This window comes from Nansenia antarctica (assembly GCF_963989245.1).
Source record: "Nansenia antarctica genome assembly, chromosome: 4".
Taxonomy (NCBI): Eukaryota; Metazoa; Chordata; class Actinopteri; order Argentiniformes; family Microstomatidae; genus Nansenia; species Nansenia antarctica.
The window spans coordinates 2,266,437-2,338,525 of NC_137689.1; the positions used below are offsets into that span (position 1 = coordinate 2,266,437).

Genomic DNA, 72,089 nt, shown 5'->3' on the forward strand with positions numbered 1-72,089 from the left:
CAGGCCCAAACCCTAAACCCAAGATGTAAATCTAAGCTAAAAAAAAAACTTCATGTTTTGCAGCAGTTATGATTAAACACAAACACTTCTATCTCTATGTTATCTCCGTTAACTATTGTCTTATTGAATGTTTTATCTATTTACTTTTTTTCCGTCATTTTTATTTTCTTACTATGTTCCTCTTGCTGTATTTTTATTAATGTATGTAAAGCACTTTGAATTGCCCCTGTTGTATGAAATGTGCTGTACAAATAAACTTGCCTTGCCTTGTGTTAAAACAGTTTGTTCAGTTTGAGGTGGTAATCCAGTAAACAAAGAGTCCAAAAGACGTCCTCAGGGAAGCCGGAATGTGGGTTCAGATGACGTCTTTCTAGGACATCCAGATGACGTCTTTAGGACGTCTTATGGACGACAGAAGACGATGCTGTCGTCCATAAGACGTCCTAGAAAGACGTCATCTGAACCCACATTCCGGCTTCCCTGAGGTCTTCTTTTGGACTGTTTGTTTACTGGGTTACATACTAAATAAGACTACTGAGGGATGTATGACATTGCTAGTTGTTAGTCCATCTTAAAGCCTTGTTGTTGTTGTTGCTGTTGTTGCTAACCCTAACCCTTGTTGTTGTTGTTGTTTGTAGAGGTTCAGCGCTGTCAGAAAGGAGGACCAGGGCGACTACTTCTGTCGAGCGAAGAATGACGCGGGCCACTCAGAATGCGGACCGCAGACCATGGAAGTCTGTAAGTCCGTCTGACCCATGATCAAGTTGTTGACGTACAAACGTTTACGACCAGATATGTATCAAATATGTCCTGAATGTAAATCAGCTTCACACTTCTTTTCCTCCACCGCCCCTATTACAACAATTTGTACTTTCCTGTACGATGTTACGACGAAGTATGCGATAAATAATTCTTAAATGACGACTGTTACCATTTAGCTGTTGGTAAATACCTCGTAATGAGGGGACAGTTTAGTGAAGTATTTCCAAATCATCTGTGAACGTTTGGCCTGAGGGTTTTAGAATGATTCATCAAAGTACTTTCATCAGATATTTAGTTTTTTTAAGAATGTGAGATGTGTCAACTTCCTGTGGTGTTTCCTCAGACGACATCAACATAGCGGGCATCATCCTGGGCGTGCTGGTGGTGGTGGTGGTGCTGCTCTGCATCACCGTGGGGATCTGCTGCGCCTACAAGCGGGGCTACTTCGCTAGCCAGAAACAGACGAGCAACAAGTGAGTGAGACTCTGACTGAGGTGGGGGGGGGGAGAGAGAGAGAGAGAGAGAGAGAGGGAGGAGGAGAGAGGGCGGAGGAGAGGGAGAGAGAGGGCGGAGGAGAGAGGGAGAGAGAGAGAGTAGACAGAGGGATGAGGAGAGGGAGAGAGAGAGTGATAGTAGACAGAGGGAGAGAGAGAGAGAAACAGGAATTATCAAAAGAGTAGACAGAGGGAGGAGGAGAGGGAGAGAGAGAGAGGGGAAAAACTGAGTCAGGGAAAAACTGAGTCCCCAGCACTGCGTCTCCTGAAGACACCCACTTTTCCCCTCTACTGTGTCCCTAAAATCTTCTATTGCCCCCTCTTGTACTGTTTCTGTTTCTCCAGTGTCTATATATATATTAAAAAAAACAAAAAAAAACTATGTTTAGAAGAAGGTGATAGAAAGAAAAACCTTCTTCTATCAATGGCCCCCGGGCCTGAGCTGGATTACTCTTCCTGCTACGACTGGTGGATTGATGATTCACTTGCTTAGTCAAATGTATTGATTGTAAGTCGCTTTGGAATAAGGCGTCTGCTAAATGCCAAAATGTAATGTAAATGTAAAAAAACAGGAATTAGACTGCTGAAAATACATATCGTTAGCCTCATAGCATAGTTACCTAAGTCATGCCTCACTTGTGGTCAGCCGAGCCATCTTTGTATGTAGTGTCAAACATGCCAATGTCAAAGAGATGACTTGGGCAGATAGTGATTTTGGAATGTAACTCAGCAAGCATTCTGATGGCATACTAGGCGTTAATGTGCAGTGAATCAGCAGTGTTAGGAGAGTAGAGTTAGGCAGATATCTCAATGTGGCCAAAATATGACAGGCAATTATGCTCTGAGGCTAACGATATGCAGTAATTATTGTAGTGCTCATTGAAAAGGGGATTTTGGATAGTCATGGAAATATAGAAATTAGTTTTTGCCACAGCACAAAGAGAGAGAGAGAGAGAGAGAGAGAGAGAGAGAGAGAGAGAGACAGAGAGAGAGAGACAGAGACACAGAGAGAGAGCGAGAGACAGAGGCAGAGACACAGAGAGAGAGACACAGAGAGAGAGACAGAAAGACACAGAGAGAGAGATACACAGAGACAGAGAGAGACAGAGACACAGAAAGCCCAGTAATCATGTTTCTACTGTCTGTCAGTTACTCTCTGTGTTACAAAGCCCAGTAATCATGTCAGTAATCATGTTTTCTACTCTGTCAGTAATCATGGTTCTTCTCTCTCTCTGTGTCAGTTACAAACCCCCGGCCAAAGGAGACGGAGTGGACTACGTCAGGACGGAGGACGAGGTTGGTAGACGACCAACAACACACTAGTGACAGAACCTCACAACTGAGTCATTCTGTCTGACAGGGCCTCCACTACCGCTGACATCATTCTGTCCTCTCTCTTCCAGGGGGACTTCCGACACAAATCATCGTTTGTCATCTGAAAGGGGAGGTGGAGGGATGTGACAAGGAGAGAAATCTGAAGGCACGGAGGTTTTAAAGGCATGATAACTTTGTACTGAACTCATGAGGCGTGTGAGCTGACCTGAGAGCTGCCGCTGGACTGCCTTGACCCCGCGGCACGTCTGAACTGAAACTATTCAAGTTTTGCCAAAGGTGACAAGTTGTTTTCACGAATCCTATATAGAACTATTATTAACCATTGTTACAGACACACAGACAGGTATTGAGATTCACATGTTCACCCTACCATCACCAAACCACTTATGTTTTTGCATAATTATGGATTTTTTTTACTTTACAGTTTATTGCATGTTTGAAAATGTCTTTTAAACACCATCCACTGGAAGAAAAAGAAAAAAAAACATGTAAGATGTTCTGACAGGATGGAAAGAAGTCTTTAGAAAGGTTAGGGAGTAAATCTGACATGACACGATTCTACAGTAAACATTTAGCTTCAAACCTCATCATTTATATAACATGTATTTTCTACCAGCAAAATGTCAGACTATTTTTGATGGAATATATTTTGAAATGCCTAAATAGATAAAAGGTTTACTTTTTTAAAATATTTGTAAAATACTAACACCTTTTTTTATTTGGTTGTGGGAAACATATTTAAAGTGTTTAACCTGCTCAGTATTCAGTTGTAAGCGTTCATACCTTTCCTGATCACGAAAGAAAAGAAAGAAAAAAAAGAGTTACACAAATGATAAATGACTTGTGATAAAGGATAGCATATCTAGGTTTGGTTCTTCGATCGACGGTCTTACACAATTTATTTTATTGCTGGGATTTCCATGTTAATATTACGAGAAAAGTTTCACGTTGATGTTTTGTAGATAGTCTTAGACAGTAAGAAGCTTCAGATCACCAGACACACGCTGGGGAACACCCAACACAATCAGCATCCTTGATTTAAGTGTCCTTCTCTGCTTGCTGTTTATCTTGTATATATTGAATATACTGTCCAGTTTGGGTTTTATTTTGCTGTATGTCAGGAATACGTTCAGTATTACTTTGTTATAATACAGGGTTTATGTTGGCTAACAATTGTACTGATTGTATATAGATAATTGTTTTCTCCATTCGATGCTACAAGTCATGTGACTTCCTATAAGAGGCGTATGAGTCATGTGACTTCCTATAAGAGGCCATATGAGTCATGTGACTTCCTATAAGAGGCGATGAGTCATGTGACTTCCTATAAGAGGCCATATGAGTCATGTGACTTCCTATTAGAGGCCATATGAGTCATGTGACTTCCTGTAAGAGGCGATATGGGTCATGTGACTTCCTGTAAGAGGCCATATGAGTCATGTGACTTCCTATAAGAGGCCATATGAGTCATGTGACTTCCTATAAGAGGCCATATGAGTCATGTGACTTCCTGTAAGAGGCGTTATGAGTCATGTGACTTCCTATAGAGGCCATATGGGTCATGTGACTTCCTATAAGAGACGTATGAGTCATGTGACTTCCTATAAGAGGCGATATGAGTCATGTGACTTCCTATAAGAGGCGATATGAGTCATGTGACTTCCTAGAGGCGTATGAGTCATGTGACTTCCTATAGAGGCGATATGAAACTCTGTCCGCGGTTTTAAAAAGACGAGACCGCTCCCGACAGAGACGATCTGCCTAGCGTTCTCAGAGTAAGTTGTCATGGTTTCATCTTTAATCTCCACTCCTCCAGGCTAAAACATTTCGTGACGTTAGAATTATAAGGTTCTATCTCAATTTTTGTCAAAATTTAGTTTTTTTACATAATCTGATCCATTAGGTGTTTATTAATGCCTGTGTGGTGTTATTTTTTAAATGTTGACATTTTTGAGTTAGTAATTAATAGTGTTGTTCCGATACCATTTTTTGATCCCGATACCGATACCTGACCGTGCAGTACTTGCCGATACCGAGTACCGATCCGATACCACGGCGTTTGAAAAAACAAAACAAAAAAACATGTTTTTTGAGCCGCATACTAACCTCGATGTAAAATTATTGCTAACACTTAGTCTGGCACTGCTCAAAACCTTTGTAAAACTCGTAAAGTTTTTGTAAAACTTAAGTAAAAAAAAAAAAAAAAAAAAAACGTTTTTGTAAAGTACTCGCCGATACTGATACCAGCATTTTTGTGCGTATCGGTGGCCATGCCGATACTAGTATCGGTATCGGAACAACACTAGTAATTAATAAAATACAAAGGTTCCATCTCACAAAACATAATGGAATGTAAAAACTTTGACGCTCAATATCTCTGAACTCCCCTAAACGGAGATAGAACCTTATCATTCTAAACGGAGATAGAACCTTATAATTCTAAGATCACGATTTAACACATTAAACCAATATGACAGAATAAGACAAAAAAAAAGCAAATTGTATATATCAGTTTTCACAACTGAACTTATTTCAGACATTTATTCCAGAGTTACAAAAAAATGTCCTGGAGACACATTGTGTACATAGCGATCGCCCGCAGTTTGAATCATTTCACGCAGATACGAAGTTATTATTCACCTAACAGGTACTGAAGGTTTTCATTTGTACATTGATAACGGAGCCCATTCCTCTAAGTGCCTTCTACCATCACCTCATCAGCTCACCAACAGTCACGTCATCAAACACATTTGTACAGTTCAAAGGGATTCTCTTCGATCTCAATTCCGCAAGATAACATAAAAACTTGAATTGCATTTCAAGAACAGCGTTAAAGAAACAAAAATGATGACTCTGTTGCCCGTTCTTAAGCCAAGAATAGTGTAACCTCCCCCCCCCACTCAAAACACTTAACATATCTGCTATTTTGTAAATATCTTTATTTTTTAATTCATTCGAAGCGTTCAACTTTTCTTTTCTTTTTTTTTTTCCATTGGAGTAGAAATAGAGATTTGTTATGTATTTAGTGCCTAATTATAGTGGGAATTATTTTTGGTAAAGACATAGCATTAAAATGCAAAGAGATGAAGATATACACGACGTTTGTTAACAGATTAAATAGATTGAGTAACACAACAGCATGGAGCCTTGAAGCTACACTGAAGCTGCACTGAAGCTACACTGAAGCTACACTGAAGCTGCACTGAAGCTACACTGAAGCTGCACTGAAGCTACACTGAAGCTACACTGAAGCTACACTGAAGCTACACTGAAGCTACACACACCACCAGGCCAGAGAGAGCCTCGCATTCTGGTGCAGGGCGTTGGAGACAGGTCCTATATTTACCGCCGTTAGAAACATCAGAGTCGTTTAAAATAAGCAGTGACCAACAGGATCATGTAAATGTTCATGTAACTTTATTTCCAAATATAGCAAATACATTGGCAACCCCCCCCCCCCCCCCCCCCCCCCACAACAACCATCCTAATAATAATTCAGAACTAAAGTAAACACACAGTAAGTATCTGGGCAAAATGTAAAAGTATAAGGTTGTCACTTTGTTTTGTTGAGAAGATGATCTCCTGATGTAACATCCGTTGGGGCTTGGTACAGGGATGACTGATGTACTGACAATTCCTGAACAACATGTTTGTGATTAATAAAACTCACTTCCAATATTCTAACGCGTGGTCTCCGTTTCTCTACAACACCAAACAAACACAACTGACTGCATCTTGTAGATACAGTAAGGCTTTGGAAACAGCCCCGTTTAAAACATCAGGAAGTTGTATACCGCCCTCGGGAGCGGCCGCCCAATATGCCGCTCCCCGTGTGTGCCCCAGCCATATCCGGATCTGGCGAGCTGGGATTCGATCCCAGTCCCCGGTGGGCAGCTTGCACTAGTGGCCAGTGCTTAGACCGCTACACCACCGCAGGGCACGTTCATGCAACTATTATACAAAAATACATAAATCTAGTACTCCTAGAACATCAGAAAGACAGACAGGAGAGACAGACAGGAGAGACAGACAGACAGACAGGAGAGACAGACAGACAGGAGAGACAGACAGGAGAGACAGACAGACAGGAGAGACAGACAGGAGAGACAGACAGACAGACAGACAGGAGAGACATCTACATCTGTCGACGTGTTCTCTTCTGGTTGAGAGGAGACTGCACGTTCCACTTTGGCACTGAAATCCTGAAACACAAGATGACCCCCGGATGAATGCTGTCCACCACCTCACCCTAACACTGACCCTAACCCTGGAGTCCTGCAACACAAGATGACCCTCAGAGGAGAGCTGCCCACCCACCAAGGCTGACATGGATGGTTCATCCACTATAGTCACAACTAGTAATACTGGGGAGTGATGAGCTCACAAAACAAGTTGGACTGAAGCATCTGTGAGGTGGTTTGGTATCCCTTCAAAAGCTAAAATTGATGCAATCGATACCAATGGACATCTGCCTAGCAAGCTTGTAAAGATATCAAGATCCGTTCACATGTAACTTAAATGTCCATATCATAGACCTTCTGCTAGCATATCAGCCCAATAGAGCTCTCAGGTCTTCTGACGCTGGTTTTATGCACAAAAGAAGAGATTTGGTGATTCATTTTATGTACTGGCAGTTTTCATTAGGGACGCAACCTCAGCACATACGTATGTTCAAGTCGAGACTAAAAACCCATCTTTTTAATATTGCCTTTAAATGTCTAAATTATTAAATGATGATTATAGAATGATTAAAGCACTTTGAGCTGCAACGTTTGCAGGAAAAGCGCTACACAAATAAAGTTATTATTATTTTCATCTGACCGTCCATAGACGTGTTTAACTCACTCCTTGTCAGGGGACACCAGGTGGAGGACGTGGCTGTGCTCTCTGCTCTCTGGGGACAGACACACAAACAGTAGTCATGACAACGTCTTCGTGTGATCTGAGGTAATGAATAAGAGGGAGAGGGTCTAGCTAGCATACCTGCCCTGCTGCGATCACCCATGATGCAGCTGATGCCTTCCCCGAATGTCACGTCATTTACTTTAGCTGTAAGATGAACAGAGATATGTTAGCTGAGTGGAAAGAGGGACAGAGATATTTAATCAGAACATGTCTATCAACCATGAGGAGGATGACAGAGAGACCCTGTTTGATGAGACTTCACTTCTCTCTCTGAGTGGATGCTACCTTCAGGTGCTTCAATTGTTGTCGGTCAGATAAGTGCAACCTAACTCTGTTTTTTATGCACAGTTTCTCCTGCCTCCCTAGTTCATGTAAGGTGGAATATGACTAGCGAACCTATAGACAAAGCAGCTCAATACTATATAGATACATCAACACAGACAGATATGTTCCCAGTCAGTGGTGGACTCAGGCTGTTTGAAGGGCAGGGGGGGCGAAAAGAAAAAAAGGGCACCTACTGGACAACATGGGACCCCATCAGTGCACATGGTCAAGTTTAGACCATTGGAAGGGCAGCCAATAGGGCACATCCTCTCATTTTGCCACTCAAAAGGGCACTTTAGTGCGACGTTTTTCAACTGTGGGGCACATGGTCCATTTTAGACCATTGGAGGGGCTCCAATAGGGCACATCCTCTCATTTTTGCCATTCAAAAGGGCACTTAAGAGAGACGTTTTTCAACTGTGGGGGCACCAGGAGGGGCGGTCGCCCCCCCCTACCCTTCCCCCCCCGAGTCCGCCAGTGTTCCCCGTCCTTCTCCCCAGCCACAGGCCAGCATACGCAGGGTGAACGGCAGGGACACAGTATCTCTGTAGCCTCTCTCAAGTTTCAGAGGAACATTACAACGTTGCATCATAAGGCAGCTCCCCGATATTGCAACATTCAACTGGAATGTGGTGAGGTGGAACCAGAGGAATAAGACTGTGATGTTTACAATATAATCACTTGTTTGGTTTAGGAAATAATGGCTTGTATATAAACTGACAGAAAATGTTTTAACTTGTGACTCATTATTGGATTTCAGCTTCACTGAATTTCACTGCAGATGATTGTCAACATAAACGGTGTCCAGCATGTTGAATTAAAAGTGCGTGTGCTTGAATGGTGAAGCTCACACTTTTGACTTGAAAATGTGCTTTACAAAACATCAGACATGTGTCGGCCTCTTAAACAACACAGAACATAAATGGTAAACGGACTGACTTATATAGCGCCTTATTCCAAAGCGCTTTACAACGGCCTCTCATTCACCCATTCACACGGCCTCTCATTCACCCATTCACACACACTCACACACCAAGGGCGGCCAAGCTACCATGCAAGGCGCCGGCCGGCCCGCTCACTGGGAGCAATTTGGGGTTCAGTGTCTTGCCCAAGGACACCTCGACATGTGGCCAGCCGGGGTTCGAACCGCCGATCGCTGACCTTGCGATCATTAGACGCCGGCTCTAGAACATATGGAAACTATCCACTACCTCCCAGATAGAGATAACCGGTTGCATAGTCAGAGTCAGGGCACCAACAACTGACATCTGAATAAACTGATCTTGACATAATACTGGGGTACGTTAGAATGTCAGTAAGTCACTGAATAATTGACATATAGCACATGAACACACACAACCCACGCTGAGGTTAACAGCCATCGTTCTCTAAGAACACGGCTGGTCTAGAACAACATGCACCCTAGTCTGGCTGGCCAGGGCCTGACCACCTTACCTTGGGGAGTGCTTATAGCCCGGTTGCCACCAGCTCCTTTGGGGATCACTGTGATAAGAGAAACATGAGGAGAACCCGGTCAAACAAATTGAGGAGTTTCAATTCCAGAGAGAGAGAGAGAGAGACAGAGAGAGAGAGCGAGACACAGAGAGAAAGAGAGAGAGAGACACAGAGAGAGAGAGAGAGAGACAGAGAGAGACACAGACAGACAGAGAGACAGAGAGAGAGAGACAGAGAGAGAGAGACAGACAGAGAGAGAGACAGAGAGACACAGACAGACAGAGAGAGAGAGAGACAGACAGACAGATAGAGAGACAGAGAGAGACAGAGAGAGAGAGAGACACAGACAGAGAGAGAGAGAGACACAGACAGACAGATAGAGAGACAGACAGAGAGAGAGACAGAGAGAGAGACAAAGAGAGAGAGACAGAGACAGAGAGACAGAGACAGAGACAGAGAGAGAGAGAGACAGAGAGAGAGAGAGAGAGAGAGAGAGAGAGAGAGACAGAGAGGAGAATCTAGTTAAACAAACTGAGGTGTTTCAATTCCAACATTAACTACCAGACCCAGGGCTAAAAAAACAAAAACGCCCTCAAATACTCAGTGCTCTTCATAGCATTACTAGTAATTAGACAACTAGAAATCCAGAACACTTCCAAGTAATTGAAAGAAGGCAAATCCAATACTACTTGGCCCCAGGTCTGTGGAACAGGGCCAGAGTCTGTGGTGACAGGAACCAGGACTGGGTCCAGCATGTATGGTGACAGGACCAGGGAGCGGGTCCAGAGTGTGTGTGTGTGTGTGTGTGGTACCTGAGTCTCTGAGCCGGGTCAGGTCTGTGTGTGTGTGTGGGTGTGTTGTGTGTGTGTGTGTGTGGGTGGTACCTGAGTCTCGGAGGCGGGTCAGGTCTGGGTTTCTGGCTGTCATGCGCCTGTTCCTCTGCTGCAGCACCAGGGAGGACAGAGGCCGCTGTCTGCAGACACACACACACACACACACACACACACACACACAACACCCTCTGTTAGACACAACGCCCCCGTTAGACCCCCTGGCTACACAGGCCCAATCTACACGCTGCATCACTGGTATGTTTACAGTAGAGGTGGTAGAAGTAGATGTTGTGTCTATAGTAGTGGTGGTAGTAGTTGTTGTGGTTGTCCTGAGCCACAGCCCCACTTGAGATTTGATTAGATTTGACCTGAGTGTTCTCTAGGTCTCTTCATTTATATCTTACACATTACACACTTACATTTCTGACTGTCAGAAGAATTGACAGAGAAGAGACGTACGCTAGCAGAAGCCCTGCGAGGAGGGCTGTAACTGACTGACTGGCTGACTGCGGGGATCTGTTACCTGACTGACTGGCTGACTGCGGGGGTCTTACCTGACTGACTGACTGAGGAGATCTTACCTGACTGACTCCTTGACTGCGGGGGTCTTACCTGAGTGACTGACTGACTGACTGCGGGGGTCTTACCTGACTGACTCCTGACTGACTGACTGAGGAGGTTGTACCTGACTGACTGACTGAGGAGGCTGTACCTGACTGACTGTAGGGCTGTCCCAAACGACAATTTTTCTAACGATTAATCTAGCGATTATTTTTTAGATTAGTCGGTTACTCTAACGACTAATTTAGCGATTAGTCTAACGATTATTTGTTTTACTGTTCGATTAATGTATCACTTAATTTTCCCCAAAATAATGGCTGTATTGTCTCTCTATTATTTTTTTTAATTTTGTCATTTAGCAGACGCTTTTATCCAAAGCGACTTACAATTACGAATTACAGGGACATTCCCCCTGGAGTAACTGAGGGCTAAGTGCCTTACCCAAGGGCACACTAGTAGTGGTGTGGCTTCAGGCGGGATTTGAACTCACAACCTTCCGATCCCAAGTCCAACTCACTATCCACTAGACCACCACTACCCCTCTCTCTCTGTTTAACAGTGTCTTTATAAAGCACTCTGGGTAATAGCTGCTGCTCTTATAAAACAAAGCAGCGTGTGACATGCACATTACTCAGACGGCCGCCCCTTTAAATGATCAGCTGATGTATGGGGGCTGTCTGTGGGCCCGCAATTAAACACAGACACCTTTAATTCGGCGACCTGCTACTACTACTACTACTACTACTACTACTACTACTACTGTAACTGCCTCTGTCAAACAGCCCCAGACACAGGCCCAATCACTGCTATGTTTAGCCAACTTGAATGCCAACATGGCCATCAGGGTTTTTCCTGGCTCAAAATGAGGCGGAGGCGGTACCAGTGGTGTTTGACATCGGGGGGGCCCATGAAGCAGGGCTGTCTGGGGGTCCTTAAACATCAAACACTTAATTTCTTGCATTCTGGTGAATTGATATGCACCAATTTGTGCCCTTTCTGCATCAATTTATGGTGGAAATGTCATTATTTATGTAAAGGAAAACACAATATTCAGGCACCAGATGACCATTCAAAATATAATATAATATAATGCAATATAAGGCTCTCAGGCATTCTGTACTTTCAAATATGTATTCTCCTTGAGTAGTCAACATACTATTATTTCACTAGCAAAAACGAAAGCTAACTTATTTGCAAAACAGCGCCCCCGCCACCACGTTGGCGCAGTGCCGCTATTGCAGTTAGAAATGCTGCTATGTTATGATTAGCTAAATTGATGCTAACGTAGCATGCGAGCTACGAGCTAGATAACGTAGGTGCGATCACCACAATGACAATAGGCTACCGTAGCTAGCCAGCTACATAGCTAACGTTACTAACACCAGAAGACAAGACATACAAACTGTGGTGAGCTACATTGCTTGTGTAACATTAGCTAGTAGCCTCCTCCATGTTTCCACTGGTCGCAGCCATGTTGTTTATTTGCGACGCACCGACGCACATTACGCAAGTCGACGTATTGACGAAGTCGATTACGTCGACTACGTCGACGCGTCGTTCCAGCCCTAACTGACTGACTGACTGAGGGTCTGTTACCTGACAGACTGGGAGACTCTGGGGGTCAGCAGGTTTTGGTGGGTGCGGAGGGGCTGGGGCGTGAAGAAAGCTCGGGCGATGTGGGCCGGAACAGGACTCTGGACTGAGACCTGGAGTGGGGGGGGGAGAGACAGAGAGAATTATGAGGAGAGTATATGGAGATGATGGTTATCAGGACTGGCTACAAGCCAGTAATACATTACATTACATTCCAATTCCAACAATTACTGTGGACCTAGGTGCACGCCAGAGAACGTTCGATTTCAAAGTATAAAGTTAAGGGTTCATGCCAGCATTAATGTTTTGATGAAAGGCACGATGCCAGATTCTCTAGCAGGCATGAAAATGGGTCGGGGTGAAAAAGGTGAGAAGGATACGAGACCTGGAACCTGCTAGGCGGTCCCGGCGGAAAGTTTTTTTTGTGGAAAAATTAGCTTCCATGTGCTCATATCTGATTTCTTTTAGATTTACTCTAGTGGTGGTCACATGCAGAATTACAAGATTGCACAAACCCAAAAAAAAAAAAATGAATGTAGGTCACCTATTTTGGATTCAAAACGGCGAATTTCGCCGAAAGGTGAGCGATTATCATGCCTGTCTAGGCATGACAACATACCCTGTGCTCCCCTACAGTGGACATAGATTGTTTGACAAGGCAGCTACATTGACAAGGCAGCAGACATTGACAAGGCAGCTACATTGACAAGGCAGCAACATTGACAAGGCAGCAGACATTGACAAGGCAGCTACATTGACACGGCAGCATACATTGATAAGGCAGCTACATTGACATGGCAGCAGACATTGACAAGGCAGCAACATTGACAAGGCAGCTACATTGACATGGCAGCAGACATTGACAAGGCAGCATACATTGACAAGGCAGCAGACATTGACATGGCAGCAGACATTGACAAGGCAGCATACATTGACAAGGCAGCTACATTGACAAGGCAGCTACATTGACAAGGCAGCTACATTGACAAGGCAGCTACATTGACAAGGCAGCTACATTGACAAGGCAGCTACATTGACAAGGCAGCATACATTGACAAGGCAGCTACATTGACAAGGCAGCTACATTGACAAGGCAGCTACATTGACAAGGCAGCTACATTGACAAGGCAGCTACATTGACAAGGCAGCATACATTGACAAGGCAGCTACATTGACAAGGCAGCTACATTGACAAGGCAGCATACATTGACAAGGCAGCAGACATTGACAAGGCAGCATACATTGACAAGGCAGCTACATTGACAAGGCAGCTACATTGACAAGGCAGCTACATTGACAAGGCAGCAGACATTGACAAGGCAGCAGACATTGACAAGGCAGCTACATTGACAAGGCGGCTACATTGACAAGGCGGCTACATTGACAAGGCGGCTACATTGACAAGGCGGCTACATTGACAAGGCGGCTACATTGACAAGGCAGCATACATTGACAAGGCAGCTACATTGACAAGGCAGCTACATTGACAAGGCAGCTACATTGACAAGGCAGCTACATTGACAAGGCAGCTACATTGACAAGGCAGCTACATTGACAAGGCAGCATACATTGACAAGGCAGCTACATTGACAAGGCAGCTACATTGACAAGGCAGCTACATTGACAAGGCAGCTACATTGACAAGGCAGCTACATTGACAAGGCAGCATACATTGACAAGGCAGCTACATTGACAAGGCAGCTACATTGACAAGGCAGCATACATTGACAAGGCAGCAGACATTGACAAGGCAGCATACATTGACAAGGCAGCTACATTGACAAGGCAGCTACATTGACAAGGCAGCTACATTGACAAGGCAGCAGACATTGACAAGGCAGCAGACATTGACAAGGCAGCTACATTGACAAGGCGGCTACATTGACAAGGCGGCTACATTGACAAGGCGGCTACATTGACAAGGCGGCTACATTGACAAGGCGGCTACATTGACAAGGCAGCAGACATTGACAAGGCAGCTACATTGACAAGGCAGCAGACATTGACAAGGCAGCAGACATTGACAAGGCAGCATACATTGACAAGGCAGCTACATTGACAAGGCAGCTACATTGACAAGGCAGCTACATTGACAAGGCAGCAGACATTGACAAGGCAACAGACATTGACAAGGCAGCTACATTGACAAGGCAGCTACATTGACACGGCAGCTACATTGACACGGCAGCTACATTGACAAGGCAGCAGACATTGACAAGGCAGCTACATTGACAAGGCAGCAGACATTGACAAGGCAACAGACATTGACAAGGCAGCTACATTGACAAGGCAGCATACATTGACAAGGCAGCTACATTGACAAGGCAGCTACATTGACAAGGCAGCAGACATTGACAAGGCAACAGACATTGACAAGGCAGCTACATTGACAAGGCAGCAGACATTGACAAGGCAGCTACATTGACAAGGCAGCAGACATTGACAAGGCAGCTACATTGACAAGGCAGCTACATTGACAAGGCAGCAGACATTGACAAGGCAGCTACATTGACAAGGCAGCAGACATTGACAAGGCAACAGACATTGACAAGGCAGCTACATTGACAAGGCAGCTACATTGACAAGGCAGCAGACATTGACAAGGCAGCTACATTGACAAGGCAGCTACATTGACATGGCAGCTACATTGACAAGGCAGCTACATTGACAAGGCAGCAGACACTGATTTTACTCCACCTCTCTCTCTTCTGTCTCTCTCTGTGTCTCTCTCTGTGTCTCTCTCTCCATCTCATACAGGGTCAGTAGAGGACAGTCTCTCTCTCTCTCTCATACATGGTCACATGTGGACAGTAGAGGCCAGTAGAGGCCAGCAGAGGCCAGTAGAAACCAGTGCTCACCTTAGCCCCAGCAGCCCCCATCTCCAGGGAGCAGCCCGCCAGCTGTTTCTCCATGTCCAGGCCCTCCTGCTCCTTGTCGTACAGCTGCAGGTTGTACTCCAGCTCTGATGCCAGCTGATCGTCTGCCGCGAATAACTCCTTCACCTCGCTACGGTAGTCCTGCATGGTCACCTGGGATAGGAGAGAGAGGTCACATGACTAGTCCTGCATGGTCACCTGGGATAGGGTAGAGAGAGGTCACATGACTAGTCCTGCATGGTCACCTGGGATTTAAAAAATTAAATAATGAAGGGGCGCTTAGGTGGCGTAACGGGTTAAGCATGACCACGTAACCGCAGGGTTCCCGGTTGGATTCCGGCCGTGGACATATCCTGCATGTCATCCCTTCTCTCTCTCTCACCCATCCTTCCTGTCTGATCTCTACTGTCTCTATCAATAAAAAGAAAACTCCCACTCTTAAGATTCATTGAAGAGGGAACAGAGCTACATGGAACAGGAACAGTGCACCTCATCACATCACATCGTCTTTCCCTACAAAATCTAGTGAGTTAATTAATTACTAGGACTTTTTTGTTGTTTAAAGGTTCCACTAGGGTTAGGGTTAGCCCTGGTGTGTGTGTGTGTGTGTGTGTGTGTGTGTTGTATTACCTGGAGGTATCCCATGAGCCCCTTCAGGACAGGTGTGTGTGTGTGTGTATGTGTGTGTGTTACCTGGAGGTATCCCATGAGCCCCTTCAGCACGGGCGAGCGCCTCTGCTCCAGCATGCTCTTCAGGGCGATGAAGATGGGGATGATGTTCTCTATGAACATCTTCTTCTGCAACTGTGGACGGACGGCGCGTTAGACCACAGCGCCCTCTAGTGGTGGGAACCGGTATCGACAAGCTAAGATCCATCAGCAAGTTTGGCAGTTAACCACACCAACACAGACCCAGGCCTTAAACGATGTGTGACACGTTCTAACGCTTTGGTCCGCTCACTCAGAGCAATTTGGGGTTCAGTGTCTTGCCCAAGGACACCTCGACATGTGGCCAGCCGGGGCTCGACCCGCCGATCTGCCGACCTTGCGATCATTAGACGCCGGCTCTACCTCCTGAGCCACAGCCGCCCCCCCAGTTCCCCCCCTCGTTCGCGGGGCGACTCACCTTCTTCTGGGCGGCCTGCATCACCACCTTGGTCATGGCCACCTGCTTCTCCTGCTCGTCCTCCGGCTCCTCGCCGCCCTCTGCTGGCCCGCTGGCAGACTGCAGCCGGATCTCCTTCAGACTGAGCACACCCAGGGTCTCCAGCAGGAGGTCCTGACCCTCCGAGTCCAGAGGCAGCTCCTCGTCCACGAAACAGGCTGGGGGGAGGGGGAGGGGAGGAGAGAGAGAGATAGAGAGAGACAGAGAGAGACAGAGAGAGACAAAGAGAGAGAGAGAGGGAGAGGGAGAGGCAGAGCGAGAGAGAGAGACAGAGAGAGAAAGAGAGAGACAGAGACACAGAGAGAGAGAGTCAGTATCTTGCCCAAGGACACCTCGACACGTGGCCAGCCAGGGTTCGAACCCGCCAATCTTGCAATCATTAAGACGCCGGCTCTACCTCCTACCGCCACAGCCGAGGCCAGAGAGAGAGAGACACTTAACAAGCCTGTGACCATGTGTGACACACACACACACACACACACACACACACACACACACACACACACACACACACACACACACACACACACACAGCCCTCACCCAGGACAGTCTGGCAGATCTTGATGGTGGTGTTGAAGCGTTCCACGTCAGTGAAGTTCTCCAGCAGGAAGCGGTAGATCTGGAACCTCCGGTCCTGGTTCCGGATCCCTCTGAGAGAGAACCTGGCCTTCTCACTGGAACACACACAACAACACATCATTTGGTCCGCATGTCGGCAACCAATCAAAATGGTCTGACTTTTTGAAACATGGGAACTACGTGGGTTCAAAGAATGAGAGAGAACGTGAGAATCAGAACACAAACTAGTCTCGCTAGTCAAGGACTGGAATGCAGGACTTTTATAGTACTTTTACTGTGCGATATTGATAGTTTTACTATTGCTAGGTTTACTTGAGAAAATTGTCTTTTACCACTGCCAATACCAACATACAGTTAGAGAAAGGGTGAAAATAAAGAAGAAAAAAGGCACATAGAAAACAAGAAACCTTGCAAACGACCCCAAATTACCCAGATGCCGATAATATTATCACACGACCTCTGTGTTTGGTGAAATACGGTAGGTAATTTGCAAAGGAATGTTTTACTTCACAAATTACGAACATGGCAGATTCACACAGGACTCAGACTGGACTGGCTCAAGATCGCAGACGACCTCCGCAATTATCACATGACCAGAGGTCCCCAGGTAACACTAGTCCTGTGTGAACAGGGCTTTAGAGAACACTGGTCATACAGAGGAGGGGTTTGCGACGGCCCAGGTGTGTCTTACCTGTCTGTCTGTGGGAACTTGTTGTAGGTCTTGTGCTGGTGGTAGGAGTTGAAGTGGAAGATGCACTCGATGAAGTGCTGAGAGAACATGACGGGGTTCTTCTTCAGCAGGAGATGGACCAGGCAGTACTCACAGTGTCTGCGACACAGAACAACATTACACTGCTGCTTCACCTACCCTCTTTATCTAACCTTCAAACTTTGGATGTTGCTTGTACGTAATAAATGCAATAAAGATGTTCTCATTTTATGCACCCAGATTGTGTCTTCACTGCCAGTTTACATTAGGGATGCAACCTCAGCACATGTGTTCAAGTCAAGACTAAAAACCCATCTTTTTAATATTGCCTTTAAATGACTAAATAATTAAAAGGATGATTACATGATTACAATGATTGGAGCACTTTGAGCTGCAACGTTTGCAAGAAAAACGCTATACAAATAAAAGTTAGTATTTATGATTATTATAGTCTACTCTATAGTATAGTATATCTAGGCGGCAGGGTGGTGGTAGTTACTTGGCGATGGCAGGGTCTTCATCCACCAACACGGCAACAAAACGGAAGAACAAGGAGCCCTTCCATTTGACGTAATCCTCCTTCAAACCAGGACAGAGAAAACACAACATTAATATCACACTGTAGGAACACAACAAGTGAATAAAAACATGCTAGGTGTATGACCTGAAAAGACATATCCATATTTACAGGAATATTTAGCACAAAGATACCACTGTACATGATTTTTTCAATAACACTCAATATTGTTCGACACTAGAACAGCCATGGGTGTTAACCATGCGAGTAAAAAAATGTTTTTGTGAGTAAAACATTTCAGGACCCTCCTTTCATGACTTGTCCTAGATATGTGCGTTCTACCACCCAGTATCCTTACATTTTCAAAATCACATCAGGATAAGCTAATATGAAGCTATTTTGCAGTTTTTCTGTGTAGGAGGCAGGCTAATTTACAAGACGACCAACTAGTGGTCGTTGTGTGTAAATAGCAGCTTCCCATTGTAAAGACTATGGTCATTAGGTAAAAAACGACTACGGCTGTTCTCGTGTTAACCAATCAATCACAGCAGTCTGGCTTTTATTTTATTTTTTTCCCCGCATTTCCACCACCAGTCCAGTAGATGGCGCTGTCCTGTACACGTACCTGCAGCAGGTTGGTGAGCATGGTGAGGGTCTGCTCCCGTATGAGGGGCTCTCTGTCCTGCAGGCAGGCGGAGATGTTGGGTACGTAGCGGTCCACCATGTTGGTGTAGCGGACGCACAGGTCACACATCACCACCACCACGTTGCCGCGGGCCGCCACCTCGCTGCCCAGCTCCAGCTCCCGGGCGAACGCCGGCAGGTACCTCTGGGTCAGGTCCTCGTGCTGGAGACACAGCTTACCTGGAGGACAGGAGGACAGGTAAGACACAGCTTACCTGGAGGACAACAGGTAAACAGACACACGCTCTAAACTACAGGGCTCCCACACCTTCTGAAACATCACATTCAAGCACCTTTCAAGAACTTTCAAGACTCAATTCCCTCAAATTCAAGGACCCAACACAGCATAGTTTGAGACAGAACTAGTCATCTAGATGAGAGTTTATACAATAGGAACTATCCGCTCACAGACAACAATTAAAAAGAGAGGCTTGAATGTGTAGAACACTAGATGGTCTCTTGCCTTCTCTACCACAGCACAGCAAAACAATATATTGTGAAATATGTGTAAAGTTAAGCAATACAGAGACTTATTTACTAGAGTAAAACAGTGAAACATTCAAGACCTTGATTTTTTTTGTCTCAAATTCACAAACTTTCAAGGATTCAAGGACATGTGAGAACCCTGACACTACCTCTTTACCGGGAGGTAACAGGCACACACTGAAGTCTAAACAGGCCTCAAGCCCCTACCACTCCTGTACATTTTAAGGGATTGGATCGGTTTTAGTTGCAATAAGGCGATAGTTCATTCTCACCCTCCTATGAGCTAGGAGGAAATGGTGCTATATTATTACTCGCGATTATCCAGTCCTTTCAGATCTAGGAAGTAGGGCCAAGAATTGATTTGGAATTCAGCGATTTGGTGGCCGGTTGCATGTTGAGGTCTGATGTTCCTGAGGTGAGAGGTCAGAGGTGAGAGGTGAGGTCAGAGGTCATACCCAGGGTGAGGACGGCGTGGGCTCGGACACCGCTGGGCATGGAGTTGGGCCTGAACTGGGACAGAGGCTGGGACGGGGGCTGGGAGGCAGGCAGCTCCCCCGGGCCTGCTGGAGGAACACACACACACACACAGGTCAAGACCTACACGCTGAAGACAGATGTTGTGGTGTAGCCTAACATCTGGCAAAGGGGCATTTAGATTCTCTAGATACAGGGTGGTACATACAGTATTTGGTACTACCTGTCTGTTGTTCTACAGGACAGACAGATGGACAAGGTACCTACCTGTCTGTTGTTCTACAGGACAGACAGACAGACAGGGTACCTACCTGTCTGCTGGTCGGCGGTGCAGGTGAGGACAGACAGACAGACAGGGTACCTACCTGTCTGCTGGTCGGCGGTGCAGGTGAGGACAGACAGACAGACAGACAGGGTACCTACCTGTCTGCTGGTCGGCGGTGCAGGTGAGGACAGACAGACAGACAGACAGGGTACCTACCTGTCTGCTGGTCGGCGGTGCAGGTGAGGACAGACTGGACCAGGAGGACGAGGCGGCGGCCCACCTTGGCAGGGCAGTGCAGCGACGCCACGCCCAGGGTGAACAGGTGCTTCATCTGACGGGGTCAAAGTTCAGAGTCGTTAGAAGAAAAAAAAATAAACTAAGAGAAACTGTCATTTATACGTTACTGTGATCGGGCAGCAAGTGTAGACAATACATTAACTTTAAGGACGACTCCTTAGCCAGAGACTAGAAGAATATATTTCTCTTTATTTCATCATGCTCTTAAAAAGTGCAAAGCGCTCTGGTGCTAAAAGTGCAAGGTGTAGGACAAACGTTTCTGTCATACGACCATCATCAGTCGACACTCATTCGTATGACCGAAACATTAGTCCAACACGTTGCACTTGTAAACTACCACACCTGCAACCAACTACGGGAAGAGAGGAAGGACAAAGGAAGGCGCCACAGTTTTCCCAGGACTCGACGTTACTGTGATATCAATGTTACTCTACGTTACTGTGATATCAATGTTACTGTGATATCAATGTTACTCTACGTTACTGTGATATCAATGTTACTGTGATATCAATGTTACTGTGATATCAATGTTACTCTACGTTACTGTGATATCAATGTTACTGTGATATCAATGTTACTGTGATATCAATGTTACTCTACGTTACTGTGATATCAATGTTACTCTACGTTACTGTGATATCAATGTTACCCAGAATTCACAGCCAGAAACCACAACATGCACTTCTAGCTTGGCCAAAAGGAAAAGTGAGTAAGTGCTTCCTCTCACCACCAGGTCTTCATTCAGGTTCTGAGCTCCGTTCTCGTTCAGGAGGACGTCAGACAGGTAGGCCTCGCACACCGCCACCAGCTCCCCACAGTACTGGTTCAGGAACTTCTACAGAGGAGAAGAAGTCAACTCTCTGTTAGAAAAGCTGATTTACCATTGATTTTACTCCATTTTTTTTACATTTACATTTTTGGCAATTTAGCAGACGTCTTATTCCAAAGCGACTTACAATCGATACATTTGACTAAGCAAGTGAATCATCAATCCAAACCTGTCGTAGCAGGAAGAGTAATCTAGCTCAGGCCATTGGCAGTCGTCGTGATAGAAGATAGATTTCTTTTTTTTTTACCTGTGTGTCGCTGACGGCCTCCTCCTGCCCCAGCCTGCACAGGGTCTCCACGCTGGCGCTGATCACCTCCAGGGGCATCTCCAGACTCTTCAGCCAGGTCATGAGGTCCTCTGTCACCAGAGAGACACTTCTGTCAACCACTCTTACCTATTGGTAACCTCTTACCTATTGGTAATATATATCAACCGATTTGGTGAAGCTGCATTCTCATTTTATGCACCCAAATTGTGGAATGCACTGCCAGTAATGTAAAACGGTCATTGATCCCCTTCAATCTGATTATAAAACGTTGCCATTTTCAGAAACCGCAGTTTACGGTAAAAAAAACAACAACATTTAACTCACCAACGATCCTGCTCTTGGTGTCGTCGTTGAGATGCTGAGCGATGTCCCCGATCACAGACAGGATGTTGCAGGAGGTCGTAACACTGACGCTCTTGGTCCTAAACAGACCCACGTCAAAAGGTATGCTTAAGTCATATTTTGGCCAAATTGAGATATCTGCCTAGCTCTACTCTCCTAACACTGCTGATTCACTGGGCATTATTGCCTACTATGCCATCAGCCTATCAGAATGCTTGTTGTTACATTCCAACATCACTATCTGCCCAAGTCATCTCTTTGACAGAGGCATGTTTGACACTACATACAAAGATGGCTCGGCTGACCACAAGTGAAGCGTGACTTAGGCAATTATGCTACGAGGCTAACGCTATGTTACTTGTTGTGGAAAGTCATACAGCTACATTAAAGACTGAACATCCTATCTAAAGGCCTCCCCCTCCTGCAGTCCCGGGGGGCGGGGGGGTTAGGGTTAGGGTGGGGGGGGGGGTCCTGATGCACTAACCTGACCATGTCATCCCAGGCCTCCAGGATCTTGGCGTAGTTGAGCTTGGGGGAGGAGCTAGCCACCTTGGCTAGCAGCAGCCAGGCGCCAGCAGCGTGCGGGGCCTCTGTGTGGGAGATCAGGCTGCTGATGAAGGCCGGGGTGAACCGGTTCTGTCTGGACCAGGCCGGGAACGCCTTGCTGAGGTAGCGGCTAGGGGGGCAGAGAGAGGATTAGATTTGAAATGTTTTTAACATTTTTAACCATTTAACAGACGCTTTTATCCAAAGCGACTTACAATGAGAGATTACAGGGACAGTCTCCCTGGAGAAACTGAGGGCTGAGTGCCACTACCCCCACTAGATTAGATTAGAAACGTAGTCATTTAGGCTAGGATCTAGACCCCCCCCTTCCATGGCTATGCCAATTGCAACAAAATAGATGTACATCCGTTCCATTTCCCAAATCCTAACTTAGAATCCACACAAAATACTCTTTAAATTACTCTTTTAAACTCTCAAAATTATCGATCAAATCCATCATCTGTTCACATCAACGCGTGACAGGCCTGTGCGTGTAGTGAGCTACATTATCACCAGTGAGTGTGGTCTTCACACACACACACACACACACTAGGGCTGCCACGATTAGTCGACTAGTCGCGACGACGTCGATTACCAAAATCGTCGCCGACATATTTGGTAATCGACGTCATCGCATGTTTTTTTGGAGCTGAAATAAGCGATAAGCATTCGTTTTTCTTCCCTGAAGCTGCCACTCTGAGATCTGATCTTTTTACCTAACACACGGTTCACCACGCATGCGCAGTCAACAGCGCCAACTACAAAATACAAAATACCGGCGAGAGCCGCGAGACTAATTAACTAGTTAGCCTTCCAATTTCTACTATTTACTATTTAGTACTAAAGAAAGGGTATACAAATGAGTGGGGAAGCTGGACCAAGTAAGAAACCAATAACGTACAACTTCCATCCAGAATGGGAGGAGGACTTTTTTTACACGATGTGATATTGGAAGTGCGTCTGTCTGATCTGCACTCTAGTGAGTGTGCAGCAGCAGCTGGGGAGTGGGCCGGTTGCCGCACAGCTCGTGAAAGTTGTTTGAGAGTTTTTCGACATCTAAACCTAAATAACTTTTTATTAACATCTACCCACACGCACACCCGTTGTAACTGCCATCGTTAATGTAGAAGATGCAACCAGTGCTGGGAAAACTCGCTTTGACATTAATGCTTTTTATCACCGTATTGAGGCTCGCGTTCAAGCGGGCGCTGCTCAGCGGGAGAGTCTATAGACTACCGGAGAATGCCGACCCTTCCCTGGCGCACCTGAACGGACTGTCAGTGGACACGGATCTCTATGCCATTGTACAGCTTGGGTACAAATGTAAATTATTAGTGTTTATATTTGGAAGCCTTGGTAATGTCCACAGACTAGTCGTCAGGCAGCCGCCACATATGGAGGAGACGCTGCTACCTGTACCCATAGACAGATTGTAAAGCTTGAATTATCAAGTGTCCTATGCTGGTGCAACTAATACTGTTTGTGTTCAAGAATTTTATTGTAAAATGTGAACGCAAATAAAGATATTAAATGTGTGTGTGTAAGAGAGAGAGAGAGAGAGAGAGAGAGAGAGAGAGAGAGAGAGAGAGAGAGAGAGAGAGAGAGGGAGAGAGAGGGAGGGAGAGAGAGGGGGGGAGGGAGAGGGGGGAGAGAGAGAGAGGGGGGGGGGAGAGAGGGAGGGAGAGAGAGTGAGATAGTGCAAAACAAAGGGTATAGTCAGTGAATCTTCTCAGGCATCAAACACATTTTTAAAATGTAGTAGAGTGCAAACTGCTGAGTACTACATTTTAAAAATGATGTACTGTGATAAAATTGATGCCTGAGAAGATGCACTATACCCTTTGTTTTGCACTATTACATTACATTACATCAGTGGCGGGCGGTGCATTTCACACCTAGGCCTTCAGTGATGTCCGACACATTCCTACCTGAATTATTCTACCTCTTAATACCATCGTTATGACGCCATGGCTCTAGAAACTAGACAGAAACACAGTATAACCGGGCGTTGCATCACCTTAACATAGTCAGACAAGTACAACAGAGTTATATTAATATTTCCGAAGCATTTTTAATCAATAAATCCGCATTTACAATGAAGAGTGTTAAACTAACATCTTTAAGATCGCTACATTACCCACGTCTGTCGTCTCGTCCACCATAATAGCGACAAAGGGTGCCTTTTTAATCTCCATTTTGATCTCTTCTCCCACTTCAGCAATAGCAAAAATCAGGTCGTTTTGTATTTTGCCTGACGTCCCAGTAAACACTTTGTTTGTGGACAGGTGGTAATGTAAATCTGGGTTGTTTTCAGCCAGAAAAGAAAGAAGCTCAACGTAGTTTCCTGTTTGTGGACTCGGCGCTTTTATCGTGTCCCCTAAATGAAAGTTATTGTTTACCCAAAAACAGGACACAATCGATCAGTATTATCGATCAGTCAACGAAAGCTTTCGTTGTGGCGCTCCGTTTCCCTGGCACTTTCAAAAGTTTCACATCTACCGGCATAGTTACGCATCTCAATAGTGAATATAAATAGTGCGTATCAATAGTGCGTATCAATAGTGCGTATCCAATCAAAAGACGTGCTGGGTGCTGACATCATTGAGCCTTACAGCAGGCGCCGTTGTTGCTTTTGCTCGCATCTACGTAGGTTTACTAGGAACGCCACAGTTTTTCTCGTTCCAACGTTAAGTTACAGGTCGTATCCGCGGCACCGTTTAGCGTGCAGGCTGGGCAGATTTTGGAGCCCCCTAGCAACACATTTTGATTGGATAAAAGCTCTAACATAAAGGCCAGCCCTCCAAATCTCAATTGGAGACTGGAAGCAGCGCAACCAAGAGGAAAGCTATGAAATGAAGAGAATAGACTATGGGGAATCATTAATACATATTTGTGGAAAAAATATATTAAAATAAAATGTATATTCTGATGATGTTTAGGCCAGCAGAGAAGGCCTTGCTGGCCCTGACGGCACACCACTGCATTACATGCAAGTGATGCCAGAAATAAATATGCTGCTTCATTAAAATATATATTTTTGAGTGAACAATCATTTTAATTGTCTTTATTTTTAGTTAGCACATGCCTACAACTAACAACTTCAAGCTAAATTTAGAAGATGATAAATAAGAGCGATTGAGTAATTGTGCGATAAGCTGTAATTTATGATCTGATTAGTCAACTAATCGTTAAAATAATCGGTGACTATGAAAATAATCGTTTGTGGCAGCCCTAACACACACACACACACCCGCACACACACCCGCACACACACACACACACACACACACACACACACACACACACACACAATCTACTGTCATGATAATACGCTGGCAGGCAGGTGTCTCCTCCCTACCTGAGGTCCTTGCAGTCTTCACACAGCAGGCCCAGCAGGGCCCAGGTGAGCCTCTCGGGGGCGGAGGTGTGGGAGGCGTGACGCTTCACCTGGCTGAGGATCACCTGGTCCAGACACTCCAGGGCCTTCTCGTGCACCGAGCTCTCTGTGTCCACCACGGCTGGCACCACCCCGCCCAGCCACGCCTTCTGGACCAGGGTGCTCTCTGGCTGGGCCTGGGGGGAGAGACACACGTTGGTTTGTTTTAAAGGTTGTGTTCCTCTGAGTGGGGCAGTCCCACTCATATTTATCTTTTTATTGGACAGAGACCGTTTAGATAGACAGGAACACAAGGAGAGAACAGCCGTGCCTTTTTTACCTACTATAAGAGCCGCACAATGGCTAGCTGCTACTTACACACAACGACCACTAGTACCACTAAATGAGGTAGGAGGGAGGTGAGGTAGAGAGGTGAGGTGAGGTGAGGTAGAGAGGTGACAGGTAGGTAGGAGGACAGGAAGGAGGACAGGGAGGAGGACAGGAAGTCAGAGGACTCAGACAGGAAACAGGAAGTCGTGTACTCACGATGAGCAGCTCCCCCAGGCTCTGCAGGGCCTTCTTCTTCACGGACACGGCCGGGTCGCGGCAGCGCTCAGACAGAACCGCCAGGTTCTCCTGACTCAGCGTGATCACCCCGTGCTTCAGCAGGCTGGACATGGCCTGGAGGGGAGGGGAGGAGGGTCAGTACAGGCCTGGATGAATGGACTGACTTATATGGCGCCTTTATCCAAACGGCCTCTCATTCACCCATTCACACACACATTCACACACCAATGGCGGCAAGCTGCTATGCAAGGCGCCGGCCCCGCTCACTGGGAGCAATTTGGGGTTCAGTGTCTTGCCCAAGACATGTGGGCTAGCCGGGGCTCGAACCGCCGATCTGCTAACCATGCGATCATTAGACGGCGGCTCTACCTCCTAATCTACCTCCTGCGCCACAGCCGTCCAATATTGCCTTCAAACATACAGTTACTCCTTCCTGTGGTGTTTAGTTGACATGTTCCAGAGGCGTTGTTGACTGACCTGCAGGGCAGACTTCCTCACGTTGGTCTTGGGGTCGCTGACCCGGCAGTGCAGCAGGTCCATGGTCTCCTTGGCTGGAGGAGAAACAGCAGAAAGAAACATCACGATGCGTTTCCCAACGCAATTATCGTTATTATTTGTTACATAAATGGTAAATGGACTGACCTTTATATAGCGCCTTATTCCAAAGCGCTTTACAATGGCCATCATTCACACACACATTCACACACACATGAAAGCTGCCATGCAAGGCGCCGGCCCGCTCACTGGGAGCAATTTTGGGTTTCAGTGTCTTGCCCAAGGACACCTCGACATGTGACCGGCCGGGGTTTGAACCGCCGATCTGCCAACCTTGTGATCATTAGACGCCGGCTCTACCTCCTGCACCACAGCTGGCCCGTTAGATCAAAACAGCTCTTCAGCAGGGTTGACTTAGACTCAAAGCCACTACCCCCCCCCCCACTACAACTCACACTCAAAGCTGGCGCTCACGTTGTTGGTGATCTCCACAGTCCTGAAGGGCATCGTCCTGAAGCCTTTGGGGGTCTGTGAGCCCGTACCTAAAACATGAGCAGGAGTTATTATCTTACTTTCTTTATTTGTACAGCACTTCTCAAGACAGCAGTCACAAAGTGCGTCACAGTACATTTGGTATGCTGCTGCCCGGCTGGTATTCAACCTCCCCAAATACTTGCATGTCACCCCTCTCCTTCGCAGGGATTAAAGCAAAAAAAAATCTCCTGACTGAAAAAAAAATTCAGGCCAAATCGGGGCCGGTGGCTTTCCGTGCGCAAAGCGCGCGTGCGATTTTCCGTTCTACGTTCTAATGCTTTGACTTTTCTTTCGGAAATACATTTCCGCGTTGTCGAAAATCAACGACACATCGCTAGTCAACTAACACGGCTTGTTTTGTGAGCCTGCTAACAATGTAAAGTAGTCTTCTAGTTAACTAGGTAACAATGTAAAGTAGTGTTCTAGTTAACTAGGTAGCAGTCCAATCCATTTCGCTGCAGTATTTTGGCTTGACTAGCGAGTTTGTGTTGTGATTCTCAACAACGTTGAAACGTAGTTTCACCCTTTTCCATAGTTTTGAATAATAAATGTGTGGACTGACGATGTAGCGCAGCCTAACGTATTCAAATAATTATTTAACAAAGTTTTATTCTGATAATTATTCCCCCTCCTCCCAGACTTACAAGGTCACACTATTATTGGATTGGTTGTTTGCGTGCCGGGTGAAGTTAGCTAAACATTTAACCTTCTAGCTAGCAAGAGAAACATAATGTCACTCTCCAAAGGTCTAAAGAGGAAAGTTGACGGTGAAAACAGGGCATTTAAAGAGGAATGGACAGCGAACTATGCGTTCATCCTACCTGGTTTCATCAATGCAAAGCCGTTGTGAGACTCACATTTTACGTGCTCACAATGTTCCCTTTCTATACATGCGAGTCGTCCTTTTCGTCAATGAATGTGATAAAGACGCACTAGAGGAATCAATTGATGCATAAAAACTAGGGGTGTAAATCACCAGCTTCATCACGATACGATATTATATCGATTTGTTTGTATGACGATACAATGTTTGACGATATCACAATGTCAGTCACGATACGATTTCGATTCGATTCGATTCAAGATCGATATGACGATATGATCGATATGACGCGATATCATATGCCAATCTAACACAATTATCAACTCACAAAAACAACTAGAATATTATTTGACCATTTTATTTGTGAGCTCTTCCAGGTATCCAGCATTTAAATCATATTGTATTATACAGTATTCTTCTGTTACAAAAAGAAAAATAGACCCGTTCACTAGTCTCACAAACAAGAGATATTCAGCTTTAAAACATTAATGTCCTATGAAACAAAACTGGAAGAACTTGTCCCCCCTTTTTTAAGGCAGGATTTTTGTAAACGTTCACTTTTTTACTGTCTCATAAACACAGTATTTTTAACAGTTAGAACTGAACCAAGGTCACCATTTAACCTACAGTATATTTGTGCAATAATAATAAATAATAATAAAATAATAATAAATAATAAGTGCAAATGCAGTACAGTGCAGTACATCTTATATACATTCTTCTTAACCAAAATAAGTTAAGTATATCCTCCAGTGTTATATAATAAGTATATCCTCCAGTGTTCTTCTTTGGGAGGTTTTTCTTCAAAAAAACTAACTGATCAACATGTTCAGGAGACAAAACACTACGCTCTGAACGCAGGTCAGGATAATTTTTAATATAGGGCCATCCATCACACTTCCTCTAGGAAGCACTGATCTGATATGATGTGTTGATTGGTGAAAGGTAAGGCTATGCTTGGACAGTCATGTTAGATCACTGATTACGGGAGTAATGATTTACCTGTAGATTTTATCAATAGGAATTTTGTTCAGGTTTATCCAATGAAATTGGACAAGCAAACCGGAGTAAAGTAAGTAAGGTCCAACCTGCAGCCTTTGCCCATTCATAAGACAGATGCTTTGTTACAGACCAGAGCATTGACCAATCACAGTCGGCTAGACTAGAGCATTGACCAATCACAGTCGGCCGTGGGCGGGCTTGGCAGTCGCAGCTAAAACCGCTTCGCTGTTCTCCGCCGCAGTCACAAAATGCAGAACACACAGTGTGCAGCGCTCTTTGACTTTGTAATTTGCCGCTGCTAGTCGCGCGCTGCACGGAAATGGTGACAGTCACGCAGAATTTGCCATTTCAAAATAAAGGTGTATCTTTAAGATGACGATATAGATCGATATTTTTACATTGCATCGATGTAATCAGATCGTTAGTCAATGAATCGATGCATCGATGTGAATCGTATCGTTACACCCCTAATAAAAACCTTGAGAACTGCCGGATTAAAGTGACGTCCATAACAATAATAAATCATAATAATACATTAGATTTATAGCGCTTTTCTAGACACTCAAAGACGTCCATATCACCAGATAGCCAACAAATAGTGACCGATGGGAGATGCCAGTTTTCTCGTTAAGTGAGATTTAAATAGCCTAATATTATTTTTTCTATTGGCTCATTGTAATTATTAGTAATTATTATCCCTAGTAATGTAGCGTGTTTGCTCTGTCGTTTCAGGAGCATATAGGCTAAGCGGATTCAGTTTTTTTTTTTTTTTTGCGCCGATTTTGTTGTCAATGTTTTTCATAAAATTAAACTGCATTTGCTTTGTTACTGTTCACATGTGTGGTGCAGTCACATTCACATAGCCTATAAGTAAACATTAAGTTTGAATGATTTACTGAGCTGGCGTTACTTTTTTCAAACCACACACCGCATGTCGGCTATTTCAGCACCACGCGCCATGTCCACCTACTTATCACTATGAGGGGTTCAGCGTCAGTGCACCCCGCTCTGTTACTGTCGCATAGTTGTAGCCAATAAAGGCCTATATGTAGGCTATTATATATCATTTATATACCTAATACCTAGGGGTGTAAATCACCAGCTTCATCACGATACGATATTATATCGATTTGTTTGTATGACGATACAATGTTTGACGATTTCACAATGTCAGTCACGATACGATTTCGATTCGATTCAAGATCGATATGACGATATGATCGATATGACGCGATATCATATGCCAATCTAACACAATTATCAATTGTAATAAGTGGTAATTAACATACAGCTCATTAACACACACACACACACACACACACACAGGTTCAGAGAGACATCCAGTCACACATGCGCACACACACACACACACACACACACACACACACACACACACACACACACGTCCACACACGTCCAGCAGGTCTGATATTGGTCTGACTGGATTCGCCTCGAAGAGTAGATGTTAAAAAATATCTTTGGTGTCCAAAACGGTCAATGTATTCGCCCATTAGACTCCCGTTAGACGCACTCTCATTAGACGCACTCACACAAGCCGAACATTTCCGAAGATCACCGGAGATTGCCGAACGCGAGAGGAGGAGGAGCCGAGAAGTGGAGCCGAGCCAGTAGACAGACAGTCACACACGGTGAATGCGAGTCACACATTGCGAACGCGAATATGTTAACGTCCCTGGTTCAGAGAGATGTTCCAAAATATATATTAAAAGGGATAGACTTACTGTCTCTCATCAAAAATGAAAAACATTCGTATCTTTTTCAAGTCTCTCTCTCTCTCTGCGCGCATAAGATGACGATATAGAACGATATTTTTACATTGCGTCGATGTAATCAGATCGTTAGTCAATGAATCGATGTATCGTTACACCCCTACTAATACCAACATCAAAATAGATTGTATGCCTCTACAAATCATATTACACCAGGTAAAATCCGTCACAACTTGGAATAAATCCGTCGCAACTTGGAATAAATTGACGGAAATCCGTCGTAGCGACGGAGAACTTTAATCCCTGCCTTCGCACCCTGCACTGGCTCCCGATAGCAGCTCGCATCAGATTCAAGACCCTGGTGCTTGCATACCAGGCAGCTAAAGGGACAGCCCCTGCCTACCTGAAGGAAATGGTAACCCCCCAAACCCCTGCCCGCTCACTCCGCTCCTCCACCTCGGCTGGCCGACTGGCCCCACCTCCTCTACACAGCAGTCGGGCTGCCCGATCACGTCTCTTCACAACACTGGCTCCCCGCTGGTGGAATGAGTCGTAGACTCAGTCGTAGACTGAAGACCCATCTCTTCAGGTTACATCTTAACTGCTCCTCCTGAGACATCTTCTGACCCTCACCACTATGTCTCCTAAAGACACCCGCTTTCCCCTCTACTGTATCCCTAAGAACTTCTATTGCCCCCCTTGTACTGTTTCTCCGTTTCTCCAGAAAAAAGAAAAAAAAAAAGTTTTAGTAGAAGGCGATAGGGAGAAGGTTTTTCCTTCCATCAGTGGCCCCGGGCCCGAGATAGATTACTCTTCCTGCAACGAATGGTGGATTGCTGATTCACATGCTTAGTATTCAAATGTATTGATTGTAAGTCGCTTTGGAATAAGGCGTCTGCTAAATGCCAAAAATGTAAATGTAAATGGTAGCATACAGCATAAAAGACAGCAAGTAAACAGACAACAAGAAAAATTGAATTTATAAACATTTAAGATAATATTATCTTAATATTAGAAATGTGAGTAAAAGGTTTCTGCTGTAACCATTTCATACTGGCCTGCTGGTTTAAATTAAAATGTGGGTAACTGTCTCCTCAAAGTACGTTTCTTATACAAAACCAGTGTCTAAAATGTAATAATTTCTGAATCAATTAAGCTGAGAAACACACCGTTGTGGGAGTCCAACACAGTTCGTGCACCAGCTGAAAAAAAGAAGAAAACATAAAAATGTGATACACAAATCACATTAATCAGAGTGTCTATTCATTGAAAAATCATGAACGTGAGAGAAGACTGTAGTAAACATGAGTTAACAGAATGACTGGGGGGAGGGAGGGGAGGGAAGGGAGGGGGGGAAGGAAGGGGGGGAGGGAGGTCTTACTGGAGGAGAACAGGTCATGTACGGAGCGGGAGGCGGGCAGGGAGAGAGGGGGGGAGGGAGGGAGGGAGGGGGGGAGGGAGGGAGGGAGGGAGGGAGAGAGGGAGAGAGGGGGGGAGGGAGGGCGGGGGTCGGAGGGAGGGAGGGAGGCGGGCAGGGAGGGAGGGAGGGAGGGAGCGAGGGAGGGAGCGAGGGAGGGAGCGAGGGAGGGAGGGAAGGAGGCAGGGAGGGAGGGAGAGAGGTCTTACTGGAGGAGAACAGGTCGTATACGGTGCGGGAGGCGGGCAGGGAGGGCAGCTCCAGACACTGGGCCAGGCAGGTGAGGGAGTGGGCCCGGACCGAGGGAGAGGCGTCGGAGCGGCGGCCGAACAGCAGGTTCTGCACCAGGAACCTGTGGGGCAGGTAGATGGCCAGCTCTGGGGCCAGGCCGTCTGGACGCTCCTCCTGCTCCAGCAGAGCCATGGCCACGTCCAGCCCAAACATCCGGTAGTTCACCTGAGGTAAGGTAAACAACACAGGTTAGCTCCGGTTAGCTTAGCTAAGACTCAAGTCTAGGACCTTGTAAACACAGTTTAGCTCTGGTTAGCTCAGCTAGAAGACTCAAGTCTAGGACCTCGTAAACACAGGTTAGCTCTGGCTAGCTCAGCCAGACTCAAGTCTAGGACGTAAACACAGTTTAGCTCTGGTTAGCTCAGCTAAGACTCAAGTCTAGGACCTCGTAAACACAGGTTAGCTCCGGTTAGCTCAGCTAAGACTCAAGTCTAGGACCTCGTAAACACAGGTTAGCTCCGGTTAGCTCAGCTAAGACTCAAGTCTAGGACCTCGTAAACACAGGTTAGCTCCGGTTAGCTCAGCTAAGACTCAAGTTTAGGACCGCGTAAACACAGTTTAGCTCTGGTTAGCTCAGCTAGAAGACTCAAGTCTAGGACCTCGTAAACACAGGTTAGCTCTGGTTAGCTCAGCCAGACTCAAGTCTAGGACCTCGTAAACACAGGTTAGCTCCGGTTAGCTCAGCTAAGACTCAAGTCTAGGACCTCGTAAACACAGGTTAGCTCCGGTTAGCTCAGCTAAGACTCAAGTTTAGGACCGCGTAAACACAGTTTAGCTCTGGTTAGCTCAGCTAGAAGACTCAAGTCTAGGACCTCGTAAACACAGGTTAGCTCTGGTTAGCTCAGCCAGACTCAAGTCTAGGACCTCGTAAACACAGGTTAGCTCTGGTTAGCTCAGCCAGACTCAAGTCTAGGACGTAAACACAGTTTAGCTCTGGTTAGCTCAGCTAGAAGACTCAAGTCTAGGACCTCGTAAACACAGGTTAGCTCTGGTTAGCTCAGCCAGACTCAAGTCTAGGACGTAAACACAGTTTAGCTCTGGTTAGCTCAGCTAGAAGACTCAAGTCTAGGACCTCGTAAACACAGGTTAGCTCCGGTTAGCTCAGCTAGACTCAAGTCAGTTTTTTCCCCTCTGCTGTAAGGACTCTCACCACCTGACTCACTGCACTAACCCTGCCAGATGTACTGCACTTTATAGTTGTAAATATTGACTGATTTTGTCTTGTGGTTGTGTGTACATGTCCATGTGACAGTCGTGTGTAATGTGTGTATGCTTGATGTGTTTGACACTGCAGTATTGAGTTTTTTCCATCTGTACCGACAACAAATTCCACCGACCTTGGTTGTGTGGTCATTAAACCATTCATTCATTCATTCATTCGTTCGTTCATTCATTCATTCTGGACCTCAAGCAGTGGAAATCATCAAATCATCTTCTCTCATGTCATCACTCTAGCTTAGAACATTCCATCAACGTCACTAAAGGAAAATCAAGACTTGATTAGTCTACTAGTGCAGTGTTTTTCAACCTTTTTTGTGCCACGGCACATTTCTTACCTTGAAAAAATCCCACGGCACACCGCCATCTCAAATGTTACAAAATGATACATAGTAGCCTATCATATACTTAACATTATAAGAACTTGTCGTTATACTCACTCAGTGCGAAGCCTGGCCCTGTATGTTGGCCATGTATGCGAGCCTTGCGCACAATTTGTCACTTGCGAGCAGCTTTGCGTCATCACACTTCTCAGCAGTTAAAAGGTTTTCAGCTCCTCCCGTAACTCAAATACGCGGGCCGGCACTTTTCCGCGGGACAATCATCGGACCGCCGTATGGAGCAATAACGTCTTATGCTCCGCTCCCATCTCTTCACATAATGCTGCAAATAAGCGGCTTTTCAGAGGTCTTGTATTTACAAAGTTTACCATAGGAACAACAGCATTCAACACATCAGATATCTCCGCTGGTAAAGTCTCGGCAACATAGCTGCTGCTCCATCAGTGCAGACACTTACGCTCTGTTCCACTGAAGTCCTCCTTGTTCGACATACTCTGATGTGATCTGAAATATTTCTTCCCCTGTTGTTTTTTTTATGCAATGTCTTGCAAAAAAGACATTTTCTGTGATTGTGTCTCCATCCACAAAGCGTGCATTGGCCAAGAGTTGAGCCAAGACTCAAGTTGCAAAGCAAACTGCCCACTGCCACGTATCTTCTTCAAAACAACACTTTCGATGTCTGCAGACATGTCAGCAATGCGTCTGGCAATCGTCTTAATCGAGAGGGGAACTTTGGCAATTTCTTTAATGACATCAGAGCTAAGCATCGTGTTCACAATGGCTTTGCAGTCCAGTAATATTAATGTCTCTTAGGGTGTGTTCTCACTAGAACATTTGCTTCACTTGGAATCAGAGTTTTTGATAAAATTCGCTTTGCTCTGCGTCGTTTAGAGCTGTGAGAACGTGCATTCGCAAGTTGCCTGTTTCTGTAGTCTGTGTCCTTGTTTTGGAGTGACGGGTGTTTTGTTTGCAGATTGTGTTTAAGCTTGCTAGGGACCATGGCACCGTTTGATAGCTGTCCACCACAAAGCACAATGGAGTCGGTGCAGCAGGATCTTTCTTCAAATATTTATCCATCTTTGTTGTGAGCAGTGTCACATAAAAATCAACAGCGTCAGATTAAGTTATTAATCGCGCTAACGCCACCTACAGGCCTACCACCTATGCGCAACCATACGAGAGCTGTATGATTCTTTTTTTTTTTTTTTTTTTGCGTCTTCATTTTTCTGGACCAATTAAGTGGAATTTGATCATTTCCCACGGCACATCTGATGATCTCTCACGGCACACTAGTCTGCCGCGGCACACTGGTTGAAAAACACTGTACTAGTGAGACTCATCAAAATAAGCCTGGATTGTTCTTTAGCGACATTGATGGAAACCCCCCTGGTTCTCCTGTAGCTCAAGCCCTGCTACAGAGCTCACACAGGAGAGGCTATCTGTAGCCAGTTTACCTTGGCGTTCCTGGAGTATCCAAACAGCCACTTGATGAAGGCGGCGTAGTCCTCGCTGGGCATCTTCCCCAGCAGCCTGGCCACGGCCTGGGCCCCGTGGCCCCGGTACTCTGCCTTCTCCGCCATCTGACACAACAAACATCACAGAGACAACTGCTTCAGAACAAACCTGTTCTGTCATTTAATCATTTAATCTACCGCCAACTGTCAAAACTGAGATTTACGGTAGTATGTATGTACTCTGCCTTCTCTGCCATCTGAAGGTCCAAACATCAGAAACAACTGCTTCAGAACAAACCTGTCAACTGTTCTGTCATTTAATCTACCGCCAACTGTCATAACCGAGATTTACGGTAGTATCGTGTCTTATCTTAAATGTTTAGGTTAAGTTAACTCACCTGGCAGCAGATGTGTTGCAGGAGGGTTCGTAGTAGTGGCATCACAGCCTCCTTCATCTCATCAACGAGATGACTGTGAACCCATCACAAGGACACATCAGTAGTTAGCTAACAACATTTAGACTAGATACAGTCATACTAAAGGTAAAGAATAGCAGTGTTAGGGTTAGTCTGTGAGTTTATAGATGTGTTTTGGTTTGGTTGCATAGTGATGCGTCTTAAAACGGCACTGCACTGATGATGACGTAACAACTGGACAGGTGACAGCAAGTGACCTGTTCTGACATCCACAGTATTTCTGTCTTCCATTTCCTTTAACAACACCATGTTTAGACCCACTACATATGAAGGAGAGGAGGTGAGGAGAGGTGGAGAGGAGGAGAGAGAGAGAGGAGGAGAGAGAGATGAGGCAAGGGTGGAGGAGGAGAGGAGAAGAGAGGGAGGAAGAAGGAGAGGAGGAGAGAGAGAGAGGAGGAGACAAGGAGGAGACGAGGAGGAGGAGAGAGAGAGGAGAGGAGGTGAGAGAGAGGAGAAGAGGAGGAGAGGAGGTGAGAGAAAGGAGGGAAGGTGAGGAGAGAGGGAGAGAGAGGAGGAGAGAGAGAGATGAGGAGGAGAGAGAGAGATGAGGAGAGAGAGAGGAGGAGAGAGAAGGTGAGGAGAGAGAGAGGGAGAGAGAGGAGAGAGAGGAAGAGAGGAGGAGAGAGAGAGATGAGGAGAGAGAGAGATGAGGAGGAGAGAGAGAGGAGGAGAGAGAGAGGAGGAGAGAGAGAGATGAGGAGGAGAGAGAGAGGAGGAGAGAGAGAGATGAGGAGAGAGAGAGGAGGAGAGAGAAGGTGAGGAGAGAGAGGAGAGGAGGTGAGAGAGAGGAGAAGAGGAGGAGAGGAGGTGAGAGAAAGGAGAGAAGGTGAGGAGAGAGAGAGGGAGAGAGAGGAAGAGAGGAGGAGAGAGAGCGATGAGGAGGAGAGAGAGAGGAGGAGAGAGAGAGATGAGGAGGAGAGAGAGAGGAGGAGAGAGAGAGATGAGGAGAGAGGGAGGAGGAGAGAGAGAGGAGAGGAGAGAGAGGAGAGGAGGTGAGAGAGAGGAGAAGAGGAGGAGAGGAGGTGAGAGAAAGGAGAGAAGGTGAGGAGAGAGAGAGGGAGAGAGAGGAAGAGAGGAGGAGAGAGAGCGATGAGGAGGAGAGAGAGGAAGAGAGGAGGAGAGAGAGAGATGAGGAGGAGAGAGAGAGGAGGAGAGAGAGATGAGGAGAGAGAGAGGAGGAGAGAGAAGGTGAGGAGAGAGAGATGAGGAGAGAGAGAGATGAGGAGAGAAAGAGATGAGGAGAGAGAGAGGAGGTGAGGAGAGAGGGGTTGAGGAGAGAGGAGGAGAGGAGAGAGGGGTTGAGTGTCGCCCGTACCAGACAAAGCTGAGGGTGTGGTCCCTGTGTGTGAGGACGGCCTGGCTGGGCGTGAGGAGGGAGGGGCGTCCCTGCTGCCCTTTGTTCATCATCAGGATCACGTACAGCAGCCTGCGGAACACCTGACGCAGAGACTGCAGGAGATCGACCAGGAACAACAGCTTAGTTCACCAGCTCAGAAAGGAAGCGGCTTCTCAAACACTGACACAGGAACTGGGAAATATTTCTGCACATTAGATACTGTACATAAACTACCTCACTATACATAGCTCATAACTGTACATACCTCTAAACTGCACTGGTGTTTACAACACTACCTCTGCACATACTGTATTACATAGTCACCTATCACTACCATTCTTGTTCTATTCATGTTGTGCCCATATATCACTTTTGGCACTTCTGGTTGGATGCTAAACTGCATTTTGTTGTATAGTACTTGTACTCTGCGATGACAATAAAGTTGAATCTAATCTGATCTAAAAATGGAGCAAAATGATCTTCAGATGTGCTCAATGTAAGTATTCAGTGAGTCTGTGTCAGAAAGGTAGAAAGGCAGAAAGGTAGAAAGGTAGAAAGGTAGAAATGCAGAAAGGTAGAAAGGTAGAAAGGTAGAAAGGCAGAAAGGCAGAAAGGTAGAAATGTAGAAAGGCGTGTACCTCCTTCTCGTCCCCGTGCTGAGCAGAGCAGAGCATGTTCAGGCCGTGGTAGGCCAGCTCAGGCAGGGTCTCCATGTCCTCCACCTCCCTGCCCAGCCTCCCACCAAACCTCAGCTCCCCAGACACCGGCTCAAAGTCTGTCAGCTTCACAAACACCTGAGGGAGGCAAAACCAAAGACAACAAGTTTAAATGTTTTTTGTGCAACTCCTTTCCAGGGTAATGTCATTTCTGAACGGTGAAATCAACATTTACCGGTACATTAAAACCATCAAATTAAAAGCTGAATCTCTACTTAAAACGTATAGTAATGGTTTGATTTAAAATACAAACTTTTATAGTATAGATGTATACATGCACATATATACCTGCACACAGCTGTCATGGCTCTGGGGTTTGTCCTTCAGAGTGAACTTCTGGAGGAGCCGTAGGAGAGTCTGGACCAGCAGGACGACGCCCTCCCTGATCTTCACAAGGTCGTGTGGAGAGAGATGCACCTCCTCTTCCTCCTCCTCATCCTCATCCATCTCCGTCTGTTTAGACTAACACACTCACAATGTTACTGTCAGTCACCTCACACAGAATCACCTGTTTAGACTAACACACTTACACTGTTGGTCAGTCACACACAATCAAGCAAAAACAATATGGAATGAAAACAAAAACACAGAGCTAAAGCGTGGTACACACAGAAAGATTATCTCGATCGTTTTCTGTCCTTGGTCGGAAGGGGGAAGATAATTATCTTTGTGTGTGTACCAGGCTTAAGGCACGTGGGGGCAATGACATATTTCAATGAGCAGACGTGTACAAAAGGATAAGACATGTAACGTTCAGTGTCTAACCCCGTCGTTCTCCTTCCTGTGTGACTTGGGCCGTTTGGCCTGGGAGGCCTGCGTGTCTTTTTTGCGCTTCTTGTTGCAGCTCTGAGGCCAGCAGTGGCTGGACATGCCCAGGCAGGAGTCAAACAGGATCTGGTGGAACACCTTGTTGGCCACGCTGCCTGTGGACCACACACACACACACACACACACACACAGACAGAGACAGAGACAGAGACACACACACACACACGTCATCTACAAGCAGTGTTTCCCCTAGGTTTGCTGCCTTGGGGGGGTGGCATGGACCGTGGCATGGACCCCCCCCCAGGGGGTAAGACCCTGCCTCATACCAGCGTCATGACCAGGGGTGTACTTGTACATTAAGCCGCCTCACGCTACGGAAACAGGAGATAGGCTCAGAACCATCGGTTCTCAAGGGCTACTTACTTATGTGGTCTTGACTACCTGTCCACTTTCTCACCTGGTTCTTGCTGTCTCTCTGGTGTGCCGACACCATCCTGCTCTCTCTCATTCTCTCCCTCCCTATCCTCCTCTCTCCCTTTTGCTGTCAACCAAAAGGTAAACAAAACAGCCAGAGTATTTATAATCTGCTGTGGGCAATCCAGTCAGATAATGTCATTTTGACTTTACTCTCTCACCTGAAAAAAAATCGTATGTCCAACTATAAAAAACGGACATTTCCAATGCTTCAATCAACTGTCCATGTACTGTAAATATGCCATTATGGTATTACCATGAAGCCCAACTCTAGCAGAATAAGAAAGATAGTATATCTACTTTAAGTAAAATAATAAAGTGCCTCCAGTTAGCTCTTTAGCTGGCAAGTGTGCAAGGAGACTAGCTCATCTCATCTCATCACCTCTGAGCTAGCTAGCTTGCTAGTTCTTTGACACTATTTACTAGGGGTGTAACGGATCACCTAACTCACGGATCGGATCGTGTCACGGTTTTTGAGTCACGGATCGGATCATTTTTCGGATCAACACAAAACATAAAAATAAAAATAAAAAGCTTTTTCCTCGAATTCTGTAAAAACACCACTTTTACTGTGTGAAACCCAACAGCATTCAAGATGTCAAAACTGGTATATATATATGTGTGTGTGTGTGTATATACTGTATATATATACATACATAACATATTCTACACTCAAACATTAGGCTACATATTAAACAGAAACACACATTCAACTTAAATGATGCAGTAGGAGAGAGGGAGGAGGCACCTGGTTGCAGCAGTGAATCACTGGGCTCTTTAAAGCAGACAAATAAACATGTTTTATGCCACTTTTAACTAAATAATAGAGTGAAACCTTACTTTAAACATGGTATGAAAACATTGGCTACATTATCAGAAGTTGTCAAGCTGCCTTTTTCGTGCCTCCCGTCAACACACCAGGGTGATGACGCGGCAAATGTGTGGCCATGCTCGTACGACTTTCTCGTTGCCGAACGCTTAAACACCGTAACTTTTTTATCGACCACACTTTGTCCGTCATTGTTATAATTGACAGAGAAGCCAAAGTGCTCCCATACATGGGATTTAAATGACGAGGGAGGCATTTCGAGTTCTTCTCTGTCGCCAACATTAGCAGCACTACTCTACTCGCCATGAAACACTTGGGCTGCGTTCGTAAATTTGGTCTGAGAGCGCCGGAGAGCACACTGGGTCCGACGTCATAAAGGGACCAAGTAATTTGATTGGACAAGAGGCGTTCCATGAATGCTGATCAGATTCCAGAGCGAATTTACGAACGCAGCCTTGTTCTGGATTTTTTTCTTTCATTATCAACCTATCATTGCGCTTTAGAGTAAAACAAAGCACGCAACTGTCGCGTCTATCTTTTCATGGCAACTCTACATTGTGATTTACATGGGATATGTGTGGTGGCCTGGAAAAACCATTCACATGGTGGCATTTTGACATTTTCATTTTTTAATATTTCCATAAATTAGAAGTTCTCAGCTATTCATAACTGGTTGAATGACCGAGATAGCCCTTTATTTTAAAAAGTTATGAGCATTTTAATGTATCATGTCAAAAAAAGTGAAAGGTGATTTCTCCCCCTTTCTCCTCTGGGTCGGGGGAGGAGCCTATGCAGATCGGCCGGTCTCGTTTGTCTGCTTGTGATGCGGTGTTAGTCTGCTCGCCTCGTCGGTATGCGAGGGACAGATCCAATTTTGTGTGTCTTCTAGTTAAGATGTTATTACTTTATGCTTATATTGTGAGCATCAGTAAACTGGCAATAACACAGGTGGAAGTATCGTCTCTCCTTTCGCTCATGTGTGCGTGCGTTGCTTAACTGAGAATGAGGAAATGAGGAAATGAGAATGACCTTGTTTCTCTAGCAAACTACCCACCACAAAAACATAAAAATAAGTACTTTCTCTTTAGTTTTCTTAAAATGTTTATTCACCATAATGTAGTATGGAGTTCAAAGTACTAGAATACCACATAATATCAAAATCGCGATTTCCATCTATTTTTGCTCTTTGCCACGAACGAACGCCAGCGACATCCGACGGGTTTTCCCAGGCCACCACACATATTAACTAATATTAAGTAATATTATTACTTGGTTACATTTTGCAATTGATCCGCGGTACACATGCGTGCCGAACCGTGGGGGGCGATCCGTTACACCCGTACTATTTACACTATGGAACTATAGTCAGACACTTTCTAGTCACGATAATAACGACCAATTTTAACCAACTTTCTCTGTCAGAACACTCAGCAATTATATTTGCTAACATTTCAACTTGCTTACTTTCAATCTGCAGACATCACAGCCGGCAAAAACTCTCGCGTCTCGCGTGCACACTTGCGCAAAATCTTGTATTATTCTCCAGCGCTGGCACAGCGAGAAGTGTGGAGATAGGTCTGGCTATGCGAGACTATGGCGGACTAACGTTCCCAACGAGCCTATGGGCTTGCCACTCGCCAGATTCTGGTTGGGTGCGTTTAAAAAACACGGATATTTTAGCCTGCTTGTCAGATGTTTGGTGTCTACGTCCGTAATAATTCCTCTTTCTTGGGGGGGGCGGGGGGTTCCGTTGGGAGGGCGGCCCGCCCCCCCAAGGCAATGGTAGGGGAAACACTGACAAGTGTTCGCTCACATTTATAAAAGTCTTACTCAAACGAGGAAAAAGTCCTTACTAAATAGAATGTTGTTTTTTTTTATTCATAAGGCCGATACGTTCATGAAAACAAGACTTCAGAATATTGATTGCCGCCCCCCCCCCCCCCCACACACACGCATGCGCACACAGACGCACACAACCCCCCACCCTCTCTTTTCACACATAGGTTAGTTATCTTTGTTTTTATTTATTTTATCTTCTCTGTCTTTGCCGTTCTCATGTATTGTATGTGTTGTTCTGTGTTGACCCAGTGGTGTATTTCTGTTTATACAACAGTTAGTTCCGACCAAGTAATTTGATTGGACAAGAGGCATTCCATGAGTGCTGATATACAGTATAACAGCACTGGGACTTTTAACTACCGTATTTTCCGCACTATAAGGCGCACTTAAAAGCCAAAAAATAATAATAATAACGACAGTGCGCCTTATAATCCGGAGCGCCTTATATATGGATCAAAATGTAAAAATTACATGACCAATATTTTTTTTTTTTATAATAATAAAATGTTTCAGTACGACTGGTAAACTACAAAGCCGCACCGCTTGCAGCATTACGGTAATCAGTAAACGACGGCCGCCATCTTGGAATCTCCGCGAATGCTATGCTATTGTTATGCTATCATGTGCTCTGAATGGATGCCGTACTCACCCAACTGTTCAATTCGGACACTGAAGAAGAATAATTCAAGGGATTCGTGGACGAGGAATGAACTGAAAAAGTGAGCTTTACGTGTTATACATAACTGAACAATGTTGAGTTATGCACTAACGTTTGATTTAGTGGTATCAGACTGTTTCTTTTACTACGTGTTTACTGAAATAAAGTTTGAATGTTTGACTGAATTGAATTAATGAACATCTCATCCCTCTGTCTCCATGTCATTGTAGAACACCCATGCCTTTGGAATGTGAAGCTTGAGGTCTACAAAGACAAAGACATCTTAAATGAAGGAGGAGAACCTGACGAGACGGAGGATAACATCCTGTCCTTTTCTTCACAGTTGCCCGTGTATCATAGGCTTTAGATTTTGAACTTAAGATCACTCTGATCATTACGTTGTTATGAACCCCAAGAGAAGAGAGAACATTATCGATGGCAATAGATACGTTTCCGACGACACAGTATACCTAACGACAATACTATCAGACTGTTTCTTTAACTACGTGTTTACTGAATCAGGGAAAAGTTCCCCTCCACGTTTGGGAGAAGAGTGAACAAGGCTGGGAGATATTGTTAATATGTTATTGTTAATATTGTTAATATTGTTAATATGCACATTAACGTTTGAACAACGTTACCATGGGAGTGAACGGAGTTGTCAGAACGCTTAATAAAGTTTGACTTTATCTGACTGTGTTGTTGACATTCCCTTTAGCACAGCTCCATCTAGTGGATGCATAACGCAACCCCAGTCCAAAAAAAAAAAAACGACAGTGCGCCTTATAATCCGGTGCGCCCTATATATGAAAACATTTCTAAAATAGGCCATTCATTGAAGGTGCGCCTTATAATCCGGTGCGCCTTATAGTGCGGAAAATACGGTATATGTATCACTCTGCCGCACAGATGTTCTACTAAATGACCGTTAATTAGACTACATGTTTGTGTTCAGGTTACTAGGCAACAGTCCATTTGAAGTTCAGTTGCGGAACTATTTTTTGTTTATTTTTATGATTAAATAAACAAACAAAGCATAATCTGTTGTCGCTTATTACTGTTAACTAATAACTCGTGCTGTAGAACTGTTGTATAAAAGCCTGCTGCCTCGTACCTACGACCCAATCACAGCCGTGCTGATATTCAGTATAACAGCACGACCTTGAGTGTGATATTGCTTAATTAAATTAGAATTTGTTCTCAATTGATTTTATCAGGTAAAATAAAGGCCATCTCACCTGGGATCCCCAGCAGCAGCAGGTAGAGGGCGGCGGCCTGCAGAGCCGCCAGTCTGTGTGTGAAGCCGGCGGTCTTGGGCTTCCCTCCCAGGACGAAGTACGACAGGACCGCTACCAGAGACTTGGCCGAGACGCCGTTCTCCCCGAACACCGTCCAGACGCTCTAGAATGCAGAGGCAGGATAGGGTCAGACACTCTAGAATGCAGAGGCAAGGATGGTGTCAGTCTAGGGAACAGCACTGGGTAAATGGTAAACGGACTGACTTACATAGACTGACTTATACAGACTGACTTATTCCAGAGCGCTTTACAACGGCCTCTCATTCACACATTCACACACACATTCACGCACAGTGTCTTGCTCAAGGACACCTCGATGTGGCCAGCCGGGGTTCGAACCGCCGATCTGCCGACCTTGCGATCATTAGACGGCGACTCTACCTCCTGAGACACAGCCTCTACCTCCTGAGACACAGCCTCTACCTCCTGAGACACAGCCTCTACCTCCTGAGACACAGCCTCTACCTCCTCAGACACAGCCTCTACCTCCTGAGACACAGCCTCTACCGACTGAGCCACATCCTCTACCTCCTGAGACACAGCCTCTACCTCCTGAGACACAGCCTCTACCTCCTGAGACACAGCCTCTACCTCCTGAGACACAGACTCTACCTCCTGAGACACAGCCTCTACCTCCTGAGACACAGCCTCTACCTCCTGAGACACAGCCTCCACCTCCTGAGACACAGCCTCTACCTCCTGAGACACAGCCTCCACCTCCTGAGACACAGCCTCCACCTCCTGAGACACAGCCTCTACCTCCTGAGACACAGCCTCTACCTCCTGAGACACAGCCTCTACCTCCTGAGCCACATCCTCTACCCCCTGAGACACAGCCTCTACCTCCTGAGACACAGCCTCTACCTCCTGAGACACAGCCTCTACCTCCTGAGACACAGCCTCTACCTCCTGAGACACAGCCTCTACCTCCTGAGACACAGCCTCTACCTCCTGAGACACAGCCTCTACCTCCTGAGACACAGCCTCTACCTCCTGAGACACAGCCTCTACCTCCTGAGACACATCCTCTACCTCCTGAGACACAGCCTCTACCTCCTGAGACACAGCCTCTACCTCCTGAGACACAGCCTCTACCTCCTGAGACACAGCCTCTACCTCCTGAGACACAGCCGCCCCCGGTACTGCACCCGGCAAGTTATCATGTTACTGGACCCTTATTTCAACACAACTATATCATGCCATCACACTGGCAACACACATTAACTACAAAACACAGCCCGGCCATGACATAGTGGGGGCCTTGAGTGGGGCCTGTCCAAACATATCTAGCAAGCCATCACACAAAAACACAGACAGTTTCCTTACCTCAGAGGAGGCTCCGTCCTCGGTGGCGTAGGGCAGCAGGCGCTTGTACAGGCGGAGGAAGGCCTTGGGTCCGGCTCTGCTGATCTCATCCTCCACGCCCACGTCCAGCGGCTCCGACTCAGTGAACTCAACATCCCAGACAGTGTCAACCCACCCTGTGTACAGAACACACCAGAACATGACATCACTGGTACAGAACACACCAGGACATGACATCACTGGTACAGAACACACCAGGACATGACATCACTGGTACAGAAAACACCAGGACATGACATCACTACAGAACACACCAGGACATGACATCACTGGTACAGAACACACCAGGACATGACTACAGAACACACCAGGACATGACATCACTACAGAACACACCAGGACATGACATCATACAGAACACACCAGGACATGACATCATACAGAACACACCAGGACATGACATCACAGAACACACCAGATGACATCACTACAGAACACACCAGATGACATCACTACAGAACACACCAGGACATGACATCATTACAGAACACACCAGGACATGACATCATACAGAACACACCAGGACATGACATCATACAGAACACACCAGATGACATCACTACAGAACACACCAGATGACATCACTACAGAACACACCAGGACATGACATCATTACAGAACACACCAGGACATGACATCACTACAGAACACACCAGGACATGAGATGTGCCTAAGCGTGTGTGACAATCAGTATACTGTATGATGGAAACTAATGACTGTATTATTTTCTTAATGTATCTTTTAATGTTAGTTGATAAATCTATAGATTTTTATATATATTTACTTTATTGTTATCTGTATAGTATAATCGTATAGCAATGCTTATATTATTTAGTTATGTTGTTTATCTTTGTCCAATGCCTCTTGGATTGTATGGTTTATTCTTTATATTATTATAATATATATTAGTTTATATTATTGCTATTGGGTGTTTTATTGATGACTATTGTTCTATTATTGTTTGGCATACAAGTAGGCTGTGTGGGCATGTTAAAGCACTTTGAGCTGCGACGTTTGCACGAAAAGTGCTATACAAATAAAGGTTATTATTATTATTATTATAATAATGGGGGCCAGAGTGAAATATACTTGTGTAAAGTAAACCTCACAGTGTTGTCGACTTGTTGTAGCTTTGGCACAGTGTAACCAGGGGGGTATTCCATCAACGTCACTAAAGTAAAATCCAGGTTTATTTTTTATAAATCTCGTGTGATTTATCAAATTAAGCTTGGATTTTTCGATGAATCTTACGAAAATACCCCCCAGATGTGTTCCAGCTGTCGTGTAGCCTTGTAGCTATAGCAACTTTCTGATCTGGACTAATAATGGAACGTCATCAATCAATGCCAATGTTAACGGTACATGTTTGCTATAGAACGCGATTTATCTTGTTGAAGACATGCATGCCTTACCTGAGGTGAATGTGTGTGACTAGCTAACCTGAGGTGAATGTGTGTGACTAGCTAACCTGAGGTGAATGTGTGTATCTAACCTGAGGTGAATGCTAGCTAACCTGAGGTGAATGCTAGCTAACCCAGACCACAACAAACGAGCTGTCAGGCAGTGTCTCCTCAGCCTGTTAGCCTGTTAGCCAGGCAGCTACACAACAGACGTGAAGTTACCTGACACGGTAACGCAGAGAGAGAGAGAGAGAGAGAGAGAGAGAGAGAGAGAGAGAGAGAGAGAGAGAGAGAGAGAGATATAGAGAGAGAGAGAGAGAGAGAGAGAGAGAGAGAGAGAGAGAGAGAGAGAGAGAGAGATACCCGGGGGATAGAGATGAACCTTACCGTCAGGGATCTCTTTCAGCTGCAGAAACTCCAGCGCTGCCATCAGCTCCATCTTCCTGCTTTCAATCTGCCCGCCAACACAACCGGAACCTCAACAGACACACCGACGTACTGACGTACTTAAGTACTGGGCGGACTGACGTACTGGGCGCGCGTTCGGTTATGTTCGCGCCATGAATACTGCGTCAAACTTACGCACACTTTTCTTCTTCTTCTTCTTTTTAATTTGAATGGCGGTTTGCGACCAACTTGAGGCGCATTACCGCCACCTACCAGACTGTGTTTGGAGGGTATATTTGACAGGGAAAACTAAAAAAATTAAAGAAATAAACAACATGCATTTTGACTGCACTTAAACTACTAGGCGTACTATTATTATACAAATAAAGTTGTTATTATTATTATTGTTATTATTATTGTTATTATTATTATTATTATTATTGTTATTGTTATTGTTATTATTATTACATTTACATTTACATTTCAATTTTTGGCATTTAGCAGACGCCTTATTCCAAAGCGACTTACAATCAATACATTTGAATACTAAGCATGTGAATCAGCAGTCCACCATTCGTTGCAGGAAGAGTACTCTAGCTCGGGCCCGGGGCCATTGATAGAAGGAAAAACCTTCTCCCTATTATCGCCTTCTACTTAACCTTTTTTTCTTTTTTTCTTTTTTTTCTGGAGAAACTGAGAAACAGTACAAGGGGGGCAATAGAAGTTCGTAGGGACACAGTAGAGGGGAAAGCGGGTGTCTTTAGGAGACGTAGTGGTGACTGGTGAGGGTCAGAAGATGTCTCAGGAGGAGCAGTTAATTATTATTATTGTTATTATTATTATTATTATTATTATTGTATATGCTTTAAGTTCGCATTTAGTCTATGCCTATACAAACATGTTGTATAGAATAAAATCATATATGACCTGAATTGATTAATCTGGAAATTATTCAAAGGGTTAAATTGATTAAAATGGAAATTATATACTCTGACACAAAAATATGCATGTCACGTCATTGCACGTCAAGCACTTTGAGCTGCAACGTTTGCAGGAAAAGCGCTGTACAAATAAAGTTATTATTATTATTATTATTATTATTATTATTATTATTATTATTATTACTAACGTACGAGGCGCGCACTTATGTTCTTCGGTTATATTCGCGCCATCAATACTGCGTCAAAGTTACGCACAGTGTTCTTTTTCTTCTTCTTCCCTGTTGGATTTAACGGCAGCTTGCATCCTCAACGTGTCACTACCGCCACCGTGTGGGTTTAGCTAACTACTACATCGTCCAGCTCGTCATGCTCTGACACAGCTGGTGAAACCGATACAGAGGCTTATATTTAATGTTATTAGCTAAATGTATTCCTTTTAGCGACCTCACAAATGTGTAGTACAAATAATAGTACAATTATACAAAGCAAATATTAGTTCATATGTATTATTATTATTTGTATACATTTTAAAAAAAAATAGATTATACTTTGAAGTGAATAGGCACAAAACATTGCCTCTCAACTGTCACCATGACCACGCCAGTCGGAACGCAGGTCAAAGGAATCTAAACGTATATAATATAATAATATCATTATTATCATTGTTATTATTATTATTATTATTATTATTATTATTATTATTATTATAAACGTGTGTATATATAGTTGGAATATTAGCCAATCATGCTACTGTCAACGTATTCCTTTGCTCTGTCAAGGCAGCGTGATGTCAGCGAATTATTATTATTATTATTATATTTGTATACATTTTATTATGAGTATGATATCATATACTATATTATATAATAATAATAATAATAATAATAATAATAATAATAATAATATACCTTCGCTGCCTTGACAGAGCAAAGGAATACTTTGACAGTAGCATGATTGGCTAATATTCCAACTATATATATACACGTTTATAATAATAATAATAATAATAATAATAATAATAATAATAATAACAATAATAATGATTATTATGATTATATTATTAGCATGATATAATATACTTTACCACTTTGAGCTGCAACGTTTGCAGGAAAAGTGCTATACAAATACCAGTTATTATTATTATTATTATTATTATTATTATTATTATTATTATTATTATTATTATTATTATTATTACATATGTATTATCTATGAGTGAAGGCAGGAATCTCTTTATTGCACGCATGCGCGCTACAAGAGGAAGCTGTAGAAGTGTCACATTGCTCCACTGTTGCGATTGGAAACATTCAACTGTCGTTTCTCACAGCAGCACAGAACACCTGCGGAGGGAGTCGGTGAGAGTACATGTAAGAACCGACCCGGGATCTGAACCAGGCTGCAGGGATCTGAACCAGGCTGCAGGGATGAGCTTCTTTGGTTTGGGCCAGAGTGCAGAAGTGGACCTGGTTCTGGACGGGAGGAAGGACAGAAACGCGCTGCTGTACGACGGGGAGACGGTGTCCGGGAGGGTCCACGTGACTCTGAGACACGCAGGGAAACGGCTGGAGCACCAGGGCATCAAGGTCCAGTTCATTGGCCAGATCGGTGAGTTGAGAAGGGAAGGGCCCATATATGTTTATATATAAAGCCCATATACATATGTTTATATATAAAGCCCATATACATATGTTTATATATAAAGCCCATATACATATGTTTATATACATAAAGCCCATATACATATGTTTATATACATAAAGCCCATATACATATGTTTATATATAAACAATATGTCACTGACAAAATATGCTGAACTGTCAGCGAACATTTGGACACATGTATGAAGATGACACTATCGTTTTCGCAGTGTAATTTTTACTATATATATATATATATAGCGGCCGTTAACGTACTAATTGAACTTCTGTCTGTAGCCTGTAGTATCAATTGCGTCTTGAATTCTTCGTGCCTCGTTCGTAAATTCGCACTGAGAACGCCGGAGCGCACACTGGGGTCAACGTCATAAAGAGACCGAGTCATTTGATTGGACAAGAGGCATTCCACGAGTGCTGATCAGAGTTCCAGAGCGATTTGACGAACGCAGCCCCTTGTGATGCGACGTAACAGCCAAGACGTCGATCTCGTGACATAACGCGACCACAAAGTCCGTTGAGAGAAAAAAGAACGAGAGAGAGAGAGAGACAGAGAGAGAGAGACACACAGAGAGAGAGAGAGAGAGAGAGAGAGAGAGAGAGAGAGAGAGAGAGAGAGAGAAAGAGAGACACACAGAGAGAGAGAGAGAGAGAGAGAGAGAGAGAGAGAGAGAGAGAGAGAGAGAGAGAGACAGAGAGAGAGACAGACAGAGAGAGAGAGAGACAGAGAGAGAGACAGAGAGAGAGAAAGAGAGACACACACAGAGAGAGAGAGACAGAGGGAGAGACAGAGAGAGAGAGAGAGAGAGGGAGAGAGAGAGAGAGAGAGAGAGAGAGAGACAGCAGAGAGAGAGAGAGACTTATCTTTCTTCCTCTGGCCCACTTTGAAGATGATTACATTAACATTTCATAACTCTAAAGTAATGCATGACATTGTTATTGGCAATAGCCCACATGAGCCTGCGTTTTATTCAGAGAAATTCATTGTTTTGGTTGATACACCTGTTGCATTTGAACTGCATGGGCCTTTCAATGTATAGTGCCCATATATAGCTCTATACGCCGACAGTTTGGATTTGAAATCAAACAATTACTATGAGGTTAAATAATAATAATAATAATAATAATAATAATAATAATAATAACAATAATAGTTTTATTGCCATGCAATCAACTTGTCAGTCAATTGTTGGAATTTGGTATTTCTTGCTCGAGACACAGGGTCAGCCATAGTCGGCGCCCCTGGAGCAATTAGGGGTTAAGTGCCTTGCTCAAGGGCACATGCAGCTCCCTCCTAAGGCGGGGCTCGAACCAGAGACCTTCCCCCTGCTAGCTGGCCTCTCGAATCGATAACCTTGGAGGCATACAATTCTGATGCATCAAACAATTTGGAACCGGTTCTCAATTCCCATCCCTACGAGGTAGAGCGCCTTCTAATGATCGCAAGGGTGGCCGATCAGTGGTTCGAGGCCCCGGCTGGCCACATGTCGAGGTGTCCTTGGGAAAGACACTGAACCCCAAATTGCCGCCATTGGTGTGTGAATGTGTGTGTGAATGGGTGAATGAGAGGCCGTTGTGAAGCGCTTTGGATAAGGGCGCTAGATAAGTGCAGCCCATTTACCATTTATCAACAGCTAACGTGTAACTCGTGCTATCTCCTCCTGACAGAGCTGTACTACGACAGAGGGAACCACCACGAGTTTGTGTCTCTCATCAAGGACCTGGCGCGGCCCGGGGAGCTGACCCAGTCTCAGACCTTCGACTTTGAGTTCACTCACGTGGAGAAGCCCTACGAGTCCTACACGGGCCAGAACGTCAAGCTACGGTAGGGTGCTGTCTGCAGCTGGAACATACATGTAAACGGACTGACTTATATAGCTCCTTATTCCAAAGCGCTTTACAACGGCCTCTCATTCACCCATTCACACACACATTCACACACCGATGGCGGCAAGCTACCATGCAAGGCGCCAGCCCCGCTCACTGGGGGGATTTTGGGGTTAAGTGTCTTGCCCAACGACACTTCGACATATGGCCAGTCGGGGCTCGAACCGCCAACCTTGCGATTATTAGACACCGACTCTACCTCTACTCTACTAGACTTACACACAAACCTACAGGTGGATCTGCTCAACAAGGCTAAATCATTCATTCATCCTCCCTCTCTCTCTCTTTGTTACAGACAAATAGACAGGCCGACACACACATACACACACACACACACACACACACACACACACACACCCACACACACATGCACATGCACACGCGCGCACACACACACACACACACATACTGAATGGTTTGCTAAAGCAAACAGAGTTTAGACACCGACACACACACACACACACACACACACACACACCACAGACACACACACACACACACACACACACACACACACCACAGACACACACACACATATTGAAAGGTTTGCTAAAGCAAAAGAACACAGTTTGGAAGGTTGCCATCTTTTATGTCTTCGATTGTCAACATTGATTGTACAGTATAATATATTATAGTAGGGCTACTCAGGATAGTGTGACACTTAAATCAATGATAATAATCAATAATAATCGTCAATAATAATCAATAAACTTGAATCTAATCTAATCTGATGCCACATGATTTCTACTGAAACTCATCAACATTTGAGTCATATCAGAATGATCTGGGAACTTCTGAAGTGTCCATTGTGTTTATTTATAGCCTCATAAGTAGCTGAGCTGGTTTTCTCTCTCTCTCTTCTCTCAACACTCTCTCAGCTACTTTCTGAAGGCGACGGTGAGCCGCAGACTGAATGACGTCAGTAAGGAGATGGATATCGTGGTGCAGACACTCAGCACCTACCCAGAGCTCAACTCCTCCATCAAGATGGAAGTCGGGATCGAAGACTGTCTACACATCGAGTTTGAATACAACAAGTCCAAGTACGACTGATAAGCATCATGTGTAGTGGATTTAATCTGGTTTCTTCTCTATTGATATTGAATATTGAACACAAGGAGATTGATCAACTTAGCTTGAAGCCTTTTATTAATAAAGTTACATGACAGCAGTCTAGAGTTTGCAAAGTCCAGAGCCTCAGAGCCCAGAGCCCCGTCCTTCTCAGAGCCCCCCCCTTATATACAAAGTCGACACCCTTTATGACATCACTAATCTCGGCAAACAAATGTGGTGACAGGAAACTAGACTTAGGAAGTGCGCAACCAGTCAGTGGCGCTGTCCCGAGGCAGACTGTCCCCAGGCAGACTGAGTCGTTAGCTACGATTTCCCAGAATGTAGAGATACAGACTTCAACTCTCAGTATATTTGATATAAAACTACAACACACGCATTGTTTTACACTCGTTTTACATTACATTTAGATTTACATGTTTGGCATTTAGCAGATGCCTTATTCCAAAGTGACTTACAATCGATTAATTTGACTAAGCAAGTGAATCATCGATCCACCAGTCGTAGCAGGAAGAGTAATCTAGCTCAGGCCAGGGGCCATTGGCAGTCTCTGTGATAGAAGAAGAAAGCAAAAAGATTGGAGAAACAGTACAAGGGGATAGTAGAAACCTCATATTTGTTTAATGGCTACATATTGAATGGTCATTTTATTATTTCTGAAGAAGTAACAGGACATACAAAGTAGCTAGTGTGGCTACAAAGCAACAGACTTACTTTATATTGATTCTGTCTTTAACTGTGATAATAATTTGAATATCACATGATATATTATCTTTTTGACATGGGCCCTAACCCTAACCCTCTCAAATACTGTTTCTGTTTCTAAAACCAACAGGTACCATCTGAAGGACGTCATCGTGGGGAAGATCTACTTCCTGTTGGTGCGTATCAAGATCAAACACATGGAGATAGACATCATCAAGCGTGAGACCACCGGCACCGGCCCAAACGTGTACCATGAGAACGTCACCATCGCCAAGTACGAGATCATGGATGGGGCGCCGGTGAAAGGTACAGGACGCTTACATGTTACAACTCATCACAGCGCCACTCTAACGGCTAAAACACACATAGGATTTGTTTAAATCAACACTTCCGCTATCTGCTTCAAAGCAGAAACCCTATGTAGGCTATAATTATATTATGTTAATGAGTTAAAAGAACATCAGGTGAAGGGCATTTTTCTCTCTCTCTGTCTCTCTCTCTCTCTCTCTCTCTCTCTCTCTCTCTCCTCTCTGCCCCCCCCCTCTCTCTCTCTCTCTCTGCCTCCCCTCCCTCTCTTTCTCTGCCTCACCCCCCTCTCTCTCTGCCTCCCCCCCTCTCTCTCTCTCTCTCCCTCTCTCCTCTTTCCATCTTGCTTATGTTACGATAAAATTTGCGTGAAATGACATCAACAATAGCTGTATATATAGCTATATATATATAGATCAATCAATGGCTGCGTTCGTAAATTCACTCTGAGAGCGCCGGAACGCGCACTGGGTTCAACGTCATAAAGGGACCAAGTAATTTGATTGGACAAGAGGTGTTCCCATGAGTGCTGATCAGATTTCCAGAGCGAGTTAACGAACGCGACCGATGTTTACCTTCCAGGGGAGTCCATCCCTATCAGGCTGTTCCTGGCGGGCTACGAGATGACGCCCACCATGAGAGACGTCAACAAGAAGTTCTCAGTCAAGTATTACCTCAACCTGGTGCTCATCGACGAGGAGGAGAGACGCTACTTCAAACAGCAGGTACGGACGCACGTTTACCATCATCATTATTAGTACATTTATATTTCCATGTTTGACATTTAGCAGACGACTTTAAGCAGACTCCAAAGCGACTTACAATCGATACATTTGTCTAAGCAAGTGAATCATCAATCCACCAGTTGTAGCAGGAAGAGTAATCTAGCTCAGGCCAGGGGCCATTCGCAGTCGTCGTGCTAGTTTTTTGCTTTTTTAAAATAGAAGACACTGGATAGACATTACAAGTACAAGGGGGTAGTAGAAATCTCAGGAGAAACAGTATAGGGGAAAGCAGGTGTCTCTGGAGACAGTGCAAGGGGGTATTAGATGTCTCAGGAGGAGCAGTTAAGGTGTAGCCTGAAGACTAGTAGTAGTAGTAACCTGTTGTTATTGTTGTGTCTTATTGCAGGAGATCATGTTGTGGAGGAAGGGGGACATCGTGAGGAAGAGTATGTCCCACCAGGCCGCCATCGCCTCGCAGCGGTTCGAGGGCTCGTCCAGCGCAGAGAAGGCCCTGGCGCAGGCCCGGGAGGACAGCAGCTAGGCTTGCTGGGGGTGTGTGTGTGTGTGTGTGTGTGTGTGTGTGTGTGTGTGTGTGTGTGTGTGTGTGTGTGTGAGGCGTTGGTATGTGTATGAACATTTGTAAGCAAATCTCTCTAGTTTGATAGTGTGTCAGCCCGTCAGTATATGTATATGCGTATATGCAGTATATGCGTGTATGGATCTATGAATGTGAGAGTCCACCCTCGCTCTCTTCATAGTTTATCTCAAGTTGATGAGGGATCTGTCCATCAACTGCAGCTGATTAAGTGTCTTAAGAAAAGGGATGAAAACAGAACTCAAAGAAAAATATCTCATGGTATATTGTATATTTCATTCCCCTTTTGCCAGATAACATGGCCGCGTTCGTAAATTCGCTCTGAGAGCTTCGGAGCGTCCACGTGACTGGCTCTGGTCCAATCAAATTACTTGGTTCCATTGTGACGTTGATCCCAGTGTGCGCTCTGGCGAATTTACGAACGCGGCCCATGTTGTGAGCAGCATTGAAAAATGCACCAAAACAGTGCTAAAAGTACTTTGGGTTGGTTATGAGACTGTGGCGGGACAGATTAGCCTAGCCAGGCCCGCGGGCCACGGTCTGTCTATGTCTGGGGAACACAGCACACCTCCATGGAAACAACCATGTGGAATTTGTCATCCAAATATTAATTATTTCTAAAAATAACTTTTTCATTCCATTAACAAAAATAACATCACATTCCAAGCTTTGTATTCACCGGTAGATGTAGAAAAAGATAAAATATTCATTTTTTAAAGATGTTTTTTGAATTTTGTCATTTTACCAGCATTGTACACTGTTTATGAAGCCTAGTGGCTCACATATTTGCACTAAGATAAAAAAATAAATAATATATAGTATATGTTTTGTTTCTCCCAAAATGTTAAAAGCCTTTTTGGTGTCAAGCTGGAGTTGATCATAATTATCCTAGACACCTCTCTGTTTTGGCCTTCTTAAAAACAACTGGTGAATTAGGATTCTCTTTTTTTAAGTTCCACTTAGAATCCAGTAATATATTCAGTATTACAACTGTATTGTATCATGATAGTCAAATGTAAGACAACCAGCAGTGACATACCAGGCAGCTACTCTGTTTTGGCAGTGCATTTTGATGAGGAGCGCAGGTGTTAATACTTGTTGGATTAAAAGTGAAACATGTAATTTTTCGTGTTGCTGCCCTCTGGCCACACCGAAAATGAGAAAGAATGTTTTCTAATAGTGGCAGATATGTACATATCCATGTGAACAACCAGCCTGCAAATGGTACTTAAAGGCCAGTGTGCAGCCTCGACACCAGAGTGCTTTGGCTTGACTGGACGTTCTTTATCATGTGATCTCATTTCTTGGTCACTACCAGTTTCTCACGGCTATTAAGCGTTATTTTAAAGGTGAATCCGGCAGTTTTGCGCTTTGCTGCCCTCTTGTGGCCACACTGAAAATGTGGAAAAACGTACATATACTATTTTTTCTAATAGCAGCAAATGTGCATATCCTTGTAAACAACAGCACAATTTTACAGCTCAAATCTACATATCATTGCCAGCGTTGGTTAACTTTGTGCCTAAAAAGGGTTTACTGCCAAATATTTTTGTTATACAGTTCTCAGAACAGCTCATGTTTCATGTCTATCACAATTGTACACCACGTTTGCTCATTAAAGTGCAGTTTATGTATCGCTGTGTTTGATAATGTGTGCCTTTCACTGTAGGTCTGCTTTGAGCTCGTACAAAGAAACAAAGAATGTGTGAGATTATATATTGTTTGTCAGAATGGGGTTTTGTATTTTACTGTTTAACTGAACTTTACAACTGTCAGTTACAACCCTGTTGATCACCTGGTTAACAAACTGGAAATGTTCAGTTAGGATGTAAACCAATCAGATCCCTGGGGGGTTGTCATGACTACCAATCTAAGTGTGAGCCTCAAACTGTGACGCACAGGAAATTAGATGTATTTTTATGATATTCATTTTAAGTAACTACACCATACACCATTTTAAAGATTAACATTTTATATGTAAGTATGTTATACTTTTGCTTTGGCAATAGGTTTGATTCATTCACAGGTTTGATTCAGTTCATTGTTGTAAATAAAAGGAAAATAAGAGGAAAAGGTTCTGTATGTAATGTATTTTTTTTGTTTCTTAACTGAAAAGAACATGTATATAAACAACATAATCTTTTACAGTATGAAGCTATTTTGCAGTTTTTCTGTGTAGGAGGCAGGCTAATTTACAAGCGGCCAACTAGTGGTCGTTGTGTGTAAATAGCAGCTTGAGCTTTGTAAAGAGGGAGGTTTTTGACCCCCGAGGCGGCTCTTTTAGTAGGTAAAAAAGGCACGGCTGTTCTAATGTTTAAGTAGGACCCGGGGCTGGGTGGTATAGTGTAAAAATGGGATGTGTTAGGATCAGTGTAGTGCTGTCACTATGCCATGTCTCACAATGTTTCAGCGCTGTGTTACATCTGTGGTAAACGCAGGCGGTTTGTCACACTGATGGTGATGGTGGTGCTTTGCAGAGACATAAACATGATTTCAATGTGATTTGCAGCACGAATTTCCTTTGGGCTGCAGAAAAAGCTATTTAGCCTCGACCACTCAACATCTGACACGTGGAATTACCCGCAACGACACCTCTGCTTAGTGAGAAGTGAGGTAATTAAGACAATGTGGTGGGTTAACATAATTCACCCACGGAACTATGGGTTGGGAGTATTGTTCCGCATGGAGAGTTAAGTGCGTGGTACCCAAGTTGTTACGTCAGTTATAGTTACTGCTTGAAGCATGTGGTTGAGACTCGTTCATGTCTGTCAATAAACGTCTAGCTGTGACATTCGATACACTGCCTCCGACTCCCGTCTCTCGGCACTACACTGGTGACCCCGACGTCAGTCCCGTTGAAGTATCCGAGACTGAACCGAACATGGCAAATAACGCCGTTATTCTCAAATTGCCGGAGTTTTGGGAGACATCCGCGGCAGCATGGTTCGCACAGACGGAGGCGCAGTTCGCCCTCCGTGGGATTGCAGAGGACGCCGCACGCTACTACCATGTCGTCTCGCGCTGGGGAGCTCCACTGCAGCCAGAACGGTGGGCTTCATTACAGCTCCCCCTGCCCTGAATAAATATACAGCGTTTAAGGCTCTCCTCCTCAAGACCTTCGAACTATCACGGTCAGAACGAGCCCGACGTCTGTTCGCAATTCAGGGGCTGGGAGACAGCAAGCCTTCCCAGCACATGGACATGATGCTGAACCTACTAGGTACGGAAGAACCACATTTTCTATTTATTGAACTGTTTCTTCGGCACATGCCTGCACATGTACAGACAGCGCTCGCTAATACGACTATTACTGAACCCCGTGAGTTAGCAGAAGAGGCTGACCGCTTCTTCCTAGCTACCCAGCGTTTTACCCCTGAAGTGCTAGCCCCGACACACAATTACACTCCCCCTGGCAGAGACAGGCTAGCTAACAAGGGCCCACCTACCACCGATAGCCGTACTAGCCCAGGCATGTGCTATTTTCACTCACGCTTTGGCGCGAAAGCGAAGAGGTGCCGCTCCCCTTGCAACTACAGCTCGACAGGAAACGGCAAAGCCTGCGCTCTGTAGTGGCTATGAGTGTGGGCACAACAAATGAATGAATGAATGAATGAATGAATGGACTTTATTGTCATTGCTACAGTACAGGTACCAAACAACGAAATTTAGGAGGGGTTCATTCATTCATTCATTCACCTATGGCACGAAAGCTGTAGACCTATGTTTCGGGGGTCAGCGGTTTACATGGGACTTCGTCACGGCCGACATCTCTTTCCCCCTCCTCGGTGCAGATTTCCTATGTGCTCACGGACTGCTCGTGGACGTCAAGAACAACCGCCTGGTGGACGCACTGACATTCTCCTCACTTGCATGTGTCCGCGGTGAGGCGACATACGGCGGGCTCTCCAGCTCACTCTCAGAGGGTGACAACTATCAGCACCTGCTCAGGGAGTTCCCCAGCTTGACACAGCCCACATTTTCCGCCACCACTACCAAGCATGGGGTGGAGCACCACATAGAGACCAAGGGCGCCCCCATCTACGCTAGGGCCCGGCGGCTCAACCCCGACAGGCTAGCAGTCGCTAAGTCTGAGTTCGCCAACATGGAGCGCCTTGGTATCATCCGCCGCTCAGACAGCCCATGGGCCTCACCGCTACACATCGTGCCGAAACCAGACGGCGGATGGCGACCGTGTGGCGACTACCGCCGCCTCAACGACGCTACGACACCCGACCGCTACCCAGTCCCCCACATTCAGGACTTATCTGCGCATCTGGCGGGTAAGCTGGTTTTCTCAAAGGTGGACCTAGTGCGTGGCTACCACCAAGTCCCCGTGCACCCTTCAGACATTCCCAAAACGGCGGTGATCACGCCGTTCGGGCTATTCGAATTCCTACGCTTGCCGTTTGGACTTAAGAATGCGGCCCAGTCCTTTCAGCGGCTAATGGATTCGACGCTCAGAGACATGCCATTCCTATTCGTCTATTTGGACGACATCCTCGTTGCCAGCTCCTCGGAGGAAGAGCACCTGGCACATCTCCGAGACCTCTTCACGAGGCTCAGCCAACATGGCCTGATCATTAACCCGGCGAAGTGTCTGTTCAGGTTACCCTCCATCCAATTCCTTGGGCATCTCATCAACAAAGATGGGGCCGCCCCCCTCCCATCGAAGGTGGAGGCCGTTTCCGCCTTCCCCCGCCCACGCACAGCTCGAGCACTCCGAGAGTTTCTCGGAATGGTGACTTTTTATCACCGGTTCATCCACCGTGCAGCCCACACCATGCACCCGCTGTACGAGGCTATGAGGGACAAATCCCCCAACCAGGCCATCGAATGGACGGCCGGGAGGGAAGCCGCCTTCATGGCCACCAAGACCGCCCTAAGCCAGGCCGCCATGTTGGCCCACCCGTCACCCAAGGCCCCTATTGCCATCACCACCGATGCGTCGGACTACGCCGTCGGCGCGGTGCACGAACAATGGGTCGCAGGCGCCTGGCAGCCGCTCGCCTTTTTCAGCCGTCAGTTGACGCCCAGAGAGCGCAAATACAGCGCGTTCGACAGGGAGCTCCTTGGCCTCTTTTTAGCAGTCCGCCACTTCCGGTTCCTGCTGGAAGGCCGTGAGTTCACGGCGTTCGTGGATCACAAACCCCTCACGTTCTCCATGTCCAAGGTGGCCGAGCCTTGGTCTGCCCGCCAGCAACGCCAGCTCTACACCACAGACATCCAACACATCGCTGGCAAGTCCAACGTGGTCGCGGACTGTCTCTCCAGAGCGGTCGTCGGGGCCGTTCAACTGGGTCTCGACTACCTCCGCATGAGTGCAGACCAGGCCTCCGATCACGGGGTCCAGACCCTCAAGAACGCGGACACAGGACTACGCTTGGAGGATGTCGCAGTCGGTGACTCAGGCGCAAAACTGCTGTGCGACTTCTCTACGGGCCAGCCGCGGCCGCTAGTCCCTGTGAACTGGCGCCGGCCCGTTTTTGAGGCTGTACACAACCTCTCCCACCCCGGCAGGAAACCGTCCGTGAAATTAGGTTCTGAGAAGTTCGTATGGCAGGGACTCAAGAAGGAGGTAAGGAGCTGGGTCGACACGTGCATGGCCTGTCAACGCGCCAAAGTACACCGCCATACCAGAGCCCCTTTTGAGCCCTTCACTGTTCCTGAGAGGAGGTTCGACCACGTCAACGTCGACCTTGTGGGACCACTGCCCGCCTCTCACGGCTTCACCTACCTTTTCACCATGGTGGACAGGACGACCCGCTGGCCCGAAGCCGTTCCCCTCTCCTCGACGGCGTCTTCCGACGTGGCCCGTGCGTTCGTCGGCACGTGGGTCGCGCGCTTTGGGGCCCCGTCTGACCTGCCCTCTGACCGTGGCTCGCAGTTTACCTCAGAACTGTGGAACGCTGTAGCTAGTGGTTTGGGGGTAAAGCTGCACCGCACTACTGCCTATCACCCCCAGGCTAACGGTTTGTGCGAGCGGTTACACCGCTCAATGAAGGCGGCCCTACGCGCGAGTTTGACGGACGGCAACTGGGTGGACAAACTTCCGTGGGTCATGCTTGGCCTCAGATGTGCCCCCAAGGAGGACTTGCAGTCCTCGTCTGCCGAACTCGTATACGGCCAAACCCTACGAGTCCCCGGGGATTTCATCCCGGATGCCACTGTCCCCTGGTCTGCAGCCAGGCAGCGCTCCTCCCTGCTGGAGGCCGCTGAGGTGTTCGCACCCGTCCCCACTTCACAGCACGGTACCCCTGCTTTCCGGGTCCCCACCGAGCTGCGCTCGTCAGACTTTGTCTTCATTCGCCACGACGCCCACCGCGGCCCCCTACGCCCCCCTTACGATGGCCCGTTCAAGGTCCTACAACACGGGGACAAGACCCTGGTGTTGGACGTTGGTGGTAGACACGAGACGGTCTCCATTGATAGGATCAAGTCCGCTCATGTGGACGTTTCCCGGCCATTGGAACTGGCTCAGCCCCCACGCTGTGGCCGCCCCCCCATGCCCCACCCCCCGCCCCCGGTCGCGGTGCCTTCAGCTGCGCCGGCTGCCCCTGCCCCTGCCCCTGTCCCGGTTCCCCCGGCCCCGGCTGGCCCTGCCCCTGCCCCGGCTGCCCCTGCGTCCCGCACCCGCCGGGGTCGGATCGTCGTCCCTCCCCGACACAGGGATTTTGACTATGGGTGAATTCTGGGGGGGCTTGTGTGGTGGGTTAACATAATTCACCCACGGAACTATGGGTTGGGAGTATTGTTCCGCACGGAGAGTTAAGTGCGTGGTACCCAAGTTGTTATGTCAGTTATAGTTACTGCTTGAAGCATGTGGTTGAGACCAGTAACGTGCAGTGAGGTCATTGGCTGGGTAGGCAGTGAGCTATTTAAAAAAAATAATGCGATTAACGCAGCAGCCAGACTTCAAATGGCATAGCGCATACTATAAAGGCAATCAATAGCCCTTATATCTTGCAGGCTCAAAACTCACTTCTTCAAAGAAGTAGGCCTACCAGAATCCTCCCTGTTAAGCACCTATTGTATTGTTAGTTTGCTATTCTTCTCTATGCTATTGCTTTATTGCTATACTGTATTTTTAAAAAAGCAGTAATCCTACATTAAATGCAATTATTGTAAGTCGCTTTGAATAAAAGCGTCGGCTAAATGACTGTAATGTAATGTAGGCTAATATACTATACTATAAAGTCAATCACATAGCCCATATATACTATACTATCAAATAGCTGGTCAAAAATGTCATGTATTGTTATCTCATAACTACACATAGCGTAGGGCAACAGCCTGTATGGCATTGCCTACATTCACCTGCATCTCAACAGGATTTACAGCAGCACGCAAAACAGCTCAATGACAATATAAATTCACCTGCATCAACAACACAGGATTTACAGCATTTGAACCGGCACGCAATAGCCTACATTATCTTAAGCATATGTAACATGCGTAGGCAAATGTGCAGCTAATTTCTCATCCTTTTCTGCCATCAAGTGTAAAAGAAATTTAGAACCGCGGGCGAGAACAGCAGAGGAATGCCGCTACGGCAAGCCAAACGCAAACTGTCAATCATGCTGTCAGAGGCAGCCTGCACGGTGCCTCAACGTCCATCAATGAAGACAATGTGAGAACAGACTACGCATGCGCAAACCTACGAAACTGTTGGTCTATCACTTCGCATAGCACAGAAGCACTGCCTCAGCCTCTCGCCAGCAATCAGCTAGCTTTGGGAGCAAACTCTCCTGGTGCCAGGGCATGCATTATATTTTTTAAACAACACGTTTTACATCATTTATTTTTTATTTTAACAACATTTTAACACATTAAAGTTAAGAATAATGAGTCAAATAAAATAAAAATATATATATTTTTGAGATAAAAAAATAATAAAAAAACATTTGAAAAAGACTGATATTCTTTTTCTTTCTTAAATGCCTGGGTGAGGCACTGCCTACCCTGCCTCACCTGACTGCACGCCACTGGTTGAGACTCGTTCATGTCTGTCAATAAACGTCTAGCTGTGACATTCGATACACCGCCTCCGACTCCCGTCTCTCGGCACTACAACAATTAGATTAGGTCGTTATATTATTTTGACCTTCAGTAAAGGTGATTGTTGAAGCTTTTCTTGCTTCTGAATAAGAACCTCAGTATAGGCGACATGCTGGGTTTGTCTGTGAAATGATGCTTCTCTCTGTAAACGTGACTTAAATAGATGTCATTGTGTAATATCACAGAGCGTTAACAACTGCTCTTTAATATATATTGATCTGTTACAGCAGGTTAATGTGTCAGGCTACTTTAGAGAGATATGTTTGTGTGGACCTTTGTGTAGTCGCACAGCATCACTGTCTCTGTTCTGCATTTTGTTCAACAAGACATATATACCCAACTGTTTTCCAAGGTCTACACACAACGACCACTAGTTGGCCGCCTTGTAAATTAGCCTGCTTCCTACACAGAAAAACGTCAAAATAGCTTCATACTAGCTTATCCTGATGTGATTTAGAAAATGTAAGGATACTGGGTGGTAGAACACACATATCTAGGAAAAAGAAAAGGAAAATGGATCATAAATTGGGGTTTAATACACAGTGTCCATAGCACCCTATGACCCTCATTTTGTGTCTGGATTTATGGCATAGATATTCTTTTCAAAAGACAGAATCGGATGCATTATTGCATCTCTTTCTCACACACACACACACACACACACACACACACACACACACACACACACACACACACACACACACACACACACTCTCTCTCTCTCTATGTTTTCACAGTGACTATAGCTATACTTAGTGATGTCAAGTTAATGACATGCAGGCAGGTGCCAGGTATAAACAGAGTTTATCAGGTCATAGGTTGCTACACAGTAAAGTCTTTCTCTGCCACAGATCACAGTGTTCCGGAACACTCCCCACCTAGAGTGTTCTTTGTGGTTTCTACCTAGCAACAACACTTTGATTGGCTACAAAATGAAGCATCATAATGTATGCATCTTTGGTGAATAAAGCCACCCTTGGTACTCTAGCATGGTGACAGTTTGAGTGACTTTATTCACCTCGGTGATAAAATGAATGAATCATCATTCACAGGTGTCAGGTAACAGGGACTTTATTCATCAGGTGTTGATGTTTGATATGCAGTGATGATAAAACCACCACAGAAACGGACTATTAGACAAACTTATAATATCACACAAAGAAAATGTCATCTTACAATCAGAGTCACCCGTATCAAATCATTGTGAAGCATATCTGATTCCCTTTCCAAGCCATTAAATCAATAACATTATTATCAAACGTACGTTCTGTTAAATGTAATTGCGTCACACACATACAGAGACTGAGGGACAACTTGTGTTTGTGTTTTAATAAGCCAGACAGCCAGTCTGCTACCTCACATCACCGTCCTAAAGCTCTGGGACCTGGACTACACTGATTATTAATGTGATCAATGGATCTGATCAATCCAAGTGAATTTAATTGTCTGAACATCCTCAATTTCACTCTATACACACCCAGTATTCATTACACTTAATATCCCCAAAATACCATAATTACAATAATAACTAGCTAATAATGAAAACACAGTATGTTGTTAGAATCTCATTTATAATAATGTGAACATCCTGAGAAGTCAAACAGCCTCAGTTATTCAGAGTCATATCTTCTTATGAGGCTGGAGAGGCTGGGCTATAATATATAGTATTATCTTACATTGCTGCTGCAGCCACGCCCCAAAATAGAAATTGTCCAATCACAGCAAAAGTCACTACGGGCAGAAAACTCGGACAAAAAACTCGCTAATATCTGATGGTGAAAAGCTTCTAGACTAAATATTCTTGTCATCTTTAAAAAAACATGTCTATTACTTGCTGTGGTAAATCAGAATTCAGAAATTTGCCAACTCCCGCCATTGTAAGTCATTGAATGTCATTCAGTCTCGGTCGGTCAGTCAGTCACTGTCAGTGAAGCGTTGTTTGTTTGTCTGAGGTTTCAAAGGGGGCGTGGCTTAGCGATAGGTCCATTATATGATAACAAACGATAACCAGATCAGAAATTAGTCTGTGGTAAATTACACCATAACTTTCCCAAATGACAACAGATAAAGATAAATGCTTATTTTACTGCTTGGTTAGAATTAAAGGTTAAAAATCAGTCAGTGTGATTGACAGGAGAGATGATCAGAGGGGCAGAGTTTTTACCACCACCATTATTACGAGGGTTGAAGAATGGATAGAGTTTCTCAGTGAAGGTGCAGCCAGTGAAAGAGTAGATCAGAGACCTGGCCTCCACATCATAAAAGGAGACCTGGCCCTCCTCATAATCCACAAACACCCCCACCTTCTGGGGCTCCTCTCTCAGGGACAGGGGGACAGCAGGGTCAGTGAGTGCCCAGTACTCATTTCTATTCCTCAACCAGACAGTCCAGTATCCCTTCTCAGGTCTCGGTATGAACTGAACCTTCCTGTTGATGGACTCTCTGGCCACTCCTACATCCCAGGCAGTCTTCTCCTTCACCTCCACTTCATAGTAAAACCTCCCTGAGGAGAATCCCTCCTTTCCTAAAACACAGGCAGCAATAGAAAACCTCTCTGTGTTATCAGGGACTTTCCTTCTTGTGTCTCCATATCTAACTTGTTTCCCATCCTCAGACAGAATGAGATTGGGATGTGCTGTATCAGGGTCCAGAGTCACGTCCACTGCATACTGCTGAATCATCTTCAGCTCAGCATCATCATACAACTTCTTCATCTTCACTTCACTCATAAGTGTCTCCTCCAGCTGAGACACCGCTCTCCTCACAGTCCCCACGTCGAGATCACTGTGAACCCTGACCTCAGACCAGTCCTTGGTGTGTGGAGGGGTGGACAGGGAGGGGAAGCTCTGGAGGAGGTGGAGGTGGTCCTCAGTGTGTGAGAGCTGCTCCAGCTCAGTGCTTCTCCTCTTTAGCTCAGTGATTTCCTGCTCCAGCTCTTTAATCAGCCCTTCAGCCCGCCTCTCTGCTGCTTTCTGCTTCTCCTCGATCACGTCAAGGAGCTCAGCCTGGCTTCTTTTCATGGAGTCCACCAGAGCAGTGAAGACCTTTGCTCTGTCTGCTTTCTCTCTCTGTGCATCTTTCTTACTAAGATCTACTGAGTGTTTGATCTCTGAAACCTTCTGCAGTCGCTCCTGGATCATCTGCTGAACATCTGCCTCTGTCTTCCCCAGCTGAGCCTTCCTCTCTCCATACTCCTCCTCTATGGGGACGGTGTCATGGGTCTCGTGGTCTTTCTCAGTGCAGAACTGACACACACACGTCTGGTCAGTCCTACAGAACAACTCCAGGAGTCTGTCGTGCTTCTTACACATCCTGTCTTCCAGGTTCTCCACAGGGTCGATCAGCTTGTGTCTCTTTAAGCCTGCGACTCTCTGATGAGGCTCCAGGTGAGTCTCACAGTAAGAGGTCAGACACACCAGGCAGGACTTCAGAGCCTTGAGCTTCGTCCCAGAGCAGATGTCACAGGACACTTCTCTAGGTTTGACAGGTGTGTCTGGGGCTGGGCTGCTGGTTGCCTTCACTTCAACTGACTTCCTAAACTGAGCGGCCATCTCAGAGATGAACATATTGACAAAGAGATCTGGTCTCTTATCAAATGTTTTTTTACACATTGGACACTGGCACAGGTCATTGTTGTCCCAGTACTTTCTGATACAGGCCATGCAGAAGCTGTGTCCACATGAAGTAGAGACTGGGTCAGTGAACACGTCCAGACAGACAGAACACAGGAACTGCTCCTCAGACAGGAGACTGCTGGAGGAAGCCATATCTAGAGAGACCAAAGGTGACACATAAAGCATTTCCTGGAATCAATCAGATCTCGATAGTTTCAACGATGGAGCTGTCAAGACTGTCTTATGAGATTATACAGAGACCAATAATGATAACATTATTCTACATCACATAGAAAATAGTCCTTCAACCAAATAAATACATTTTACATACTGAACTGTCTATAAAAAAACTGGTAGAGAGCTTGAACAAAATAGTTTATCTTGACTTGTCATTGTAAGTTTCTCAACTCACCTGTCTGTGATTCTGTGAGAGTGGGGACGCTGTCTCTGTCCTTTCTACTGTAGGTGTGATAGATGTCTGTGTCCTTTCTACTGTAGGAGTGATAGATGTCTCTGTCCTTAACAAGTTTGAGAGAGTCTGCCCTCCTGCACGATACACTCTATGTCTCTAGTCTACACAGTTTAGTAGTTTCATTTCAGCTGCCTGACGTTGAGATGCTCCTCCCCTCCCAGTACAGCTCTCCTCCCTGGAACAGAGTTAACCCTTTACAGGCTGGTCTGTTTCTAATGTGTGGTTTTACAGATACACTCTTCTTACTCATCATTCCCAATCAGAGTTGAGTTTCATGTTGATATCAGCTCTGATCAAAGGAGTGATTCATCACAGTGTTTATGTGTAAAGAGACCAAGGGCCGTCTGCCACTCTGACCCTGCTACACACACACACACACACACACACACACACACACACACACACACACACACACACACACACACACACACACAAAAAAGTGGTCCGGCTGTGGCGCAGGAGGTAGTGCCGGCGTCTAATGATTAACACTATACTAATACTGGGTAGGGTATCACTTTATTAGGAACACTATACTAATACTGGGTAGGGCATCACTTTATTAGGAACACTATACTAATACTGGGTAGGGCATCACTTTATTAGGAACACTATACTAATACTGGGTAGGGACTCCCTTTATTAGGAACACTATACTAATACTGGGTAGGGTATCACTTTATTAGGAACACTATACTAATACTGGGTAGGGACTCCCTTTATTAGGAACACTATACTAATACTGGGTAGGGCCTACCTTTATTAGGAACACTATACTAATACTGGGTAGGGACTCCCTTTATTAGGAACACTATACTAATACTGGGTAGGGTATCACTTTATTAGGAACACTATACTAATACTGGGTAGGGACTCCCTTTATTAGGAACACTGTACTAATACTGGGTAAGACCTCCCTTTGCCCTCAAAACAGCCTCAATTCTTTGTGGCATTGATTCCACAAGATGATGGAAACATTCCTTTGAGATTCTCAAGATGATTGAATCACCCATTTCCTGTAGTTTATCAGGTGCACTTCCAAGCTGTGAATCTCCCGTTCCACCACATTCCAAAGGTGTTCATGAAACCAGTTTGAGGCGGCTTCTGCTTTGTGACACGGTGCATCATGATGCAGGAAGCAGCCATTAGAAGATGGGTACATTGTGGCCATGTAATAATAATAATAATAATAATAATAATAATAATGATATTTTTTTATTTGTATAGCGCTTTTCCTGCAAATGTTGCAGCTCAAAGTGCTCGGGATGGGATGTACATGGTCAGCAACAAAACTCAAATAGGCTGTGGCATTCAAGAGATGATTGATTGGTATTAACAGGCCCAAAATGTGCCAAGAAAACATTCCCCACACCATTACACCACCTCCACCATTACACCACCTCCACCATTACACCACCTCCATGAATGATAAGGTCACTCCCCATCTTCCACCGTAGCCTGAATACCTCCATCTCTTCAGGCTACACCTTAAGTGTCCCTCCTGAGACATCTACTTCCCCTCTACCCCCCTGTACTGTTTCTCTACTGTTAAAAAAGTAATAATAATCTTCCTTCTTCCAGCACTACAACTGCCAAAGGCCCCTGGCTCGAGCATAGATTACTTTCTCCTGCTATGACTGGTGGATAGATGATTAACTTACTTAAAATGTATTTGTCATAAGTTGCTTTGGATAAAGGCGTCTGCTAAATGCCAAACATGTAAATGTAAATGTGTCTGCTACCTCACCTGGACTAGTCTGATTATTAATGTGATCAATGGATCTGATCGATCCAAGTTAATTTCATTGTCTGAACATCCTCAATTTCACTCTGTACACACCCAGTATTCATTACACTCAATATCCCCCAAATACTTAAACATTACAATGATAACTAGCTAATAATGAAAACACAGTATGTTGTTAGAATCTCATGTATAATAATGTGAACATCCTGAGAAGTCTTTGTCCTTTATACTGTAGGTGTGATAGATGTCTCTGTCCTTTATACTGTATGTGTGGTAGATGTCTCTGTCCTTTATACTGTGTGTGGTAGATGTCTGTTTGAGGACGATATCGAACAAGTTTGAGAGTCTGCCCTGGTGCACGATACACTCTATGTCTCTAGTCTACACAGTTTAGTTTCATTTTAGCAAACTGACGTTGAGATGCTCCTCCCCTCCCAGTACAGCTCTCCTCCCTGGAACAGAGTTAACCCTGGTCTGTTTCTAACGTGTGGTTTTACAGATACGCTCTTCTTACTCATCATTCCCAATCAGAGTTGAGTTTCATGTTGATATCAGCTCTGATCAAAGGAGTGATTCATCACAGTGTTTATGTGTAAAGAGACCAAGGGCCGTCTGCCACACTGACCCTGCCACACACACACACACGCGCACACACACACACACACACACACACACACACACACACACACACACACACACACACACACAACATCATCATCATCTCAGTAACACCGTCCCCCCCTAGCCCACTCCATTCATAACTGTACTTAGCAGTTTTTACATTTGTAATAAAATAAAATAAAAATACCCTCTTCTTGACATGGACAGGTTATTATATTATTTTGACCTTCAGTAAAGGTGATTGTTGAAGCTTTCCTTGCTGGAACAGAGTTAACCCTTTACAGGCTGGACTGTTTCTAACGTGTGGTTTTACAGATACGCTCTTCTTACTCATCATTCCCAATCAGAGTTGAGTTTCATGTTGATATCAGCTCTGATCAAAGGAGTGATTCATCACAGTGTTTATGTGTAAAGAGACCAAGGGCCGTCTGCCACTCTGACCCTGCCCCACACACACACACACACACACACACACACACACACACACACACACACACACCTACACACACACACACACACACACACACACACACACACACACACACACATTTTAATCATTTATTTATGTCCACATAGAAACAAGTATACAGGGACACAAATACTGAAGGCACAGATGGGATGCATTCACAAACAGTCATGGACAATGTCTTTCACATACAACAGGACAAGACTCACGGGTACAAGTAACACCGGCTGCCAATAATCGCAGAGACAGAGCAATACTTGCTGAGCCTTTTTGCTTCTCCCTTGGACATTCCCAGTAGACGTAGTCCTCTGACAACCAATCTGTGCACATGTCCAAGACTGCCAAATATAAAGACTAATAGCGTACACCTATAGCCTAGCTCTGAGATGGTATCTACAAGCTGCTGGTATTTCATGACCTTAGTCACGAAGGCTTCCTCTAGGCTTATATCAAAGGTGCATGCTACCTCTAATACAGACACCTCTTTGGACTCTTCATTAACAACAACAACATCTGGTGTGTTAGCAGACAACTGTGAAAAGTGACATTGGTCATTACAGAAATTGAACATAGATGCATTGACACAAGCATGTGTGTATACATTTTCACTGTAACTGGGAAGTGGAGTGATATGTCCTTTACTATAAGGCTCACAATTCTGTCATGACGTGCTATATACATTCCTTTGTAAACATAACAGCCATTCAAGATGTGTGATAGTGTTTCTGTAACCTGTTCTGTGGTGTGGTGCAAGCAATGAGGAACCTGAGTGGAAGGAAACCAAATAGAGAGGTTGAGTCTGGTAGGAAGGACATGTAATCTGGCCTTGGTTGTGAATATGACAATGTCCTCATCGAGTGCAGTGTTTTTTAGAAAAGAATGAGAAACAGAGTGATCAGCTGTGGGAAGACATGCCAGTTTTCCCTGGAGTTTCAGACCAGTCCAGTGTTGTTGTTGTTGATGTTGATGAAGGTCCATGAGAGTCCGTCTGGCCCCTCTAGATGTTAGCTGGTGGCTCTGTCCAGCAAAGGAGGCTGTTGCCCTGACCTGTGTGAGAGGGTCAGATATACAGTTCTCTGAGACCCGAACAGTCTCAGAGTCAGACCGCACCCACTCCAGGGACACCCCGGCTCGGACACAGAGGTCATTCAGGTCTGGCCAATCAGACCAAACTCCAAAACCACCTCCAATTTTCCGCTGGGTTTCCTCTTGAACCCAAGGAAGTGGGGCTCTGCCCCCCTGGCAACTGGGACCTTCCTTCTCCTCAGGTCCAGGAACATGGAGGAGCGGGCCAGCTCCCTGACGTCCTTGGCGTCGTTGTTAAGCATCCTGAGAAGATGGGAAATTCTCATGCTGGTGTAGATCCATTCTACATTGGGGACCCCTAGCCCTCCCTCCCTCCCACACACACACACACACACACACACACACACACACACACACACACACACACACACAACATCATCATCATCTCAGTAACACCGTCCCCCACTAGCCCACTCCATTCATAACTGTACTTAGCAGTTTTTACATTTGTAATAAAATAAAATATAAATACCCTCTTCTTGACATGGACAGGTTATTATATTATTTTGACCTTCAGTAAAGGTGATTGTTGAAGCTTTCCTTGCTGGAACAGAGTTAACCCTTTACAGGCTGGACTGTTTCTAACATGTGGTTTTACAGATACGCTCTTCTTACTCATCATTCCCAATCAGAGTTGAGTTTCATGTTGATATCAGCTCTGATCAAAGGAGTGATTCATCACAGTGTTTATGTGTAAAGAGACCAAGGGCCGTCTGCCACTCTGACCCTGCCCCACACACACACACACACACACACACACACACACACACACACACACACACACACACACACACACACACACACATTTTAATCATTTATTTATGTCCACATAGAAACAAGTATACAGGGACACAAATACTGAAGGCACAGATGGGATGCATTCACAAACAGTCATGGACAATGTCTTTCACATACAACAGGACAAGACTCACGGGTACAAGTAACACCGGCTGCCAATAATCGCAGAGACAGAGCAATACTTGCTGAGCCTTTTTGCTTCTCTCTTGGACATTCCCAGTAGACGTAGTCCTCTGACAACCAATCTGTGCACATGT

At 45.3% G+C, this 72,089-nt stretch overlaps 4 protein-coding genes across 4 annotated transcripts in view; 2 read left to right on the top strand and 2 right to left on the bottom strand.

The window, feature by feature from the left end:
- The window catches only part of LOC308156896 (junctional adhesion molecule 3B-like), a gene marked incomplete at its 3' end in the record, with an annotated part of 50,661 nt that extends 47,966 nt beyond the window's left edge, over positions 1-2,695 (top strand). Inside the window, exons 6-9 of the mRNA XM_080530346.1 lie at positions 639-738; positions 1,106-1,235; positions 2,498-2,552; positions 2,660-2,695. Coding sequence (XP_080386472.1) covers positions 639-738; positions 1,106-1,235; positions 2,498-2,552; positions 2,660-2,695 — 321 coding nt within the window. The remainder of the gene's footprint in view (positions 1-638; positions 739-1,105; positions 1,236-2,497; positions 2,553-2,659) is intronic.
- Positions 2,696-7,432: 4,737 nt separating this feature from the next.
- ncapd3 (non-SMC condensin II complex, subunit D3) lies at positions 7,433-47,146 on the bottom strand (the record flags this gene model as incomplete). The annotated part of the gene is made up of 33 exons (XM_080528065.1): positions 7,433-7,485; positions 7,575-7,640; positions 9,276-9,323; positions 10,160-10,248; positions 12,266-12,375; positions 15,121-15,291; positions 15,832-15,942; positions 16,265-16,461; positions 16,845-16,978; positions 17,575-17,712; positions 18,092-18,171; positions 18,735-18,973; positions 19,735-19,842; positions 20,235-20,349; positions 21,043-21,150; positions 21,392-21,501; positions 21,737-21,834; positions 22,239-22,430; positions 25,659-25,873; positions 26,223-26,357; positions 26,721-26,794; positions 27,194-27,280; positions 31,997-32,029; positions 32,454-32,700; positions 35,549-35,674; positions 35,947-36,019; positions 37,340-37,473; positions 37,999-38,154; positions 38,365-38,529; positions 38,842-38,999; positions 43,883-44,045; positions 45,269-45,423; positions 47,095-47,146. 33 exons carry the CDS (start codon positions 47,144-47,146, stop codon positions 7,433-7,435), a joined length of 4,140 nt encoding a protein of 1,379 aa, XP_080384191.1.
- A 2,275-nt stretch (positions 47,147-49,421) lies between these two features.
- vps26bl (vacuolar protein sorting 26 homolog B, like) lies at positions 49,422-56,992 on the top strand. Its single transcript, XM_080528339.1, has 6 exons — positions 49,422-49,640; positions 51,356-51,512; positions 52,453-52,617; positions 53,481-53,656; positions 54,239-54,381; positions 54,788-56,992. The coding sequence occupies exons 1-6, from the start codon at positions 49,460-49,462 to the stop codon at positions 54,920-54,922; spliced, it is 957 nt and encodes a 318-aa protein (XP_080384465.1). The 5' UTR covers positions 49,422-49,459; the 3' UTR covers positions 54,923-56,992.
- Positions 56,993-64,216: 7,224 nt separating this feature from the next.
- On the bottom strand, positions 64,217-66,798 carry LOC308156861 (E3 ubiquitin-protein ligase TRIM21-like; the record flags this gene model as incomplete). Its single annotated transcript, XM_080530308.1, has 1 exon — positions 64,217-66,798. The coding sequence occupies one exon, from the start codon at positions 66,796-66,798 to the stop codon at positions 65,146-65,148; it is 1,653 nt and encodes a 550-aa protein (XP_080386434.1). The 3' UTR covers positions 64,217-65,145.
- Between the last annotated feature and the right edge of the window lie 5,291 nt (positions 66,799-72,089).

What these genes read in the sequence shown, in the direction of transcription:
- vps26bl (XM_080528339.1), top strand. Translation starts at nt 49,460, where the DNA reads ATGAGCTTCTTTGGTTTGGGCCAGAGTGCAGAAGTGGACCTGGTTCTG. An exon ending in CCAGTTCATTGGCCAGATCG is followed by an intron (nt 49,641 to 51,355) that starts GTGAGTTGAGAA and finishes TCCTCCTGACAG; the next exon opens with AGCTGTACTACGACAGAGGG. An exon ending in TTTGAATACAACAAGTCCAA is followed by an intron (nt 52,618 to 53,480) that starts GTACGACTGATA and finishes TAAAACCAACAG; the next exon opens with GTACCATCTGAAGGACGTCA.